At 56.5% G+C, this 55,353-nt stretch overlaps 3 protein-coding genes across 4 annotated transcripts; 2 read left to right on the forward strand and 1 right to left on the reverse strand.

Annotated features, from left to right (window-relative positions):
- Positions 1-12,608: 12,608 nt before the first annotated feature.
- On the forward strand, positions 12,609-16,155 carry N4BP3 (NEDD4 binding protein 3). Its single transcript, XM_065410082.1, has 4 exons — positions 12,609-13,025; positions 13,479-14,042; positions 14,848-15,105; positions 15,583-16,155. Exons 1-4 carry the CDS (start codon positions 12,609-12,611, stop codon positions 16,153-16,155), a joined length of 1,812 nt encoding a protein of 603 aa, XP_065266154.1.
- A 6,248-nt stretch (positions 16,156-22,403) lies between these two features.
- On the forward strand, positions 22,404-29,147 carry RMND5B (required for meiotic nuclear division 5 homolog B). Of its 2 annotated transcripts, none has more exons than XM_065409122.1 (9): positions 22,404-22,607; positions 23,929-24,074; positions 25,787-25,927; positions 26,355-26,455; positions 27,035-27,201; positions 27,401-27,566; positions 27,644-27,746; positions 27,822-27,976; positions 28,515-29,147. In XM_065409122.1, the coding sequence occupies exons 1-9, from the start codon at positions 22,469-22,471 to the stop codon at positions 28,576-28,578; spliced, it is 1,182 nt and encodes a 393-aa protein (XP_065265194.1). In that variant the 5' UTR covers positions 22,404-22,468; the 3' UTR covers positions 28,579-29,147. The 2 variants fall into 2 exon arrangements, with proteins under 2 accessions (XP_065265194.1, XP_065265195.1); XM_065409123.1 differs by having other exon boundaries at positions 22,544-22,607; positions 23,880-24,074.
- A 1,524-nt stretch (positions 29,148-30,671) lies between these two features.
- On the reverse strand, positions 30,672-33,730 carry NHP2 (NHP2 ribonucleoprotein). The gene is made up of 4 exons (XM_065409332.1): positions 33,517-33,730; positions 33,310-33,379; positions 32,941-33,046; positions 30,672-31,158 (listed from the first exon to the last, which is right to left on the reverse strand). The coding sequence occupies exons 1-4, from the start codon at positions 33,665-33,667 to the stop codon at positions 31,033-31,035; spliced, it is 453 nt and encodes a 150-aa protein (XP_065265404.1). The 5' UTR covers positions 33,668-33,730; the 3' UTR covers positions 30,672-31,032.
- Between the last annotated feature and the right edge of the window lie 21,623 nt (positions 33,731-55,353).

Below are 55,353 nucleotides of genomic sequence, written 5' to 3' on the forward strand. Positions count from 1 at the left end.
GGTTTGGTGCTGTGTTGGGGTGTCCTGGTCTGTGGGCAGCTTGCTTCTGATGATGAGCTTGGGAAGTTGTTTGAAAGCCAGAAAAGGGGTTTTGGGAAAGGTTTCTTTGGGATGGGGTCCCCATTGAGTATGGGGTGCAGTTATTTGATACCCCATGTGGGTTCCATGTGGGGTGGTAGGTGAAAACTCGGGATGTGCAGTCGGAGGCGGTTTTAATTCTGTATTGAAGCAGGTTTTCTCCGGGTATTTGGGAGGCTCATTCCATGGGGCGCAGGCAGAATCCTCTGCTGATTGGAACCCTACCATGAGGAGCTCTTATGCCTCAGCCCCGCCCTGGACAGAAGAAGGAAGAGATGGACTGAGCCAGGGACAGGGAGACAGGCCCATACAGCTCCCCATTGCCTGGGGAAAACTCCTGTTTGACTACAGGAGGGCAGGGGTCAGTTTGCAGCATTCCTTAGCAAATCCGTGGCTATTGCACGAGCTCAGGTTTCCCCTAGGGGGAGCTGAGCGGCCAATGAAATATGCTGTAAGAGCTTCAGGGACCAGCCAGGTAAAGTCCTGGCAGCTAAGAGATGAGCTGACTGTGGAGTTCTGCCGCATATTCTGCGCTGTCCTCAGCCTGGCCCTTGCCACCCCCTGGGCCAAGTCCTTAAGGAGCACGGTGCCCCCCTGTCGTGCTCGCAAGCCGTGCTCACCCTGCTGCCTAAAAAGGGGAAACTGAGCTAATTAACTGGCACCCAGTTTTGCTCCTCAGCATGGACTACAAGGTCATAGTGAAAGCCATCTCACTGATCCACCCCAGCCACTCTTACGCCACCCCGAGCCAGACCATCTTCAATAACCTCCAAGAGAAGAGACCTAAAGGACCTGTAGCAGCAGGTCCCAAGTACGACTAGCTTCTTCTACCTGGGTCCCCAAAACCTGCTGAGGCAGTGAGGCTGATGGCATTACCACTTGCTCCAGTACGTACCCCTCCATCCCGGCCTGGCAAGCTGAGGGATACCAAGTGGGCGTATGACTAATGCCCGTTCTGTGCACACATGGGGCTCTAGACTGTACTGCCAGGGGAATGTAACCTACCGTAAGACTTTACTATTATTGATCCTACAAAACCCCAAACTGGGGCTGCTTGTCACATAACGAGGCAGATCCATGTCCCAAGAGATCACAATTGAATAGACACCCCACTGATAAAGGCAGGGAGGGGAAGCAATGGCCTTTGGGCCAGAAGATGCATTGGACAGACTGCCCTGCTTTCCAAACTGCCGTGCTACTGAAGTGTCTGCACAAGGTGTAATCAGCACGGGGGTGTGGGAGCGCGTGTGTTTGTGAGCACTACCTAGTGCAGCTTTAAATTGTGTAAAGGCTCTTGTGCAAACTGGGTCTCTCAACATGTTATGGCATCAACCCCAGAAAACTATAGTCACACAGAGAGCCAAGACAGAGAGGAGGGAGGGGAGATGCATTTTACTGAGGAGATTTTAAAATAGATGGGGAGTTGCTGAGGCAAATTGTGTGCACACGGTTGCAAGTGAGTTTGTGTTAAGAGGCTTACAGGCCATTTCAGGTCTGCAGAATCAGCAGGATGTAAGAACACTTTGGCCAGACCTCCTTCCACCCCAGATCCATCCCTCGCTCCTTTGGCTCTTCCAGCCCCAGATGCTTCCTGCACTGGGGAAAGGGGCATGCTGTGGAGCTTGGTGGCAGGGCAGCTCAGAGCCTATGGGACTAGGGTATTCCTCAGGGAAGCTCAGGCCTTCATTTTGCCCCTTGCAGGCAATGCTGATGTGCCCCTCCCTGGTGCCTAATTGAGCATTAGCAACCCCAACCATTTAAAAACCGAGCCAGGCCCCAGGAAATCGGGCTCTTGGCTTCACAGTGATGAGCTGCTCAGAACCAGTCGCCACAGTCTCTGCCCGGAGGCGTGCGTGTGTTGCATAGTGCATGTAATTACTGAGTTAGAAGGTGCTGGTGCTTTGCTTGGGTCCCTGTTTTGGAGTGAGCTCGGCTGGTGCTTGCATCCTTGTCTCTGCTGCAACCATCATCACGCCCCAGGATCCCGACTCCCTGAGCTGGTGACAGCTGGGGAGGACGCAAAGGAACAAAACCAGGCCCGGCTGGGAGTGAGCGGGTCTGATTCAGAGGCCTTGATTGTGTCACATCTCATGACTAAAGCAGGCAGGTGCGGCAAGGAGAGAGCTCATCCCTGTGCTGTGCTCTGTGTAACTGACAATGGGAGCAGAAGAGGCTCCCTGGGATTCCCTTTGAAACACCTCAGCTGCCTTCCGTGAGCTGGTGAAACCCAGCGAGCCAGGCTGGCTGCACGCTGAAGAATGTTTAGCAAAAAGCCCTTGTGCTGCCCCGCTCCCACCCCCTACCCCACCCCCGTCCAGCACAGCACAATCAGGGCGCTGCATGCAGCCTCCTCTCAGGCAAGGCCAGATTCTAAAATTACTGCTGCTGATTCAAGGGCTGTCACTGATCTCGCCCACGTATTCTCAGCAATCAAGACTTCCATGGAGAAGTGAGAGAGGTGCCACTTAGTCTGGTGTTGACAACATGGTCTTTATAAACGGAGCAAAGGGCCTGGAGGGAGCCGCTGCAGTTCCATTACCACGAGACCCTATCATTGCAGCTCAGCAATGCGGGAACAGGAATGCTAGGTGTGCATGGCTGGAAATTCTGGATGCTTCATACAATCAGATGTTTCATCCCTGGCCAGTTCTGTTTCCTGTCATCAACTTCAATGGGTTTCACAATGCGAATCCCGATGATACATGTCCAGTGCCGAGCCCCAGGGCTGGGGAGCGAACAAGTCCTGGCAGCACTGAACTCCTCACGTACACCTTCTGCGGAGAGCCAGGGCCTGTCACCATGCTCCACCAGGGCCAAGCACACATGCAGGTGGCTCGTATTGCAGCAAGGTGAGCCAGGCTCTCCCCACAGTGCTGTGTGCTCTTTGAGTTTCCTAACTGTGGGATGGGGCACTTGCTGATTACTGAAGCAGATCACAATTTCCTGCTCGTGAGGTCCCTCCCCCTTTTAAGCTGCAGATTTTCTTCTTTAGGGAGTGGGCTGTGAGGCCAAGCATCATTTCACCTGGGAACGGACTGTGACCCTCAGGGACACAGGCTCCCTGCTGCTATGGCTGTAATAAAGGACACAGATGTGCAAGGACACACACTGCCCACGAGTGGATGTGGTGACACTGCCCCTGTAAACAGCTGGAGGCATGGCTTGAAGCAGCCTGCAGTGCATGTGTCCCTGCCTAGCTCTGCCTGTACCCTGGCAACCTTCTGTGGGGACAGGACTTGTTCATGGCAGAAATTCCAGCACCCGGAGGGGTTGGGAGCAGCTCTGTCTAACTCCTCCAGTAATAGTACTTGCCCTCTACCCATCTCTAGCACCTGCCGGCCAAGGGCTCCAAGCACATTGGGAATGTCTATTCATAAAGCTTCATAATCCCCCCCCCCCCCCGGGAGGGAAGGACCGTTATCACCTTTGTGCAAAGGGGGAAACTGAGGCATGGGGAGGGGATGAGATTTGCACAGTCATGGTGAGGCAGAGATGGGCACAGAACCCCCTGTAGATACCATCTTTCTGGGAATAGGAGGATCATGGAGGGATGGATCAGATGTTTGTAATGGGGTGTTCTGGGTGACCTGTTCCAGGACTCCAGCTGGAGCCCTACTCTTTAGGTTGTCTTGAGTCCTGGTGCTGTTTGTGAAATGAGGGGCCTACATTTGTAAAGGGCAATAATCAAAACAGGCCCTGTCAGCCCGCTGGAACCACACCACCCAGAGGCCCCCGTGCCAGAGCCCAGCGTTCTGGCGCAGGGTGTGAGCACGGGGCTGGCAGAGAGGCCAAGGGGGCACTGAGACTGAATACTTGGTTTGCTCCCTAGGGCAGGGGCTCATAGCATGGAGCAGGTGTGGATGCAACCAGTAGCCGGTGGGCTGCCTCTGCTCCCAGCCAAGCCCACCCTGACCCAGCACCTTTGCGCCAACAGCGGCAGTGCTGCCCAGGGTAAGAGTACGGTATTTCTAGCGGCCTTGGATGTGCTGGAGCAGCTGGAAAGAGGGAGCGGGTGCTCTAGGGCAGGCAGCCCGCTGCAGATCCTGGCAAGGACGGGTTAGGAAGGCGAGGGTTTCCCCAGCCCAGGGTCTCCAGTGACTGAGGGAGTTAAAAGTTAACCGGCATTGCAAAGTTGGGCAGAACTAGCTGAGCAGGGCTCTGTGGATCGGAACCTCCATGTGCCTCCCCGGGGCGGTGATAACGGTGGGGGGGCGCTAAACAGGAATATCCCCCCCCAATAATGAAAAGCGAATATAGGGGCCCCCGGAGCTGCTGGGGCTCTCAGCAATTGCTTAATCTGCTCCTGCCTGCAGGGCTACCGGGCTGTAGGAGCCGGGGGGGGTCCATCTGCCGGCCCGGCCCCCCTCTCACGTGCCGGCCCCTTTCAAACCGCGGCGAGCAGCGGCCCCGTGGCTCGCGGGACGGGGCACGGGTGGGCGGGGCTGGCAACGCAGGGCCCCGCCCCCGGGCTGCGATCCAGGCCGGGCTTTGCAGCCCCGGGTTGGGTTCCCAGAGCGGCTGCGGGCGGGAGCCGCGTCCACGCCGGGTTTTGCCTCTGCCCCGGCCGAGCTGCAGCAGCCGCGCGGAGCCCGCGCCGCGAGCCTGGTGAGTCCCGGGGCCGCCCGCCCGCCGCGCGCGGGGCACGTGTCCGCCGAGCCTCGGCCCGACCTGCGGCGCCTGGCCCGGGCCCCCGTGCTACGGCCCCGCATCCGGCTGGGGGCTGGCCCGGCCCGGCTTGGCTCGGCTCTGCGCGGGGCCAGGCTGGCAGGACATTGGCTTTGTGTTCGGGGTGCGCCGAACCCGGCCCGGCCAGGGCGTGGGTGGGGCTGGCCCGGGCCGGGCCGGGCGGGAGCGCGGAGCAGTTGGGTCGGGCTGGAGAGGAGCCGTGGCGGGTCTGGAACAGCTGCCGAGCGGCGGGTGGGGGGGAGCCCGGGGCGGGTGGTAGCGAGGCCCCGCCGCGGAGCGCTCGAAGGCCGGGGTCTCTCACTCGCTTACCCGGGCGCTGGGCGTCTCGGGGCTGATCTGGGTCGGCCACGCGTTACTGGGCTCCCGAGCCGGGGGAGGGGGGTTCCGCTCCTGGGATCTGCCCTGCACCCAGCGATTCCTGGGGAGCCGGGCTGGACCAGGGCGGGTACTGGAGAAAGGCCGTTTCTCGGTCACTATTGCTGGTGCCCGTGACACAGGGACAGGGGGGCGCCCCTGCTAGGCAGCCGCCCACCTCCCTGCCAAGCGTGTCTGCTCTGCTGGAGGGGACCCATCCCCGGCAAAACGGTGCTGTTGGCTTGAGATCGGATTCAGGATTCCTTAACCGGGGTCCTCAGTGCCGCCACCTGGCTCCGAGCTCTGCATGCCCCGAGCTGCAAACCCCCCACTGCTGCCAGAGCTGCTCTGTTCAGGTCAGGTTCCCTGCGGCCTCCGCACTGCCATAGCTGAGAGTGTAAGACTTGGATTTTTAAAACAGGTTCTTTCCTCTCTGGCCACATGAAAGATCCTGCAAATGGGGGTGAACTGATTGTACCAGGTGCTGTCAGACACTCCGAGAACACAACAGGAATGTTTCCTTCTCCTCCAGCTCCCGTGTTCTGAGCTGCTCCTTGCGGCAATAGGACATGAACAGTGTTCAGACAGGAGCGTGGGTCTGGAGCTAACGGTGACCCCCTTCAGCAAGAATATGTCTGTGTTTCAGCATGGATTGCTGTCTCAGACATACCCGCCTGGCCTGTGGGACACCAGCCCGTTCTGCCCCACTCTGACCTCCGCTCCTCAGCCTCTTTGCCTGGGCACCTGACACTGGATGCTCAGGGTTTGTGGTGTGGGCAGTGAGGGTTAGCAGACTTGGGCTCTTGGCTTATACAACATGTGTTGGGCTTTACTAGGGTTTTACGCTTGAAAATCCCCCCCCACCCCCCGTCCCCGCAGGTGTGTTCCTCGTTCTGCACGCTGCTGGTCATTTTAGAGATAAGGTGATCTGCGGTCCCCATCAGCCTAGTGTTGTCTCCCCGTCACCGTTGTGAAGCGGTGTGTCTGTGGAACTTGGGTTACAGAACCTGCTAGTGGGTGTCTGACAGCAAGGCCTTGGCAAGAGGAGGGATGCAGGGTAGCGGCGGGAGTCGTCCTCGGGACATGTGGTATGAGTATGGGTGGCTGAATGCCCTGTCCGGAGCTTGAACAGTGCCTAGGCTGGGCTGTGCTTTGGGACTCCATGTGGGATAGCAGCTGGGATACTGCGGAGGTGCTCCGGTGGTGTTCCCAAGCTGTGGTGTTCACCTGCCCTGGGGATTTCACAACCCACAGGATCTGGCAGAAGAAGCCAGGAAACGCCTGCCATTTTCATGGTCTGGTGCTTCTGCCTCCGCTTGCCACAGGCATCTTGTGGCTGCCCAGGGAAGTGCCCATCTTCACTTAGGGGTTGATGATGTTTGGGGGTTCCTGGTTCTTCCCGTTGGAGTAAGAAGGGGTGGGCGGCCCCGTGCTGAGCATCCTGTCACTGCTCGGCACCTGGGGGTTGTAAATAGCACGCGGCTCTTGGGGAGCTTGCCAGGGGCAGGGAGGTGGAGCAGCAATTGTCTAGTGCAGGAGTTCTCAAACTTCACTGCACTGAGACCCCCTTCTGACAACAAAAATTACTACATGACCCCAGGAGAGGGGACTGAAGCCTGAGCCTTCTTGAACCCCGCTGCTGCTGGTGGGAAGCCAAAGCAGAAGCCCAAGGGCTTCAGTCTTAGGCTGGGGGCCTGTAATCTGAGGCTTGCCACCCAGTGCTGAAGCCCTCGGGCTATGGCCCTGGGTGGTGGGGATCGGGCTTTGGCTTTGGTCCCGGGCCCCAGTAAGTCTAAGCCAACCCTGGCAACCCCATTAAAACGGGGTTGCAACCCACAGTTTGAGAACCACTGGTCTAGTGTTTCCAACCAGTGCTGAGATGCTGGTCAGGTTTTGGAGAATAACCCCCAGCCTCCCTGCCTGGGACAGACTCCCTGGGGCTGCTGGATTCTTGCTGTTCATTGTGGCTCAAGGGCATGGGGAAGAAGCCTGGCAAAGCCAGTCTCTAGGAGCCAACAAAGCCCATCTCCCTGGGGTCTGCAGGACTCAGGGGATTGGGCCATTTCCTGCCAGGTTGCTGGCATGAATGCAGCCCAGACTGCAGGCTTGGTGGCCTGTGTGAAGAGCTGGGGGAGGGGGTGTCAGGCTAGTCCCCTAAGCCCTGAAAGCTGAATCTAATTTTCAAAAACTCCATCTTAAGTGTGGGTTGAAGAGCCTGCCCCTGTGGGTACAGCCACTGCTTGAGCCCTGCTCTGGGCTCTTCGCTGGCCAGCTCGAAATCCCAGGCTACATTGTACTGGCAGCATCTTCCCAGCTCGAACGTTCCCTGTGCAGATGCCACCGGGCTGAAGTGTTCCAGCTGTGTGGCCGTGGGATGGGGCTGCTTTCTCATCCTTCCTCAACGCCTCCCACCCCACTCCCGTGCTGCTCCAGGGCAGCTTGTGTAATCACATGGCTGGTCCCCATTTGTCCCTGCCCCCCAAGCACAGCACTGCTGGGTGGATGGCACCTTCCCTTGGTATGCAGCCCCAGCCCCTCTGTGAGTCGTGCTGTGGCCGTGGCCCTGGGGAGGTGTCTATGGTTTAAGTCCACCCAGGGTCTCTCCCACAGTCCCAGTGCCTGTCCCTTTTGTTACTGAAGACACAGGCTGTGCTGATGCCTGCCTCTCCAAAGCCAGGGCAGGGGACCAGGGCCCTGCCTGCTCCTGATGAAGTCGTGGCCAAGCTCCCATTGAATCCGGCCCGCAAGCTCTGCTGCACTGCACGAGCTCTTCCCCAGGTTGCTCTGCGGAATGCGTGGGACCCATCCGGTCCGGAAGGGCCCTTCCAGCCCAGCGGGATTGGAGCCCGGCAGGTGCCAGAGGCTGATTTGAAAGGAACTTCCAGACCAATCGGGATACAGGCCCAGGTCCTGGCAAGACTCTGTGGACTCCAGAGGGGCTGGGGCATGTCCCATTGGCACCTGGAGGGAGCTGATAGCCTTGCTTTGTGGCTGCCAGGGCCGTGCTTTGATGGCTGGGCAGTGTCGTGTGCAATGGACCAACTGCCACCCAAGGAAGGGGCTGGGGAGTCACTCACTGAGCATTCCCTGTTCCCAGGAGCTCCTGGACCAGGTGAGAACGTTCCTCACGTCTGTGTGTCCTGGATACCTTCAGGCTGCTCCCAATCTGTCTGCGCAGCAGGGGCTGGGAGTTAGCCAGGCCTCCTGCGGCTGTGGTCGCTGCAGTGCTAAGCAGGACCGGTGCGGCTCACCTCCCAGGAACAGCCAGGTGCTTTGGGGACCAAAGTAGGTGTCTCAGTAAAAGGGATGTTCTCCCCTTGCAGTAAGTGCTGACCCCACTGCCCCAGTGTGACATTAGGGGGTGATGTGCTGCTGCAGCGCTCTTCCAGGGGTGATGTCAAATGGCACCACACTGCGGGATTGAGCGAAGCCATGAAGGAGGCTTTTACAAAGAGACGCTCAGTCTCGATTTAGAGCCTCCAATGATGGAGAATTAACCCTGCAAGCCGCGCCAATGGTTAATTCCCCTCCCTGTAAAAAGCTTGTGCCCCGTGTTCAGTCTGAAGTGTTTTATTCCTGTGTGACAGCATGTGGGGTTATCCTAGGGCCCAAGGAGGGTGGCTGTGTCCCGGCTGGGGCTGAGAGTTGCTTTCCAGTGCAACACACCTGGAATCCAGCTCAGGTCCCGTCCCCTCCATGGGGGTGTGTACAGGGTTGTTCTGGGATGGGCCCCACCCCACTGACATGGCTCACCCAGAGAGGCTGCTGCAGAAGAGAGCAAGGGGCCAGTGGGCCGAGAGGCCTGGAACTGCATGGTGCCCGCCCCTGCCATGTGCCCCTCAGGCAGCCAAAAAGCCCCTTCTAAGAAGGGGAAGGGGAGGAGGCAGTGGGCTGGCACCTGGGCACCACTTGCCTTGGTCTGCCAGAGCTGTGCACTCGAAGGGAGATGCCCACTGGGCACAGGTGTCAGTGGCATCTCAGGTACAGGGAGGAGATTGGGCCCAGGAGCTCCTGCAAGCTGAGCTGCTCCGTGGACCATCCCTGCTCCACAGAGGCAGTCCACTCCTTCTTGGGGTGCTTGTGTGGGTCTTGAGGGGGAGTCGGCTGTGGGGTCTGGTCCCAGCAGCTTTTTCAGGGTGTGGGGCCTGCTGCTGGAGACTCTGGTGCTTGAGGTGCAGGGAGCCCTGCCCAGCCTCTGAGGAGCAAGAGCCCTTGCAGACCCCTCTGAGCTCCCAGCAGCATCCAGGGTGGCCCAGCTCCCCTGAGGAGCGTGGATCCCTCCTCCCCAGGTTGGAAGCCGTATGCAGGTGGCTCGTGGGAGCAGATGCTGGGTTCCCTAGGAGGGAGATGACCTTGCAGGGCAGGAGCTGTCAGACAGGTTTGTGTGTGACAGTGATTAAAGGGGAGTTGTTTGTTTACACAGTGCCTGGTGCAGAGAGCTGGGGCGTTACACCTGAGCTGGGAGCTCCCTTGGGCCAGGGCAGTGCCTGACCCAGGGCCCCCAGCAGGGATCTGTCGGGCACTGGCAGTGCTGGGCTTGGAGCAGGCTGAGACCCCCTCCTCCTGTCCCCCAAGCTGCAGTGGTGCTGAGACTTGTAACAGATTCCCAGCTATGGGCCTTGGACAGCTTCACCTCCCCACCCCCATACTTGGCTGTCCTGTTCTCACTGGGGCTCTGAAGGGAAGTTCCCGCCCCCTCCCCCCCCCCCCACGCTCGGGTATCCAGGGCTGAGTGTTCGAGGACAAGTGGGTGAGAGTCATGGCACAGGCTGTGCTTTCCTGACACAGGCAGTACTGCCGCATGGGCAGACTGGCAGCCGTGCTGTTCCTGTGCTTAGCCTGTTCATTTTTGGCTGTCGAGACGTTATTCCAGGGCTGGTTGGTCTTTGCTGGGCAAGTCATTTAACCGCTTTGTCTCACTTTCCCCATCTGTAAAATGGGGCCTCTAGCGAACTCTGCCCCCGCTGGCTCTGCAGTCTTTGGCTGCCTGTCCCGGCGAAGAGCAGAGGGAAGGTGTTGGAGGCAGGGCACAGAGAGCAAGCCCCTGGAGACTGCCTTTGCCAGTGGAAATGCCACTGCCGATTTGGGTGCCCGAGGCAAAGCGTGAGCCTGCAGTAAGTGGGCAGCGGCCTTCGGGGGCATTGGGGTGAGGTCCGCAGTCCAGGGCAGGTGGAAATGCTGCCCAGAGCAAGGAGCTCTCCCAGCCGGGACCTCGTGGGCATCATGCTGGTTCTCAGGCTGGGCTGGGTTCTCTGTGCTCCCTCCTGGTGCGGCAGCAGCCCTAGAGCTGGCTGGTCTTGCTGTACCCGCTGCTGCCCAGGGTTGAAGGGCAGGGAGCAGGGCACTGTGAGGGGAACAAGCAGCTGCTCCCTCGGCGCTGGAGCCAGCCTGGGGAGACGACCATGTTGGGGATGATGCCGGGTCGGTAGCCCTATGCACTGAGGGGGAGGCCTGACCACTGCCCTGGGTAGCACTGGGGAGGGAGGGGCTGTTCCTGTCCCCTGTGCCTCATGGGAAGGGTGAGGGGCTTGTTAGTTGCTAAGCAGCATTGTCAGTTTCCTCCTGGGCTTCCTCCCAGCAGGGCCCGGAGTGTGCAGCCTGGAACCTGCTAAGGAAACTGCCACTTCCTGCCTCCCCCGCTGGTGCCATCTGGCCTGTGCCCCGCAGCCCCCATGCCACAGCATCGGCTTCCGTTGGCTGCCTGGAATGGAGCATCTCAGCCCTGCCCCTCCTCAGGGCTGGGGCCGGGACACTGGCTTCAACCTCTGCTGCTGTCTGGAGGAGCTGGACGCCTCGCCCCTGTGCCCCTCCTCGAGGGGATGGAGTGGCGGGGGGGACAGGGAGCGCAGGCCAGGGGGCCTTGGGTACGTGTAGGCCTGGGCTGCCATTTGCCTTGCTCCTCTTGGTGCAGCTGGTCGAGGAGGGGCAGGAACCCTGTTCTGAGCCCACGGGACTTGGCAAGAGTTTGTCCATTGAGTGCAGTGGGGTCAGGACCAGGTCCCAATGGAAAAAGTTTCTGGCTCATGCGGGGAGCTTCTGCCCAGCCAGACTTTCCATCCCAGCTGCAGCAGTGCCCTGCCGCCTGAGGGACTGTCTGGGGGCACCTTGCCTCCGCCGCCTGGGGACTCTGGCATTGCGCCGTCGCTAGGGCAGCACTTGGCACGTTCAGTGGCCCAGCCTCCAGCAAAGGGCCATGTCTCCCCCGCAGGGATTCCCCTGGTATCTTGCACTCGCACCTCAAGGCTGAAAGCTGCTGGGCTTCTTTCCCCCAGCTCCTGAGCTGGGCTCTGGGCCTTCCTCTGAAGGGAAAGGAGCTGCACTAAAGGGGAGGGGAGGCACTGGCCTGGCAGCCCTGGGGGAGCCAGTCATGCCCACAGTGGGTGCAGCTCAGACAAGGGACACTGCCCCCTCCTTGGGAGCCAGGGGGTAGCAGCCTCTGTAGCCCAGCCAGCCCTTAGCCCCTCTGCTGTGGCTGCCAACAGGGAGCTAAGCTGGATGCTGGATTTTGTGCTACTGAGACCCCAGTTTGCCGGCCCCAGGCCTCAGAACAGCCATGGAGGGGTGTCGTCTGCCTGCCTGGGCTGGATCCCCCACACCCCTCTTGACTGCTCTCCCCTGAGCCGGCCTGAGGAGCCCCCCCCCAACGCAGTGCTGTGGCCAGGGTCTGCAAAGGCTCCTGGAAGAGTGGGTGGGTGGGTGTAAAGACCATGCTGCTGGCCCAGGGTCCCGTCTGAGCTGGGAGGAGGCAGCCACAGCCGTGTGTGGACCAATTGTCCAGGAATCAGCCGGGGGACAGAGCCCAGGCGGGCGACAGGAGCTCTGGAGCTTGCCTGCCTGGCTGGGTGGCATATGCTTGTTTTGGTTTCCCTCCCCAGCCCCCCAGGCGGGAGGAGGAGCTGGGTGTGGGAACCACCACGTCAGACAGGAGGGAGCAGTTCAGCCTTGGCTGGGTGGCAAGGCAGACCGACTTCCAGCCGGATCCTCCCAGCGTGCTGCTCCCTGGGGCTCGGCTCTGGCTGCCTGGGGGGAGCAGGTCAGTGGCAGAGGACCCTGCTTTATCTCTGGGGAACATGCTAGTGTCTGGCTGGCTCCTGTTGGGGTTCCCAGCTCCAGAGGCTGAAAGAAGGCACCGGCATCCTCAGCTTACAGGCCTGAAGGGAGCAGCTGGCTCCGTACAGACCCACTCCCACCAGAGGCTGCTTGTAGGCGGGGGTGGGGTGGGGGTCCCTGCATGGGGACCCTGGATGAGTCTTTGGGGCCCTGCTGTGAATGCTGGGAGTAGTAGTGGGCTCTGCATGACACAGGGAGATGTGGCCTCTCTGTCTCCCCTCTGGCTGGCTGGGCATCCATGGGGATGGGGGAGGGAGCCCTGCTCTCCCCCTCTGGGTGGGGCTGGTGGACATAGAGTGGCCCCAGCCACTCACGCCCCTTTGCTGATTGTCTGTTCCCTCCTTTGGCAGTGCTGGTACCACACGTTGGTCTAATTCTCCATGGCAACAGCACAGGCCCCTCATGTGACCTGTGACCCTGGCAACTGCCTCCTTGACTCTTCCCTAGCCTCTGCGCCTGGGAGCTACGGCTGCGGCATGGGCAGCGTGGGCAGCCTGGTGGAGAAGCAGGACTTGACGCCTGTGGAGCTGCGGGCGGTGCTGGGGGGCTCGCGGGGGCTCCGGCAGCCGGACGGCCTGCTCCGGAAGGGCCCGAGCCAGCGGGAGCTCTTCAGCTACCTGCACAGTGCCAGGAAGGAGCCCCGGGCCGAGAGGAAGCACCAGGCGCTGGGGGTGTCCTGCAACCGGGACTACGAGAGCGACCGTGAGAACCGGTCCCCTGACCGCTACTCCCGCGAGCACCACCGGGGGGCAGACTTCTCCAAGAGCTCGCTGCCGGAGCGGGGCCGCTTTGACAAGGTGAGGCCCTGGGTGATGGGCTGGGCTGGAGCAGCCCATGTGGCTAGGGATCCACGGGACTAGTTGTAAGGATGTTTCCCACAAGTGCGTTGCACCAACCGCCCCTGAAATGCAGCTGTCTCTAGAGTGGAGTGCAGCCACCAAATGGGAGCTGGCTGGCGCAGAACATGTGAGGAGGGGGCCCTTACGGACAGTCCCCATATTCTTGGCAGGCCAGGTGGTGATGGGCCCGTGTAACTGCTGTGACAGATGGAAGCTGGGAGCTGCTGCAAGGTCCTCGTACATAAACCTCATCTCTGTGTCCAGGGCAAAGGGGTGGGGCAGCCCTGAGCCATCCTGCAGCTGGGGACACAGACGGGGGTGCCTCAGCTCTTCTCCCTGCTGAGTGGAGGGGCAGCAGGGCTGGGTGGCTCTGCTGAGACCAGGTTGATCCTTGGCTCCCTTGTCTTTCAGTGTCGGATCAGGCCATCGGCCTTCAAGGCAGTGGCTGGGAAAGGCCTGGTCTCCATGCAGGGTCTGGCCTCATCTAAAGGGCAGAAGCTGTCGAAGAGCAACGGGAGCCTGCACACCCTCCTGTCCCAGAGCAGCACCAGCACCGGTGCCTCCTCCCAGCATGGCCACACGCGCACCCACCTGCTGCACACCATCAGCTTAGACGAGGCCTCCGATTCCAGCCACAACTCCATCCAGAGCTTCCCCATCTACCCTCCCCACTTCAAACCTGCCCAGGGCCAGTTCAGCGCCTCCATGGGCCACATCAACCACATTGGGGGCTCCCTTGACAGGGCCTCCTGGGGCCCCAGAGACCCCCTGGCAGTGGAGAAAGCACCTCTGTCCTGCAAGAGCATGGCCACGCTAAGCCGTCTGCAAAGCTCTGGGGAGCCCCCACCCCCCTACGAGTTCACCTACTCCCTGGAGGATGTGGTGAAGCAGCTGGAGGACCGGCTGCAGGAGAAGAGTGGGGAGCTGTGGCAGTTGAAGAGGAGCCTTAGCGAGACTGAAGACCCCTTCACGCAGGTGAGTGCAGTGGGGCTGGCCTGAGGGTGCAGGGCCCTGGGCCTGCTTCCCCCCCATCCTAACCCCTCTCCCCCCCCCAAGCAGGGATGCTAGTGTCTCATGTGTTGCCCCCATGCTGTTGTCTTGGAGCTCACTGCGTGTTGGGGTCTGTGCGTGGTCCATGATTCCCTGGAGTGCTGTGCTGGCAGTAGTGTGCCGGTGTGTTATGTCTGGTGCAAGCAGAGCGGGGGAAGGGCATGTTCACCTCCAGAATCCAGTGACCTGTTGAGCAATGGGGAGCTTGGGCTCTGCTGCTCCCAGTGCCAGAGCATCGGGCTTGCTCCAGAGAGATTGGGCTGGAAAATCTCAGTGCACGAGGAGCCTTTTCCCCCTTGCACCAAGGGAAGGTGGCGGTGGGTGGCCCATAGGAGCAGCTGCCCAGCCTGTATGTGCTCTCTTGAGACAATGGAGACATTTATGTTTCAGAAGCTCGTACTAGGGTGGGAATGGTCCAGTGCCGGGAGGTGAGCCCTGCTGTCCTGGCTGAATCCTGCTTGGAGATGGATTGTGTGTTGCTGCGGGGTGGCTCTTAGAGCTGGTGCTTCCCATTCCAGTGTCATGGGGCCAGGCTGCTCCCTGTGCTAGGTTCGGTGTGACTTCCGTTTAACTAAGCCACCTCTAATCCACCATGGAGTTGGGGCAACTGCTCCCCGCTGCAGGGCTGGGATCCGGAGCAGCCTCAGACACTAACAAGCTGCTGGAGGGGGCTGGGCTGCCTGGCACTTCGCCCCAGGAGCTGGGCACAGACCTCTGCTTGTGCCAGCAGGTTTTCGAGGACAAACAGCATCTGTGGATGGATGCACTGGACGAGCTGAAGCAGATGTATGTCGCCAAGCTGCAGCAGGTGACCCAGCAGGCCCAGCGCAGCCAGCGGGCACTGCAGCTGCAGCTCTACAAAGCGCAGCAGGAGAAGAAGCGGCTGCAGGAGGAGCTGAGCCTGCACCAGGGCCAGTGCGAGGAGCTGAGGCAGTGGCAGCAGCAGTGTGAACGTGTCAGCCCCAAACTAGAAGAGACCAGGTGGGAGGTGAGTAAAGGAGAGCCCTGCAGCTCTCCTTCACCCTTCTGCCCCAACAGCTGTCCTAGTGCCCCTCAGTCCCAACCCACAGCCTCAGCCCTTGGCACAGGCGCCAATTGTACCATGCTCTGGGGTTTTTGGGGAGGAACTTTTGGCTCAGGACGAGGCAGAGAGAAGCTGAGTCACTGTCATCTGTGACTTAATGCAGCTGTGGACCCGGCACTAGAGCCAAAAGCCTAGTGCCCCCATCCCTCACAGCCCTACAAAGCCTCCATTTCCTGCCTGTGGGAATCCCGAGAGTGCTGCCTGGTATGGCTGCCCCATGGCAGGTTTAATGCTCTATGCCCCTGCCTGGCAGAGTTGGGATTGAATGGGGGTTTCCTATCCAGATGCACCCAATGATTCTAAACCCCCCCCCCCCCCCTTTGCCTGTGCATCTCATATCTTGCTCTGTCCCTCCCCACCCTTTCTCTGCCTCTCCTGCAGGTTTGTCAGAAGGCAGCTGAGATCTCACTGCTCAAGCAGCAGCTTCGAGACTCCCAGGAGGAGATGGCCCAGAAAGTCAGTGAGATCTTCAGCTTGAAGACCCAGCTGCGGGAGGCCCGGGCAGAGGTGCAAGCCAAGGACTCTCAGCTGGCCCAGCTAGGGGACTCCTTCCAGGCCCCACCAGAGCCCAGCTCCTCCCTCCCTTTGGGGGATGCTCCCATGCCAGTCTGCCAGGACTTCTCTGGCTGTGAAACTGACGACTCCAAGTGTTGGGGTCTTCACAGCGAGAGTGGTGAGCCCCCGGAGAGGCAGGTGGAGTGGCTGTGGGCAGAGCTGCTGCGTGAGCGGCGCCAGGGCCAGCTGAAGGCTGTGAACTTTGAGCTGGAGCGGAAAACCTGGCAGGAGGAGAAGGAGAAAGTGCTGCGCTACCAGAGGGAGATCCAGGCAAGCTACATGGAGATGTACCACCGCAGCCAGGCTTTGGAAAGGGAGCTGCGGCAGCTGCGGGCTGAGTCCAGAGATGCTGACGCAGACTCACCCTGGATCGAGAGAGTCGAGTCTTCAAAAATCTGAATGGGAAGCCAGCAGCCTGGACTGGGAAGGAGCAAGAGCTCTTGGGATGGTACCCAGGCTGCAGCATGGATTGACTGGGCTAGCCAAGGGGGCTTCTCCATTCAGACTGATGATGCTGTGAGCACTGCAGGTCTATCCCAGGGAGAGTCTCAGGAGCAAGTGTTACTTCTGCCTCTGCAGCAGGGGCCTGTGTTCCAACAGCTGCCTTGGGAGGGCAAGTTTGCACCATGATTTTTACTGTCTGGCAAACAGAAGCCCAGCATCAAGTGGGATTTCCTGTTCCTCCTCCCCCATCCCCTGCTGCTTCCTACCCCAGCAAGGGCTCTGGCCCTGCTGGGGAGATGCCCAACTTCCTCTCCTTACACTGTCCAAGCTGCATGCCTGCCAGTCTTGCTGCATGGCCTTCACACTGAGGCTGCACTGCTCACTGGCCCCAGCAGAGAGCTGCAGGCAGAGTAAACCTGCCCTGCTGTGCCCATGCAGGTAGCCTGGCCTTGGGGCTTGAGGCCTGGGAAATGTGAAACACGGATGCTGCGGAGCACTTCCTGCCGGGGCTAGAGCCGCCCTGGCACCTGGCTCTGCTGGAGTCTCTGCAGCAGGAGGAAAGGAGAGCCTAGAGGGCTCATGCCATGGGGGACAGGTGCAGGGGCTTTGCAGACCACCCAGGGCTGTGGCCTCTGTGCTGGGGCTTCTCGTGCTGCTTCGGAGCTGGGTCGGTATCCTGACCTAGAGAAGGGGAGATGGAAAGCAGCTCCTGCCAGAGAGCATGCACCATCGCTCAGACCTATCCTTGCCCACCCTCCCCCGTTCTGGCCCAGCCGACGTCTGGGTATGAAGCTTTCCCGTGAGGCAGTAGCACATGCCTAGTGAGATGAGATAAATGAAGAACCTTTTCCCCCACCGGCCCGGCCCGGCCCAGCCCAGCCCAGGGTGAGGGGAGGGATGGGACCTGCCTGTGTAGAGCGAGAGCCCACAGGAGAGCACCTGGTGGGGTCACAGGCACAAGTGCAATCAGGGGGAAGGTGTGGTCAGCTTTCCCCCCATTCAGCTGCAGAGCACCCAGGGAAGCAGAACGTAGGCTGTGGCTTGGTGCTGAGGGGTGGGCAGGGGCAGGCTAGCACCATGGGGTGAGGCACGGGGCTGGCTGCTGGGTGCTCTGGATATGAAGGTCCAGGCCTGGCACGGCTCTGCTCAGCCTCTCCTGGAATAAATCTGAATTTGGTACTTCTGGCTCCTGTGGCTGCTTTTCTCTCCCTCCATGGGGGTGACCCCAGCAGCCGTCCCTGGGTGCTCACGTGGGTGAGCTACAGGCCTCCCAGCTGACAGTATAGGGCAGCAGTGAAGCTGGTATTTACTCTGCACCCCAGGAGGTTGCTGCAGCCAAAACTCCATTTGCTGCTGACCAGGGATGTTGAGCTAAAGGCAGGCGAGTCTGGGAAGGGGAGCAGTGCTCCCAGCGTGGGGACCATGGGCCCAGTTTCTGAGGATGATGCAGACAGGGCTCCACGTGGCCTGGCCCCTGGCTGCCCAGTGCTAGCAGCAGGGCTGGGCCCCACCTACAGGAGCTGCCTGCTCCATTGTGTGTGTTCCTGCTGGAGTGGGGGCTCTGGTTTGTCTCTAATGGGCTGGCAGCGACATGCTGCTCTTTAAGGTCAGACACAAGCCCCCCCGAGCAGTCCTGGTGCAGCACCACTTGCCTCTCCCAGCTGCAGGTTATCTGATTGGTTCCTCTCCACCCATCTACTCAGTCCTGCTGGACACAGGTGCTGGGGGCTGGCAGGGTCAATCTCTCTGGCCTCGTCCTGGCAGCACCCTCTCGACTCTGCTTGGAACTGAAATACACAAGATGCCAACAGTTGTAGTACCCTCAACCACTGGCCAGTGTCTCCTTTTAAATCCCCTCTTGTCATGGTGGTGCCTGGCACCTGTCCACGCCATTGATCTGGCTTGGCCCTGCAGTGACAGGCTGTGCACACACAGCAGTGCTCCTGGCTGCTAGCCCAGTGGGGCTTGGCTCTGAGGAGCTGGAGCCCGAGCCCGGGATCTGCTGCAGGTTTGTTATTCTGGGCCAGCTGGCTGTTGAAATCTCATTTGTTTGCTGGTGCCCACATCAGGCCAGGGCTCTTGCAGCAGGTTTACACCCAACAATTAGAGCCATGGGGAGGTGAGGTGGGACCCAGGAGAGGGCGGCACCAAAACTTGGCAGGGAAGCCAGAAACCAAGCTCCTGCCGCAGATGCCACAGGGCAGAGTCGTGGCGTCTCAGGAAGAACCGAGTGTTTAGATTATTGGGTTGGTGGTGAAACCGGTTTCCTGAATTCCACAACATTGATTCACACTCAGAGAGATGGAGGCCCGGCCGGGTGTAACTGTCATTGCTATGCTGCAGGGGCCCTTCTCCAAAAGCACTGCCGAGCAGCTCGCCCTGACTTGGGATCCTGAGACTACGACAGCCCTTCCTCCCCATGCTTCTAGCCTGTGCAGACACCCTCATACTGCCACTGTCTCTCTTTGACCCATGCACCATCACTGAACCAAAGGGACCCTGTGGAACCCTTTCCAACCCACCCCAGCAAAATGCTCTCTTCTTAGGGCACTAAGGCATGAATGCAGCTGGTGTGGCCAGGGCAGCAGTGACTTCTACAGCATTGTTCAGCCTGACAACTCCATCGCCTGATTCCAGCCCCTCGCTCCTAGTTACACCCCTGTCTAGCTCCTGTACAACTCCCCTCCCCCCTCAGGTAAGGTTATGGCTGGTGAGATGTGAAGTCCTATTTCTGTCACTGAACCAAGCTGCTAACATGCTCCCTCCAGCCTGGGTGCTGCATGTCTCCTCTCTGAAAACACACCCAGACCTGCATATGCCACTCCATGCCTGCTCCTGGCCAGGAGGGTCAGTGCAGGCATCCGGGCCCCTCGTTGGGCTGGTGCTCAGACAGCGGCATGTGCAGCACCGTGAGGCAAACTGGCAGCTGCAGCTCTGCATGCCCCCAGAGAAGCCACTAGTGCTTCCTGGGGTTGGCCTGGCAGCCCAAAGCTCTGAGCTGAGAGGTGGGCCCACTGGAGAATCCTGGGCCCCTACCAGCTCCTGTGTTCACCTGGGCCCAGGGAACCCTGGTCACTGTCTCACCCTTCCCCAGGGCCTGGCATGAGGCTGGAGCCCCTGAGTGCAGCTGCAGCCCCTGTGCTGTGGGCTGAGGCAGGGAGCAGGGGCGGGGGGAGCCAGGGACACCCCGACTCCAGGCACGTGGGGCCAGTACGAAGGGCACGAGATCACAAATGGTATTGTGGGTTCCCTGCTAGGTGCTGACCCAACAGTCTTTCTTCCCTCCCCAGGAGCAGAGCCCGCCTGGGCCTTGACTGCCCCCCCCAGCACTGACCCCCCCGCACCATTCCCTCCCCCCAGCACTGACCCCCCCTGAACCGTTCCCTCCCCCCAGCACCGACCCCCTTCACACGGTTCCCTCCCCCCATCATTGACCGCCCCCCCACATGGTTCCCTCCCCCCAACACTGACCCCCCCCGCACCATTCCCTCCCCCCATCACTGACCCCCCCCCTGCACGGTTCCCACCCTCCTGCACTGACCCCCCCGCACCATTCCCTCCCCCCATCACTGACCCCCCCCTGCACGGTTCCCACCCTCCCGCACTGACCCCCCCCATCACTGACCCCCCCCCTGCACGGTTCCCACCCTCCCGCACTGACCCCCCCGCACCATTCCCTCCCCCCATCACTGACCCCCCCCTGCACGGTTCCCACCCTCCCGCACTGACCCCCCCAGCACTGACCCCCCCGCACCATTCCCTCCCCCCATCACTGACCCCCCCCTGCACGGTTCCCACCCTCCCGCACTGACCCCCCCAGCACTGACCCCCCCGCACCATTCCCTCCCCCTAGCACTGACCCCCCCCCAAACCGTTCCCTCCCCCCAGTACTGACCCTCCCACAGCACCGACCCCCTTCGCACGGTTCCCTCCCCCCATCATTGACCCCTCCCGCACGGTTCCCTCCCCCCAACACTGACCCCCCCCCGCACCGTTCCCACCCTCCCGCACTGACCCCCCCCATTACTGAACCCCCTGCACGGTTCCCTCCCCCCAGCACCGACCCCCCCGCTAGGAGCCGCGCGCTGCACGGCAGTTTGGGCGCCCGGACGGCCAGGAATCTCGGGCTAAACACCCAGGAAATGGTACATTCCAGCGCCCTCCCCTTCCCCCCGCCCGGCGAGGATGGTTTCCCCGCACTGTGGACGGGCGGTACCAAGTTCGGGAGACCAGGGGGCGGCGAGTCCCTAGGTAAGCCCCTCCCGCAGTAATGGGCCAGTCCAGCCCCCTCCCACGCCGGCTGCCGTAGGAACCTACCACTGCGCGTCTCCCGGGGAGGGGGATCCGGGACAGTCCGGGCCCCGGACGCGGCAGCTGCCGGAAGCGCTGGGCTGAAGCCGCCCCGGCGCCGGGTGAGCGGAGCGGGCCGAGCCCGGCGGCCTCGGGGGCTGGAGCCCCAGCTCGGCATGGTCCGGGGGGGCAGCGCGTGCGGACGGGGGGCTCGGCGGGGGGGCGATGGAGCCGCGCGCCTGTGCGGTGCGCTCCCCCCGCAGGACCCGTCGGGCGATGGAGCCGCGCGCCTGTGCGGTGCGCTCCCCCCGCAGGGCCCGTCGGGCGATGGAGCCGCGCGCCTGTGCGGTGCGCTCCCCCCGCAGGGTCCGTCGGGTGATGGAGCTGTGCGGTGCGCTCCCCCCGCAGGGTCCGTCGGGTGATGGAGCCGCGCGCCTGTGCGGTGCGCTCCCCCCGCAGGACCCGTCGGGCGATGGAGCCGCGCGCCTGTGCGGTGCGCTCCCCCCGCAGGGTCCGTCGGGTGATGGAGCTGTGCGGTGCGCTCCCCCCCGCAGGGTCCGTCGGGCGATGGAGCCGCGCGCCTGTGCGGTGCGCTCCCCCCGCAGGGTCCGTCGGGCGATGGAGCCGCGCGCCTGTGCGGTGCGCTCCCCCCGCAGGGTCCGTCGGGCGATGGAGCCGCGCGCCTGTGCGGTGCGCTCCCCAAGCAGGGTCCGTCGGGCGATGGGGCCGCGCGCCTGTGCGGTGCGCTCCCCCCGCAGGGTCCGTCGGGCGATGGAGCCGCGCGCCTGTGCGGTGCGCTCCCCCCGCAGGGTCCGTCGGGCGATGGAGCCGCGCGCCTGTGCGGTGCGCTCCCCAAGCAGGGTCCGTCGGGCGATGGAGCCGCGCGCCTGTGCGGTGCGCTCCCCCCCGCAGGGTCCGTCGGGTGATGGAGCTGTGCGGTGCGCTCCCCCCGCAGGGTCCGTCGGGTGATGGAGCCGCGCGCCTGTGCGGTGCGCTCCCCCCGCAGGGTCCGTCGGGCGATGGAGCCGCGCGCCTGTGCGGTGCGCTCCCCAAGCAGGGTCCGTCGGGCGATGGAGCTGCGCGCCTGTGCGGTGCGCTCCCCCCGCAGGGTCCGTCGGGCGATGGAGCCGCGCGCCTGTGCGGTGCGCTCCCCCCCGCAGGGTCCGTCGGGCGATGGAGCCGCGCGCCTGTGCGGTGCGCTCCCCAAGCAGGGTCCGTCGGGCGATGGGGCCGCGCGCCTGTGCGGTGCGCTCCCCCCCGCAGGGTCCGTCAGGCGATGGAGCCGCGCGCCTGTGCGGTGCGCTCCCCCCGCAGGGTCCGTCGGGCGATGGAGCCGCGCGCCTGTGCGGTGCGCTCCCCAAGCAGGGTCCGTCGGGCGATGGAGCCGCGCGCCTGTGCGGTGCGCTCCCCCCCGCAGGGTCCGTCGGGCGATGGAGCCGCGCGCCTGTGCGGTGCGCTCCCCCCGCAGGGTCCGTCGGGCGATGGAGCCGCGCGCCTGTGCGGTGCGCTCCCCCCGCAGGGTCCGTCGGGCGATGGAGCCGCGCGCCTGTGCGGTGCGCTCCCCCCGCAGGGTCCGTCGGGTGATGGAGCTGTGCGGTGCGCTCCCCCCCGCAGGGTCCGTCGGGTGATGGAGCCGCGCGCCTGTGCGGTGCGCTCCCCCCGTAGGGTCCGTTGGGTGATGGAGCCGCGCGCCTCTGCGGTGCGCTCCCCCCGCAGGGTCCGTCGGGTGATGGAGCTGTGTGGTGCGCTCCCCCCGCAGGGTCCGTCGGGTGATGGAGCCGCGCGCCTGTGCGGTGCGCTCCCCCCGTAGGATCTGTCGGGTGATGGAGCCGCGCGCCTGTGTGGTGCGCTCCCCCTGCAGGGTCCGTCGGGTGATGGAGCCGCGTGCCTGTGTTGTGTGCTTCCCCCCATAGGGTCTGTCGGATGATGGAGCTGTGCGCCTGTGTTGTGTGCTTCTCCCCATAGGGTCCGTCGGGTGATGGAGCTGTGCGCCTGTGTGGAGCGAGAGCTGGACAAAGTGCTGCACAAGTTCCTGAGCTACGGGCAGCACTGTGAGCAGAGCCTGGAGGAGCTGCTCTGTTACGTGAGCCAACTGCGCCAGGATCTCGGCAGCGCAGGTACCACAGCTCGCCAGCGTGATGTAGTGACGCAGCACAGTGCTGCTTCTGGAGCCGGGCCTGTTCCCAAACCGCAGCTTGCTGCTTAGGGGCAGAGCGCCGTGTCCGGGCGGGGTGGTCACTGACGGCAGAGCTATGGATGGAGACTGACCTCCGCTTCCATCTGCTGAGCAGACAGCCCTGTGGCTCAGCCCTCGTTCTGAGTAGGGAGGCTGTAGGCCAGTGCGGGGACACGCCTACTCTTGGGGGGCGGAATCCTGGCAGAGCTTTCTGTCCGGGCGTGCGCTGTGAGGCGTCTGCCTGCAGAGGGTGCTATTGAGTATCTGAGGCTGTTGCTCTAGACCAGACGTGGGCAAATTACGGCCCACGGGACCGTCCTGCCCGGCCCCTGAGATCCCGGCCGGGGAGCCTGTCCCCCCTCCCCCGCAGCCACGCTGCCGTGCGGGCCGCGCTCTGGCCCGCTGCTCCCACTGGGCAGCGTGGGGAGCGCAGCTGGCTCTGGCCGGGTGTCGTGGATGTGAGCTCCTGCTGCTGGTAAGGGGGCGGGGAGCAGGGGGGTTGGGTAAGGGAGCGGGGAGTCCTGGGGGGCAGTCAGGGAGCAGGGGGTGGTTGGATGGGGCAGAGGTTCGGGGGGGGGGCAGTCAGGGGATGGGGAACAGGGAGGGTTGGGAGTGGGAGTCCCAGGGGGGGCTCTCAGGGGGCGGGGGTGTGGACAGAGGTCGGGGCAGTCAGGGGACAGGGAGCAGGGGGGTTGGATAGGGGGCGGGGGTCCCGGGAGGGGGCGGTCAGGGGACAAGGAGAAGGGGGGTTTGGATGGGTCGGGGGCTCTGAGGGGGGCAGTCAGGAGGTGGGGGCCAGGCTGTTTGGGGAGGCACATCCTTCCCTACCCAGCCCTCCATACAGTTGCACAACCCTGATGTGGCCCTCAGGCAAAAAAGTTTGCTCACCCCTGCTTTAGACCCGCACTAGTCAAAGCCCTCGGCTGCACCAACCATTTCCAGCTGCTCCCATTCAGTTCTGCATTATCTGGCCCCTGGGTGCTCAGGCTGCTCCAGATCCCAGCCCTGCAGCAGGGAGCAGTTCCCAAACTCCGGTGGATTAGAGGCGGTTTAGTTAAACGGAAGTCACACCGCAGCCTAGCACAGGGCTCGTTGTTCTGGCGGGGGAGGGGGAGTTCTGGTGCATGGTGCAGAGTTTGGCAGATGTAGCTCAAAGCTACTGCTTTTCTGGTGCAAAGCCTTGGCAGTAAGGGCATTGAACTTCCTGGAATAGGCTCCTGGCTAGTCCACGCAGCCAGGTCTGAAGAGCCTTTCTGCTGCAGCCCTGCAGGGGGCACCACTCTCTGCCACGCTCTCCCTGGTGATGGCCCAGTGCTGTCGGAAGATCAAAGACACGGTGCAGAAACTGGCCTCGGACCATAAAGATATTCACAGCAGTGTCTCCAGGGTGGGCAAAGCCATCGATAGGGTGAGTACTCCCTTTCATCTAGAGTCCAGGGGCTGGACCCGGGCCCCAGATGGGAATCCCTGCCTTAGTGATGGCTTTTGCTCCCATTGGTTCTTTGGCCCTTGGCAGGCTGGAGCATGGAGAGAAGATTTCCCCCAAGGTCTCCCTCATCTGCTGGTGCCCAGTGGCATCATGGTGGGAGCCAGTTTTCATGGTGTTGGGCTTTCTATGGTCCTGAGCGTCTCCTGCTCCTGTGCGTTCATGCCTGTTATATGTGCTGCAGTCAGGATCGGGGCCCTCCTGTGCTGATGTGTTCTTGGCCCTAAGGAGCTCACATTCCACCTCTGTGACGGGCTCCCTGGGGTACAGCTTGGAACTGGAGTACTGCTGTGCCCCCTTAACTCTCCAAACTGGGCTGTCTCTCACAATGCTCTGCTAGTGAAAAGCAGCAAACCCCTCCAGGCGCTGTTATCACTCAGTACAGCAGCACGTGGAGCCCACCCCCAGCTAAATGCTCCCAGAGACACTCATGAATCACATGGAGAAAGGCACCAGCAAATCTTCCAAGACCCCAACCTTGCACCCCAGAGCTGTTCCGTCTTGCCCTGGTCAGAAGCCTGACCAGTGTACGTTTATTACCCAGTCCACCCTCCCTCGATGTGGAGAGGACAGACACTAGCCTTTGTAAAATGAGCTGAGATTTACCAAGCACTTCAATTGAAACACACTGTTTTAGGTAAAATATAAAACAGATTTATTAACTACAGAGAGATTTTAAGTGATTAGAAGTGGTAGCCACAAAAGATCAGAGAGAGTTACCAAAGGAAATAAAAGATAAGTGTGCAGTCTAAATCTTAAACCTTATTACATTAGGCAGTATTGGGATGAAGCAGTTTTTCTCACCCCACTGGATGTTGCAAATAGGTTATAGTCCTTAACACACAGGCTTCCCCTTTAAGCCTGGGACCAGTCTCCTCAGTTCAAGTCTTTGTCTTCCCAGTGTTCTTGTTGCTTCCAGCGTAGGTGGGGGAGGCGAAAGGCCAAGGCATGATGCCGCTGTCCCCTATTTTATATCCTCAGTCCCTGTGCCTGGAAAACATTAGCCCAGGTGGGCTTTGCTGAGTCATGGAGTTGAGCAATCCCCCATTGTGTGATTCTTGTGCAGCCCTCTTACTGTATTCGTATTGTAAATCCCTTGTTTACAACTCCCCTGCTGTTTAATGGTCACTTAACACCCTCCTGGGTGGGGATCACCTCCTCTGTTGTCACTAGAGAACTAGTAACAACCATACAGCAAAATCTCACAACTTCATACACACAAATGGCATACATATTTGGACAGAACAATGGGTTTCTGCAGATCATGACCTTTCATATGATTCCTTACATGGCATGCTTTGTATGAAATAGATCATAATTATATGATGGGGTGAATATGGGGGGGTCCAGGGTGCTGCTTTGAGGTACAGAGTGTCATGACCTCCTACTACTGTGCCGCCACCCACCCAGAAATGCGCTGTTGTGGCGCTGAGGCTGTGATCCAGCCAGCCAATTGAATGCAGCTCCATGCAGGGGCCGCAATGGTTTGGGTGGGAGGGTGCTGTTGTGGGGTGGCTTTGCAGGCAGCTGCAGGGGGTTTGTTTGTGAGCATGTGATCAGGCCGGGAGGTGATAGATGGGGGGCCGTCCCCTCATTCTCAGGGGCACCACTGACTCCTCTCATTCATCTCCCAGAACTTCGATGCCGAGCTCTGCAGCGTGGTCTCGGATTCGGTCTGGGAGTCGCGGGAGAAGCAGCAGCAGATTCTGCAGATGGCGATTGTGGAGCACTTGTACCAGCAGGGCATGCTGAGTGTGGCGGAGGAGCTGTCCCAGGTACCAGGGCTGCCGGTCATGAGACTGGTGCTAGCTTGCCACACAGCAGCATTGTGTGAGGGAGGGTTGTGGCCTCCCTGGGGCAGAGGGAACCAGGAGTGCTGTGGCCTGCTCTCTGGTGAGTGGGCCTTACTCAGCATTAGCCACTGGCAAGGTTTGCTCCAGGCCAGCGCCTCTAGCTGACCCAGGCCAGTTGGTATGAGGCCCTGCCCAGCTCTGCAGGGACCAAATTGCAGCTGCCAAGTCTGCTGCTCTCCTGCATGTGCTCTGTGCTCCAAGGTGGGGGGCCTCTCTCCATCACGCAGGGTAGGAAACCTTGCCCATCTCTGGCTGGGGAGCCTCTCGTGGCACCACCCCTCCGCCCCGGTGCATGCCGCCCTCCCCAAGAGGATGGTGGGATGTGACCACTGGCTCTCATTCTCCACAGGAGTCCACCCTGAATGTGGACTTGGACTTCAAGCAGCCGTTCTTGGAGCTGAACCGGATCCTGGAAGCGCTGCACGAGCAGGACCTGCGTCCTGCTCTGGAGTAAGAACCAATCATCTGGGAGTGCCGAGCATCCAGTGCCCCTCCTCGCCCACAGCCTCCCCATCCTTACTGAAAGTGGCCCCTCCCCTTCTGCTTGACTCATGCACCGAGTCTGGGTTGGGGTATGGGGTGCTTTGGCTGGTCAAGGGAGAGCCCGGTGCACCCCAGCTAACGTGTGATGATCTCACTCACCCTGCCTGCTAGAGCATGCTCCTTGCACCCCTGTCGGAATGAGGCCTACAAGCACAATGCTCCTTAACACCCCCTGACCAGCCCTCCTGGGGCAGCGCCATCTGCAGGGCCTGACACACCCTCTTGCCCATGAGCCACTTATGTTCCTTTTTTCACCCCAACTGACTCTGGTGCTACCTGGGCAGTCCCTGGAATTATAGACACTGGAGGGAAAGGAGCCCTCTAGGCCAGCCCGGCCAGGGGCATTTCACACAAAACAGTCTCCAGGAACGGGAATAACCCCATCCTCGTCTTGTCAGGTTGGGCATCAGTGAGAGCTTCCTGGCTGTCCTGCCCACCTCCCCAGGACAGCCAGGACTTAGCTGCCCCCTGTTCTTTCCTATCCAGCTGGGCAATCTCAAACAGGCAGCGTCTGCTGGAGCTGAACAGCTCCCTGGAATTCAAGCTGCATCGTCTCCACTTCATCCGGCTCCTGGCTGGCGGCCCTGACAAGCAGCTGGAGGCCCTGAGCTACGCTCGCCACTTCCAGCCCTTTGCCCGCCTGCACCAGCGAGGTGAGACTATGCCACGTGGGGCCCTGCCACTGGCCTCCCTAGTGGGGCACGGGACTGCCAGGCTGGGTAGCCCCATTCCCAGGCTACAGGGGGCCCCATCACTAGCCCCGTACTGGAGGCATTGGCTGGTTGGCAGGACAGGGTGGGGGGCTGTGGCCATGCTGCTTCTTGAGGCCAACCAGGGTGTTGTGTTGTTCAGAGATCCAGGTCATGATGGGCAGCCTGGTGTACCTGCCCCTGGGCATTGAGAACTCCCCGTACTGCCACCTGCTGGATGCCCGGCACTGGACAGAGATCTGCGAGACCTTCACCCGCGACGCTTGTGCCCTGCTGGGGCTCTCGGTGGAATCCCCTCTCAGTGTCAGGTAAGCCCCAGGCCAGGGCCTGCGGGGTCCCCCCTTAGCAGCACCACCAAGTGCTAAGGCCTCTCCCTCTCACGCAGCTTCGCGTCTGGATGTGTGGCGCTGCCCGTGCTGATGAACATCAAGGCGGTGATTGAGCAGAGACAGTGCACGGGTGTCTGGAGCCACAAGGATGAGCTGCCTGTAAGTGCCATCTCGAGGGGCGGCGGGGGGGCGGGGCGAGGCAGTGGGGCTGACCTCCCTGCGCTCTCTTGGCAGATTGAAATTGAGCTGGGCATGAAGTGCTGGTACCACTCAGTGTTCGCCTGCCCCATCCTTCGCCAGCAGACGACTGACTCCAATCCGCCTATCAAACTCATCTGCGGGCACGTCATCTCCCGGGACGCGCTCAACAAGCTCATCAATGGGGGGAAGTAAGTTTGGTTTCTTGACATGCTCAGGCCGTGGACCCTGCCCCACCTCCGCCCTGCAGCCCCTGTCCTGCAGGCTTGGCCCTCGCCTGGCATCACTTTGTGTGATGCAGCCCGGTGCCATGGGAGCGTGAGTGCTCTGAAGATCCCTTGGCCTGTGCCCTTTACCGCCAGGGTTCCTGGCTGGCCTTGTGCTAGTCTGGGCCAGATCGCCTTCCCGAGCTCCCCTGCTCTCCTGCAGCTGGGTGCTGCGGGTAGCAGTGAGCCTGAACGGGCTGGGTGCCGTGTATGCTGATAAGCAGGGCTTGTTATCTCTGGTGCTGGGAAGTAGGGTGCACAAGCAGTGCTGCTGCCTGCCTACGGCTAGCCCCAGGCCTTCCTTAGACTGAGCCTTGAGGGCTGGACTGTGCCGGGAGGGGCAGACTTCTGCTGCTGTCGGCCCCCTGTGGCTGTGCTCCCTGCAGTGCCCCAGAGCTCTGCCGTTTTCTCTGTGTTCCCTGGCCTTCGTGCCTGATGCCTTTGTCTCTGGACCTCTCCTCAGGCTGAAGTGTCCCTACTGCCCCATGGAGCAGAACCCGGCTGATGGGAAGCGCATCATCTTCTGACGCTGGTGGGGTTGGAAGGGCTGTGGCAATAGGTCACTGCTCTTCCCCTTAGATGGCCTGTCCCACCCTCGCAGTGCGAGAGGCGGTGGTGCTGCCCACGGCAGGGCGTGGGCTGTCTGTTAGGCTGAGGGTCTGAGAGCAGCTCTGTCCACTGCAGCCCCATTGGGGTCCCTTCCTTCTGCTGAACCTAGTGCAAGGTCCAGAGCAGTGGGACCTGAGCCTGACCACCCTCTGAGAATGGACAGAGCAGCAGTGTGATGTGCTTGCTGCTGCGAGCTCCGGGAGGCCGTGCTGCCTCAGTGTGTGCTCTCCTAGTGATCTGGCTTATGCTGCCCTGCTCACTCTGCGCTCCCACTCTGTCCGGAGTGCCGGGTAGCTGTCTGCTCACTAATAGGCGGAGCCCCTCCTGGCCTCGAGCGTGGCTACTGGAGCGTTCCTAGCCCTCTGCCAGGGCAGTGGCCATGCTGTACAGTCCCTTGTGCATTTACTGATATTTTTTGCATTGTAAATATTAAAGCGGGAGCTGCCTGGAGCCATTTTATAAATTCCAGAAAATAAAGCCTGTTAGCCTTTCCGCCGTGCTCTCGGAGCTCCTTGGGCAGCAGGGAGGGGCCTCCTGGCTCAGGAGGCCGTGTCAGTTTTAACCATGCCGAAATGTTCTAGTGCCCGGTGTAGCTGCAGCCTGAGTGTGCCCTCGCTTGGGCTCCTTTGATCCTGCTCCAGAGGCAGTCTCCCAGGCTGCAGAGTGTACAGAAGTAGGGCACGATGGCTACACGTGGCGGATTTAGTCTAGAGCTCAGGGTGCTGGGGCTGCTCTCAGGGCAAGGCTGGCCTGGCCAGCAGCGACTGGGCTGTGAGCCTGGGGTGGACTCTGCAGTAGCTTTGCAGCCCTGTCTCCCATCCCCCAGAGCTGGCAGTGATGGCTGGAGTCCAGTAGTGGTGGGGGTCCAGCCTGTACATCCAGGATAGCTGCCAGTACCTGCTGCTAAGAGCAGAGCAATTGGTTGCTCATCCTTGTTTGTTTGCCCCCGTGGCTTTCAGATCCGGATCAGAGCGCTGTCTGAAGCGCTTCCAGGCCCACGGAGCAGCTCCCTGCTGCTCTAGGGTACGAGGTGCCCGATAGCTGGTCAGTACCTCACCCCTGGGCTCAGCAGCCCTCAGGGAGGGAATCTGTTGCCCTTTGGGCCTAGCTGAATGAGAGGCTGGGGTGGGTCATAACTCGTTGTCATTCCAGGCTGCCCCCAGCCAGCACAGCAGTGGGGCACAGCCGGGTGGTGGAAGGAAAGGGTGGAGGGTTTTTTGCACCAACTAGGATAGAATCAACGCATGCGACAATACTGCACAATCACCCCATGCGTGGCTGACTGCAGCTCTGAGACCCCAGCCTCACTGCCTGTCAGACATCCCACATGCTGGAGTCATCTCCCCACCAGGGGGAAGGGGGGAGAAGAAATGCATACTAGTCCTCAATACCTCTCCACCCCCCCCTCAGCAGGCTGGGCATAACCGAGGGTTGTGGGGACTGGTCACAAGCAGCTGCCCCCCAAGGGCTGGAGAGAGGAGTCCAAATTCCTCTCGCCCCGCGATCCCACAAGGAAGCACACAGGAGGCTGATATTTTTGATGCAGAGAGAGGCCATCAGTCAGGCATGCGCCATGGCTGGGGAGTGCATGTTGCAGTAGGTAGGCATGGGTCCTGCCTTACATTCATTTAGCCAAATTCACTGTAGTCTTTTGGTCATTTAGCCCAGGCTCCACTTTGCCTCCTAACATGGGGTCCAAGCCCCCAACACAATGGTTCCCACCTAGCCATGGCTGGGCTTGACTGAAAGGGACACCAACCCTCTCTAGCCCTTCTGCACCCAGCGCAATGGCCTCTATTTAGTTCAGGGCAAATGCTGGTGGGCCAGAAAGAAAGCGGTTTCTGTGCTAATGTCATTTCTACCCAATCATCCTTGTTCCTCCCCCACTTTCCATTATTCAGCCTTCAGGCCCAGCCCTGCTGGTGATGGCACATCAGCCACCGGCTCAGAATGTAGCCTTAAAGCCAGGGTGCCTCCAACAGCGACTTTACTAACAACCCCAGCAAACAGCTGTACAAATACATTTATTTCATCCACCACAGAACAGGTCTGACTCGCTGCTCATGGCTTGGGCTCGTCCCCCACAGGATTGCTAGCCCGTCCAGGAAGCCTGCTCTCCCTGGCCCTTCAAGGGGGAGGTTCATCACCATCTGCCCCCACCCTCAGCAGCTGCTACTCAATTATTTCAGAACAATTTTTTTTGGTTAAATGTAAAAAGCCCAGGGTCCATGCAGCCCCCTCTCCCCCACACTGAGCACCCAGCAAGTCGCTGCAGGACCAGCGCACGTTTCATTTTGTAAAGTCCTCGGAGGCCAGCGAATGTTGCTGGGGCAGCGCAGGCCCAGCCAGCCAGAAGCTCCAGAGCAGGCACTTCACAGGGGGACAGGAAGAGACACAACCTCCTCCCAACACTCCTCATATGCCTCCTGGTACTCCTCATGTGGCTTGATCATTATCACACAGGTTGGGCGCTTTGAGCCTCCAGCTGCTCCCAGATCCTGAACAAGAGGAAGAGGATATCAGGCATGTCCAGGAAAGCTGCTGGTGACCTCCATCAGCAGACAGCCCCATCCACTGGGGGGGGAGTGGGACCCCTACCACTCCTCTGGAGGAGAGCAGACCCCTGCACTCCACCCCACAGGGGAGAATATGGCTCCCCTGACCCTACAATCACCCCCAAGTGACTGAACCAAGTTGTAAAGCAACCTTCCCACAGCTGAGCAGTCTCTCTCCCTCCCACCCCCCCCAGGTTAGAGCAAGGGTTCCCAAACTTTTTGTGGGACAACCCCATTTGAATTATTTCCTCCCGGGACCCCAGAGGGTACGGAGTACATCATTCTGAAGAGCAAAATGTTCTCCTCCACACAGCGTGACTGCGTAGCTGTGCGGCGTGTGAGGTCATGCTGTGTCGAGGAAGCCATTTCATAGAACAAAATGGCATCATCAATGCACCGTGACCGTGCACACACCACAGAGGCGAGGTCACGCTGTGCAGAGCAAGACAGCACCCGTTGCATAGGAGGGATTGCCAGGGCATGACCCCATTTGGGGGTCTGCTGTGTTAGAGGGACTTCTCTTCCCCAACTCCTCCCCCAGCCTGTCCTTGCTGATCCAGGAATGTCTGGCCTCACGGGGCCCAGCTGTACTCTGCAAGGATGGCACGAAGTCAGCAGGGCCAATGTCTTGCTGGGTCGAAGGCAGGTTAAAGCCCTAAGGATGCCAGCTGGAGACACCCCCTTAGAGACGATTGTGTAGGGCTCCCCTTGGGTTTTTTGTTTTGTTATTTGGACAATTTAAAGGAGCTGCCAGATGAGAACAGAACATCGCTATCTCCTGGCTGCAGCTGGGCAAATAATGTTTTAGGAACAAAGGTGAAAGTCTCCTTTGGCCCATAGACTAGAGCACACTTCACAGTATTACCCCAGGCAGCTTAAAACATTTGCCTGGCTGTGTTACTTCTGGCAAAATAAAGGCTTCAGTGGTAGGCAGTGTCCCCTCTTCAACCCCACCCTTGAAGCAGGATGACAAACAGCCCGTAGAGCAGAGGTGGGCAAACTACAGCCCCTGAACTCCCATCAAGGGAGGCTAGCCCCCGGCCCCTCCCCTGCTGTCCCGTGCAGGCAGCGCGGCTGGCTCTGGCTGGGCTGTGAGCTTCTGCTGCTCTGAGCCGCATGGTAAGGGGGCAGAGAGGTTGGATGGCGGCAGAGGTTCTGGGGGGAGGGGCTGTCAGGGGACGGGGAACAGAGGGCCATTGGATAGGCGTGGGAGTCCCGGGGGGCCTGTCAGGGTGTGGGTAGGGGTTGGGGCAGTCAGGGGAAAGGGAACAGGGGGGTTGAATGGGGGGGCTCAGTCAGGAGACAAGGAGCAGGGGTTGGATGGGTCGGGAGTTCTGAGGAGGGTAGTCAGGGGGTGGGAAGTGGCGGATAGGAGGCGGGGGCCAGGCTGTTTGGGGAGGCACAGCCTTGTCTACCTGGCCTGCCATACAGTTTTGCAACCCCAATGTGGCCCTCAGGCCAAAAAGTTTGCCCACCTCTGCCGTAGAGTGTCACTGCTAGGGATCCCTTAGCTCAAATGGGTGATTTTACGGAGTTGTGGGGGAGCAGCAGCAAAGACCTGGGTTTTATGCCCTGGGCAAGAGCTTCTTAGCACCAAAAAGAGAAAGGGGGGCAAAGGAGGCACCACCTAAGCCATCGCTTGTTATCCTGCTAGAATGTTTCATGCCCTCTTGGTGCCCAAGAAGGGTTGATTCCCCCAACCCCTGAGAGCCCCCCCGACCTTACCGACTTGGAGGGGATGTAAGCATAGGGGAGGGACCTGTCTTCACACATGACAGGGATGTGGCAATAAACTTCAATGGGCAGCGTGTCTCCAGCAAGGACTATGATCCTGAAACAGCAGAGCGAGAAGACCTATCAGTAGCTGTAGAGGGAGATGGGAACCGGCACGTTAAAGTCACGGAGCGCTGAGGAGGTGATTGGTCACAAAGGGGGCCCGGCGCTGCTGCTGTCTCGTATCTGGCCATGGGGCACAGGACGAAGTGCTAAAGGCCGATACGGTCAGAGCCGAGTGCCCGGACAGCGCCTGTCTGGGCAGATGCTGCAGCAGCTCAGTGCCCAGCTCCCGGGGCGCCAGGGCTGGTGGGTTCTTACCCTTTCTCGCCCTTGTTGATGAATTTCTGAACTTCCTTCACTCCCCGCCGGATCTGCTTGTGTTTCGCCGCTGGAAGAGAAATACGAGGCCCTCAGAATTCAGCCCGGGCTCAGCGGGGCTCCCGGCCCCTTTCCCCCGCTCCCCGGGCCCGTCCACTGGCCTTTGTCCCACCCCGGCGGCCTGCCCTGCCCCAGTCCCGGCCCCACCTTTCTTGACGCACTTGTAGAGCTTGCGGGTGAGCTTCCGGGAGGCCAGCGGCCGCGCGATCGGGTTCAGGTTCCCCAGCAGCTCCTGGTACGATCGCTCCGGCGCCGCTTCGGGCTCCGGCGCCGCCTCCGGCAGCTTCTCCCGAGCCATGATCGACAGACACGTGGCCCGCACCCCTGCCCCACTTCCGCGTGCGCGCAGAGCACCCTGGGAAGGACCTGGTTACAGACTCCATCCCAGCCAATAACAACCCTCCCCTTGTTTGCCCCGCCCCCCGCGGAGGCGGCCTGGCCGCGCGGGCCCCACGTGCCCGAAGGGAAGGGACGCGCGTGACCGTCCCACCATTCTCAGAGACACGCGCCTGCTGGAGCCGCGTGTGCGCGCGTGTCCCGGGTCTCTTCGCCACGCCCAGCCCGGCCCAGGCTCCGCCTACAACCCCCCAGCTGCAGCCCGGGCCACCGGCGCCCGCCGCACCCGGCCGGGGGCAGGGAAGGGCCCCAGACCGAGAGGGAAGTGGCCCCAGGCGGGCGGTGGGGGGCAGGGAGCGGCCCCAGGCCCGGTGGGATGGGGGCAGGGCGCGGTCCCAGGCCCGGTGGGATGGGGGCAGGGAGCGGCCCCAGGCCGAGAGGGAAGTGGCCCCGGTGGGGGCGGAGGGCAGGGAGCGGCTCCAGGCGGGCCCGGTGGGATGGGGGCAGGGAGCGGCCCCAGGCCCGGTGGGATGGGGGCAGGGAGTGGCCCCAGGCGGGCGGTGGGGGGCAGGGAGCGGCCCCAGGCCCGGTGGGATGGGGGCAGGGCGCGGTCCCAGGCCCGGTGGGATGGGGGCAGGGAGCGGCCCCAGGCCGAGAGGGAAGTGGCCCCGGTGGGGGCGGAGGGCAGGGAGCGGCTCCAGGCGGGCCCGGTGGGAGCGGCCCCAGGCCGAGAGGGAAGTGGCCCCGATGGGGGCGGAGGGCAGGGAGCGGCTCCAGGCGGGCCCGGTGGGATGGGGGCAGGGAGCGGCCCCAGGCCCGGTGGGATGGGGGCAGGGAGCGGCTCCAGGCGGGCCCGGTGGGATGGGGGCAGGGAGCGGCCCCAGGCCCGGTGGGATGGGGGCAGGGCGCGGTCCCAGGCCGAGAGGGAATCTAGACCGGGACCAGATTCCCTAACTTCTGGACACCGACGAGGCTTTTCACCAGAATTCAGGCATCAAGTTTGGACTCCAGCTTGTCACCCCAGCCCAGTCTCTCTGGCTCCTCAGCCCCTGCAGGGAGGACAGAATAAGGCAAGGAACAAGCCCTGAGGCGCTGCAAAGCCGATCCCCCTTCCCGGGACGTTTCATGGCAGTAGCTGGCTGGGATAGGACCTCGGGGCTGAGCCTGGGGGGCGGGTTCCAGAAACTTCCCCCCGTAGCAGTTAAGGAGTTCTTTCTGGGGACAACTGTGTGAGATTACCACAACTTCACACACGAGATTTATTAAAAGCAGAGAACATGGAAATAAAAGCAGAAAAAAGGGTGGCTTTGCCCTGTTTACAAGCTGACCTAGAGTCCAAGCCAAAAATGCAGTTAAAAGCAAGCATACATATCAGCGATGGAAGGGTAAAAACATTTACAGAGCTGTTGTAACGATCCCCAATCCAAACATTACAAACCCAGGAAATTCAAGTTTAGATTACACTTAAATCCAAATGTGTTAAGGGATGGAAATGCACCATTAAACAACCTTAACTCTGCCCTGTGGTGACATCGTGCAGTAGCCATATGATTATGATTAAGGCAGTTTAGTGTGTGAGACCTCAGATTAAACAGATTGTTAAAGGCCTTGTAGCTGTTTCCCCTCATGTCCTCATTACAGGGATTACATTGTAGAAGCAAAGAGCTGTAACAGACACCTTTCAAAGGCTTAAATGACCTTACTCAGAGCCTGCATTTCACGAACAGTCTGCACAGCTCTGCCTCAGCCAATTTCAGTATTGTCCTTTCAACTATGCAGACTGACATCATCTTCAATACACCCTCCCTTTCTCCACCGTGCTAAACGATGAATTAGGGACAGAGGTACAGACCCCATCACAGGTCTTAAAGGGACCAAGGGCTATACAGCTCCTTTCTTTGGGGACAGCATCTTTCTTTACTGCCCTGAGAAAGGTCCCCAAACCTGGGAACATCACCACCACCCCAGCCAAGGAAGGGGGCATCCAGCTCAGGGAGTGTGCCCGGCCCCACCCCAAGCCAAGGAAGGGGATGTCCTTTCCAGGGCAGAGGAGGCCCCAGGAATCTAGAAATTACATTTAGTTTTTTTAATCCAGCTTCCTGGCACCAAGGCGCAATAGCTGCCATTCTCATGGGCTGTGAGAAATGGTTGCTAGTGCAGGGCAGGGGAACAGGGTTTGGAACAGAGCTGGGGGAGGGTACTACCCCCCAAAACAGGCCCCTCATCTGACCATCTCCCTACCTCCTCCCAAAGCCCAGCCTCTCCTCTGAGCACAGGAGGGCCTCACCCAGCAGCTGAAGCTGCTCCAGGACGTCTCGCTGCATCTCCACAGCCATGCGGTGCACGTGATGGTCAGAGCTGTTATACATCACTGCATTCTGGAACATCAGCATGAGGTCGCGCTGGAATTGGGCCGTGGTCCAGATCTGGCCCTTGGACAGGTGCCTCTTTATGTTGGTTAAATCCATGGGTCTGGAAGGAGGCATGAAACTCAACTGTACATACCTAAGGACTCCCCTAACCTTGCCTGGATGGGGGTGGGCACTCTCTCCCTGAAATGGAGGTCTCCCTGCAACCCCAAACACTGGAATTCTTGGGCCCAATTCTCAAGAGGAAAATGTCAAGAGCTTAAGAAAGCTGGAAAGAAACTGTGGATTTGGGTGATATGTATCACATGGCTAATTAACTTGCCAAGCCACTAGCAATTATTTCTGAAAAAACAAATGTGACACTGAGCAGAAAAGGAAAGAGGCGTGATCCTGGTAATTAGCACCTGTCAAATCAACCCCAATTCTCTTGTGATTAAAAATGGCACATGTTAAGAAAAATATCTATAAAGAACAAGAATCTAATGGTGCCAGGGGAAAAAGCCGTGGTGGTGAGGGGGCGTGTTATAAGGACTAAATCTTATTTACTTTCTTTTGAAATCATTACAGAATTGATGGGTGAAGCGGGAGGTGGAAGAGGATGACCATGATTAGAAACGCAGGCCAGAAATAGAATGAGCGGCATCTTTAAAAAATGTACTTAATCCATCTGGGGGAAAAAGGATCTGAAACTCAGCTCCTCACTGGCAAGGGGAACCTTGCAAAACGGGAGTGATTGGGAGACTAAGGAGAGGGGAACCGCAAATGAGACAAGGTTTACAACACAGTATGACGATACAAGAACATCAGTGTGATTCTAGGCGGCATCAGCCTGTAACTGGCCCTCCCCATACAGCCCTGGAGCCTGCACTTGGCGTACTGCTGTCAGTGCTCGGCACACATTACTAGAACTCCAGACAAACTGGAGGGAGCACAGAGAAGAGCAACCATACACTGAAGCAGTGAGGCGGTGAGAGTGCAAAACAAGTCATGGACAAAAGGCTAGATTCACAAAGCGACTTTGGGTGCCTAAGTCCAACACCTAGGCACCACTGAGTGTCACAACAGAAGAGGTCACTCACTCTGTGCAGTAATTGTTGTTCTTCGAGATGTGTCCCACTATGGGTGCGCCTCTTCAGGCGTGCAGGAGCCTCGCAAACCCTTGATCAGAGCTTTTCCATTAGCAGTGTATGGTCGGCCCACACATGCACTCTGGGTTCTCTGATGGTGTCGCCAGAGTAGATATGGGGACAGAGGACCCAACCACATCAGCCACACCATCAAGGGCTCATTCACCTGCACATCCACTAATGTTATATATGCCATCATGTGCCAGCAATGCCCCTCTGCCATGTGCATTGGCCAAACCGGACAGTCCCTCCGCAAAAGAATAAATGGACACAAATCGGACACCAGGAATGGTAACATACATAAGCCAGTAAGTGAACACTTCAATCTCCCTGGTCATTCTATTACAGATTTAAAAGTCACTATCATTGAACAAAAAAACTTCAGAAACAGACTTCAAAGAGAAACAGCAGAACTAAAATTCATTTGCAAATTTAACACCATTAATCTGGGCTTGAATAGGGACTGGGAGTGGCTGGCTCATTACAGAAGCAGCTTTTCCTCTCCTGGAATTGACACCTCCTCATCTATTATTGGGAGTGGACTACATCCACCCTGATTGAATTGGCCCTGTCAACAGTGGTTCTCCACTTGCGAAGTAACTCCCTGCTCTCCATGTGTCAGTATATAATGCCTGCATCTGTAACTTTCACTCTATGCATCCGAAGAAGTGAGGTTTTTACCCACGAAAGCTTATGCCCAAATAAATCTGTTAGTCTTTAAGGTGCCACCAGACTCCTTGTTGTTTTTGTAGATACAGACTAACACGGCTACCCCCTGATACCTGAAAGCCCCTCCATGTTAAACTTTACTAACCTCACAGGCCAGCAGCTGGAAAACGGTAGTAATAAGGGAAACCTACATGCTTCTAGCTGAAGAACAAAATAACTTGCAGAAGGGAACATTGCGAACAAGCTACGCAGCCAAGGTCGTTTAATGTAACTGCTACAGAGGGAGGAAGGGGGGGAGGTAGGGAAGGAGGGGGGGAGGAAGAAAAGAATAAAAAGGGAAAAACTGCTTGTATCAGGGCGCTTGATTTGAAACATGCTGGTCTCCTAGTGCCTATTCAGAGCTCTTGAATAAACTTTGTCTGCTTCTCCACCCTGGTGTGTTCATTGGCGCGAAGCACACCGGGCAACGAACCCCGCTGTTGCCCCCCCCTCAGGTCCTCTGTGCCGGCAACAAAAGGATGGGGGTTGCTTTATCAAGTGTGAGGTCAGTCTAACGAGATAAATCAATTAACAGCAGGATACCAAGGGAGGAAAAATAACTTTTGAAGTGATAAGAGAGTGGCCCATTACAGACAGTTGACAAGAAGGTGTGACTAACAATAGGGAGAAATTAGTAATGGGGAAATTAAGTTTAGGTTTTGTAATGACCCAACACTCCCAGTCTTTATTCAGGCCTAATCTGATGGTATCCAGTTTGCAAATTAATTCCAGTTCTGCAGTTTCACATTGGAGTCTGTTTTTTAATTTTTGTTGTTGAAGAATTGCCACTTTTAGGTCTGTTATTGAGTGACCAGAGAGATTGAAGTGTTCTCCTACTGTTTTTTTAATGTTATAATTCCTGATGTCAGATTTGTGTCCATTTATTCTTTTACGTAGGGACTGTCCGGTTTGGCCAATGTACATGGCAGAGGGGCATTGCTGGCACATGATGGCATATATCACATTGGTAGATGTGCAGGTGAACGAGCCCCGGATGGTGTGGCTGATGGTCCTATGATGGTGTCCCTTGAATAGATATGTGGACAGAGTTGGCAACGGGCTTTGTTGCAGGGTTTGGTTCCAGGGTTGGTGTTTTTGTTGTGTGGTGTGTAGTTGCTGGTGAGTATTTGCTTCAGGTTGGGGGGCTGTCTGTAGGCGAGGACTGGCCTGTCTCCCAAGGTCTGCGAGAGTGAGGGATCATCTTTCAGGATAGCTTGTAGATCCTTGATGATGTGCTGGAGAGGTTTTAGTTGGGGGCTGTAGGTGACGGCTAGTGGCATTCTGTTACTTTCTTTGTTGGGCCTGTCTTGTAGTAGGTGACTTCTCAGTACCCTTCTGGCTCTGTCAATCTGTTTCTTCACTTCACCAGGTGGGTATTGCAGTTTTAAAAACGCTTGATAGAGATTCTGTATGTGTTTGTCTCTGTCTGAGGGATCGGAGCAAATGCGGTTGTATCTTAGCGCTTGGCTGTAGACAATGGATCGTGTGATGTGGTCTGGATGAAAGCTGGAGGCATGTAGGTAAGTATAGCGGTCAGTAGGTTTCCGGTATAGGGTGGTGTTTATGTGACCATCGCTTATTAGCATTGTAGTGTCTAGGAAGTGGACCTCTTGTGTGGACTGGTCCAGACTCAGGTTGATGGTAGGGTGGAAATCGTTGAAATCTTGGTGGAATTCCTCAAGGGCCCCCTTCCCCAAATGTGAAACAGTTGTAGGTGAGGACAAAGTCACAAAGTTCAGCCACCAGGTTTGCCATGACAATATCGGGGATACTGTTCCTGGCGGCTTGTAGTCTATCTTTGTGTGGAATGTTGGTGTAGAGGGCTTCTACATCCATAGTGGCCAGGATGGTGTTTTCTGGAAGATCACCAAAGGATTGTAGTTTCCTCAGGAAGTCAGTAGTGTCTCAAAGATAGCTGGTAACGTAGGGCATGAGGAGAGAGTCCACATAGCCAGATAATCCTGCTGTCAGGGTGCCAATACCTGAGATGATGGGGTGTCCAGGATTCCCAGGTTCATGGATTTTGGGTAGCAGGAGGGTCAGAGGGTAATGGCCTATAGAATGTGGTGCCAGAGAGTTGTCTAGCAGCCTCTTGTTCGTATTCCGACCTATTCATGATGACGACAGCACCTCCTTTGTCAGCCTTTTTTATTATGATGTCAGAGTTGTTTCTGAGGCTGTGGATGGCGTTGTGTTCTGCACAACAGACTGGACTTCTACATAGAGTGCGTCCGTCGACGTGCACAAGCTGAAATTGTGGAAAAGCACGTCGTGCACGTCGATGGAAATACTCTATGTAGAAGTCCAGTCTGTTGTGGAAAAGCAGCATCACTTGCCCATAACCTTAGCCATTACCCTCTGGCCCCACTGAGGATTACCAAAAGAAACTACACCATCTGCTCAAGAAACTCCCTAAAGAAGCACAGGAACAAATCTGCACTGACACAGCCCTAGAGCCCCGAACAGGGGTATTCTACCTGCTACCCAAAATCCATCAAGGGCTCGAGAGGCACATGCGCGCCTGAAGTGGAGCACTCATTAGGACACTACTCAAAGAACTACTGCTCTGCTGCTGACTAACCCTGTAGGCACCTAAGTTTCTGCTGGTGGGGATGTAGGTCCTGACACTACCAAGCTCCTTGGCCCTCTAGCACACATCTAAGCCCCAGCAGGATTCTCCAGCAAGGCACGCCCCTGCCTATCTCAATGTGGTAGGTGTGCTTTGAATATGCCTACCCTACACAAAAGACTGCTGGGGTAAGAGTTTTTTGGGCAGGTTGGCTGGTACAGGTATCCCAAGAGCTCAGAGGTTAGGCCCTCACCTGGAATGTGGGAGAGGTAGGTTCAAATCCGTGCGCCAAGAAATTAGCCATACAAATTAGAACATTGCAAGCAGGAGAGATTGGGAGACCCACCCCCAAACAGTGAGTAGCCCAGCAGTTAGGGTGCTCCCCTGGGATGTGGGAGATCCAGGCTTGAATCCTCATGCTGCCTGATTTGGAGCTGTGACTTGAATCCTGGACCCTATAGCGCAGGTGAGAGCTATCACTACTGGCCTGTTGGCTACAAGGTGTGTGTGTGTTTCCCTTTATCTTCCCCCACCTGCCACCTTGCCTGCTGGTTCCTTTTCCTGCTGGTTCGCAGCGGAGGATGGGGCTAAGAACATGATAACAGCTTCAAAGTATTTGAAGGGTGTAAACCCGCAGGAGGAAGTGGGAGTATTTTAGGTGGGCCAAAGGTGCGACATTTCAAAAAGGAACATGGATGCTGAAAGGCAAAATGGAGGCTGTATATAAGAAAAAGTTTCTGGAGAGTGAGGCCTATTTAGGGAGAGTCTCCTTGGGAGAGCTGGGGCAGGATGGGAGCCCTGCCGCTTTGGACTAAGCCTTGGAGAAGACACTGTAGGGAACCTTCCCACCCTGGTCTCTGATGGGAGGCAGATACCATGGTGACGAGCATGGGATAGATGACACAAAGTTGCCCCATAGCTTTTTCCTCTCTACATGCTGGGGCTCTCGGAAGGTGGAGGAAGCAGATGAAAATGCTTTAGAGCAGCCTTCCTACCTTCTCACCACATCCTTGTACCCAGGAGCCTGCTTGTCTGACACTGGCTTCAGGAATGGGCCACAGTACCTAGAGGGACAAGCCCAAAGAGACAGGAGAGAATCAGGTTTGTCCCCCACTGTTCACGTGACTCTTGAAGAGGGGGCAGCAGGCCCACTATTCCTCTTCCCTGGCGCCCATGAAGGCTGATGTGGGGCCAGTGACTAGCAATCCCCCAGGGAAATACGGGAAGGATGGCAGGAAACCTCGGAGTCCACTGTTGGTGGTCGCTAAGCCAGGAATCTGAACTCAGTTTCCTGCTCGAACCAGTGGCTGCCAAGTTAATCAGATGGAACATGCAGCAGAGCCAGCGCCTCGCGTTAGCCCCATCCCTGCAGCAGGAGGCATTCCTGCTACAGAGACTGGTGTGGGTGAACCCAGTGAGAAATGATCCATTTTACTCTTGCCCTCATGGAAGGGCCCTGGGGCTAGAGTTAGGGACAGTGTGGACAGGGGCCATGCAAGTTTCACTCCCAGCTCTGCTGCTGCCCCTCAATCCCAATCTGCAGCCCCTCTGCTATTCTAGCCCTGGACTTCTCTCCCACTCCCCCCAGCTCTGCCACTGCCCTCAGCCCCCAGCCCCCTGACCCTTCAGTCCTGCTGCCCACACCTCAGCTCTGGTGATTCCCCTCAGTTCACAGATTCAAAAAGTCCAAGGCCAGAAGGGACCATTGTGACCTTCTAGTCTGACCCCCTGTATAACACAGCCCAGAGAACTTCCCCCAGATAATTACGAGCTGTCCCCCAGAGATACACACCTGTGGCTGGCTATCATCTTCCAGATGGACAGCAGTGTCTTTTTGAAAAGCAAATGTCGCAGTGGGTTAGCACAGCTGAGTGGCACCCTGCACAGAGGAGAGGTTATCAACTCATCATGCCAGATAAGGAGCAGGGGGATGTACTGCCACTGCTGGCCTCCAGGACACTCAGGAGGAGGGAAGGTCACTGCCCTTTAGCTTGTGGTCTAAACAAAACACCTTCCAGGTAGCTACAGGGCAAGTCTCCCCATCACGGATCTATGGGGAAGTATTTCCCAAGCCACTTTGTTTGGGTCCCTCCAGAGACTCTCATTTTGGGGTTCAGCTCAGTTGCAATAGCTGCCATTGGACCCACAACTCTCAGGCTAGAACAGGTCTTTGGCAATGGCTCAGTGATGGCAGAGCCACCAAGGCACCATGTGATGCCATGTGCGGAGTTTACTAAAGGCACAAAACCTGGGGAGAAGTCACTGAGCTCCTGCTGGAGCCGTGGGACCAGGTCTCTCTCTCGGTCTGGTGGTGGAAAGTCTCTTTTACTCAGATCCACAAAGGGACTTTCGGCACTGCTGTGATCCACACAACTCCTGCTCAGCTGCTATCTAACCCTCTATGCGCCTAAACTCACCAGGTTGTAAAAGTTCCCTCAGCACCGAAGTTTCTGCCTCTGGGGATGAGCTCTGCTGCCTCAGGCAGGTGACTGGAGGCCCATCTCATGTTTAAGCCTCAATGAAATCCTCAAATGGATGGAAACAGGCACTCCTCTGTTTAGCTTGCCTGCAGGGCCCAGGCTGGCAGGCATGCTCAGAGCATGGCTGCCCTGCACATCATGGCCAGGAGGGAGAGGGTAATAGCCTCTCTTATGGCCTTTAGCTTAGTGGCTAAGGTACGCACCTTGGAGGTGGGAGACCCAGTTTCAGTGCCCCTTTCTACTTGGTGAAGCAAAGGGCTTTGCTTTCAGGTATAGCCCCTCACCACTGGCCTGTCGAAGAGCCCAAGGTAGGGGTCTCTCCATCTCTCTTGTTGAGGCCATTACACTTTTTATTCATGAATTAAATATGAATGAGGTCAGAGCACAAGTGAGCATGACTCTATAGTCCAGGGGTAAGGGCCCCTATCTGATGAGGGAATCCCTCTTCATTCTTTAGAGTGGGGACAGAACAGGGGTTTCCCACATCCCAGGGAGTACCCTGAGATTAGAGGTTTTGTTAGATCTGCTCTAGGAAGTATTTTAGGAAGTTCTCTCGTTAATGTGTCATGGCGCTATGCAGCAGGTCAGACTAGATTATCACAGTGGGGCCTTCTGGCCTTGGAATCTATGACCCTATAAGGCAGGTCTAAGCCACCTGACTCCAGGAGAGGGCTCCTGGACGTGGATCGCAAGCAGAGACAAGTGCCTCCCAACACCCTGGATTTAGGAACTGAATGCTGTGAGAGGGGCGGGGCTTAGGATACTTCCCTCTCCTCAGCCTCTACCATTGGCCAGTTTAGGTGGTGCCTGCATAGTGTGCTGATGTTCTGTGGATCCTGTAGCGGGGTAATCACCCGCTCCTGCCCGGGAGGAGTTAAAAGTAGCCCTGTGGAGGACTGTGGTAGGGAAAACAGCTAATAGGCTGATTGGGGAAGCAGCCGCAGCTGGGCCACGCCCCAATCAGACCTCAGCTGGCCCTATATAAGAGGCTGGGAGCCAAGAGCTCAAGAGTCTCTCTCTAGCTGTAGAGGGAGATGGACCTGAGCAGAGAACCTAAGTGGAGCAGGGCTGGGGACGAGCTGGGGAGGCTCCAGCCTGGGGGTTGCAGAGGGCAGCCCAGGGGTAGGCAAAGGCAGCAGGTCTAAATCCAACCTTGCCAGTGATGAGTGGCTGATACTGCAGTCTGCCCCAGGGCACGGGGGCTAGACGTGACTGGCAGTAGCCTTATACTGAGGTGAGGTGGGGATAGGGGGTGGGGGTTCCCCTGGGAGGGGAGACCCTGAGACAAAGGGGTTACTGCCAAGGGGCAGCACCCCAGATAACAGGGCACCGGGTCTGGGAGGGACATGGGGGGCCAAGCGGCAGCAGGACACCGGCCTGCAGAGGGCGCTCCGCAGGCTGGACGAGCTAATTCCCAAAGACAACCAGCAGGAGGTGCCGCAGGGGTGAGTCCCGCATTGCTACAATCCCATTCTTAGGCTCCTCATCGTATAGGGACCCTCGGCACCCAATCCAGGCTTTGTGGGTTCCAATGATATTCTAGGCACCTAAACATTAGTTGTTGCAATGCCTAAGTCCCTTTGTGGATCTAGGCCTTGTCCCTGCTGCAGCCCTCCAGTTCCCATGTTCCATCCCACGGCCCTACATCATACCTAGCCTCCTGCTCCCCAAGTGCACAGAACTCACGTGGGAGTCTATGAGATGGCGGCCTGTCACTTTAAGGATGTCTGGGTCCTTGTGCTACAAGTGTGGGAATGGCTGTGAAATGAATGAAGCAGGACAAGGAGTCCAGTCTTTTGTCTTTCTCTCTGCAGAATGAGATGCTCTAATCAGTGTGAATATCCCCATAGGAGGAGGCAGTGATGGCTCTGACTGGTGGGTGTCCGGTATGCAGTGTTAGTACAGTTAGACCACTACTAAGTCACAGTGTAGCAAACTGGTGATCAGCCAGGACTTGAGGCACAAGAAGACACAGGGTTATAGGTAGCATCCTAGAAGGTGAGGTGAGCTGAATCAGAGCAGCTCTGAGGAGAGGCCAGGAAGCTGGGGCCAGGACTGGGCAAGAAGCCGCAAACCACAATGGGGCAAAGGGCTTTATTGTGGTGACTTTTGTTCTCGTTCCTGTCCTGGAGGGATAGATTTTATTTTATGTTCTGCTGCATCCTTTTCTTTGGAAAGCCAAACTAGCTTCTCCGGTGTGTAACAGAGTCTCTCTGACACACACACTCTCCCACCCTCCCCATGGCAGGGCTGGCTTGGCTGCCTCAGCACATCTCCACCTGGAAGTGGGACTGGACTCTTGTGCCTGGCAGAGCATGCCAGGTAACCCTGAAAGAAATACTGGGGTATCCTGTACATTTGGTTTCCCCCCCCCCAATTTCACTTTACCTGCATTAGGACTAGCATCCAAAGGTTAGAAGCTTTATCGCCAGCCAGGGCCCTCTCCTTCCCCTTTCCCTGGTGTTCGCTCACCTTCCCTGAGATGACCCCCTCCATGTACATGCTCTCCGTCTTGGGCCCATGGAGACATGCAGGTGGAGCGAAGGGGCCACAGCATCAGCAGCACCTACCAGACCCAGGGCTGCACTACTCACAACTGTGAGGAGGCTGGGCTCATGAGACTGGAGTCCACCAGGGATGCTCTAGAAGGACTGAAGCTATCGCTGTCATAATGTGGGAAGAGATCGTTGTCTTCCTCCAACAAGTGGCTCTCACCCTGAGCATGTTCTTTAGGCTGCTCCAGAACATCAGCCTGGGAACAAACAGAAAGGAGGAATAATGCCTGCAGGGCTGGGTACCTCAGTGACAGATCAGCGGAAATCCCCCAGTCAGGGGCCAGGCTTGTTGCATGTGCCCTTACTACAGCCAAGCTTCAAGGCAGGGCCTTCATGGTCTCCTGGAAGCTGTTCTAGCGGGTGGGCAGAAAGGGAGCCTCCACCCTGTAGGAGCTGTGCTGAGCTGTGAGTCTCCCCCTGTGCATCTGACACTCACTTTCAGCCTTTCAGTCCAGTGAAGACTGGTGGCCAATATCCCCTCACCACACCTTCCTCGTGTTACCAGAACTCAGAGAGTGATCACACTCTGTCCATCAATGAGGCAGTCCCCAAAGAACAGCCCAGATGGATGTTACCTTCCGCTGGTCAGTCCAGAAACTAGGAGTGGCGTACAGGGGAGGTCCAGGGATAGAAAAGAAGCAGAATGACTGGTTGCTAACAGAGTTTAGCAAGGGAAGGGGCCTGACCAGTAGCAAAAAGAAAACAGCTATGGAGGGAAAGCTGTGCCATAGGGTGTTTGTGTGGTCTCTTGACCCAGGTTTGAGCTGGTTCCTGCTCTGGAGGAAAAGGTTGGCGGCTTAGATAACCGCTTCAGTCACCAAGAAAGGCCATGCTGGTACTGAAAGGGAGGCAGCAGACACATGGCAGGGGGAGATGATGATGTACTAGTTGAGGAAAAGGAAGATGGGAGGATGTGGTATCTAAGGCACGTGGTCAACAAGGAAACAGGTATCGGTACCTTGGCAAGGAGGGACAGCAGGCCAAGGGGGTTGTAGCATAACTAGTGATCAAGAAGCTACTAAAAGAGCCCACCAGGAAACAGATCTGATCCTGATTAGTCAGAGAACAGTGAGGTCACTGGCCTGCAGCCCACAACGGAAGCCTGAACTTTGCTGACCTGATCGTGCACAGACAGGAAGGCTTCTCAAAATGCATGGGCCCTCTCCTCTACAGAGCCGCTTGCACTCCCAGAGTCAGGACGGTCACACCTCAGGAAGTTCTGAACACCATAAAAGAATCTCGACTCAAGATGTGTGAATCTGAGCCAAAACTTTCCTGGCTGTTGGAAGAGAGTCATGGGCCACTCCTGACCAAAAGAGCCAATACCAAATTCAGGGAAGGAATCTTCCCTTCCTCTTTCAAACTTGCAATAGTCCAACCAACACTGAAGAATCTCATCCTGGATACATCAGTTCTAGCCAACTACCAGGATCAGGATCCACACCAAACCTTCGGTTCCTGAGCAAGCTCACAGAGAAGCTATCCAAAGGCCAACTACAAGTTCACCTAGGATCACAGGAATCGCCATATTGGATCAAACCCAAGATCCATCTAGTCCACTGTCCATATGGATCAGAGAGAAGTGTTACTTAGGGTGCTACAGGGGGCATAACTAGGAGTGGTGGACTGACTTAGAACAGGGCACCTTGGAAAGTGCCAGAGGGTGAGATTTGAGGCTGTGGAACAGGCTCCCCAGGGAGATGGAGGGCTGCTCCATCATATGGAATTTTGGAAACTGGAGCGAGCCCTAGAGTTACATCGCCAGGAACCCTTGACCTGGCTGTACAGGAGAAGCAGGTGGACCCGCAAAGGCATTTTTCATCTCTCGTATCTGACTCTGTGACATGGCAAAGCAAAGAGTTTGGCCACAGATAGCAAGGGCACTGTCCTACCCAGCATTATCATCGCTTTTATTACAGTAACACCTAGAGGTGTGAAACTGAGATGGTCTGGCCTGAGCCCTGCATGGACACACAGGAGACAAAGAATCGAATACAGAAGACAAAGTAAGGATCATATCCCCATTTTACAGATGTTGAACTGAGACCCAGAGAGATTCAGTGACTTGCCTGAGATCACACAGGCAGTCTGAAAGGAACCCAGGTCTCTAGAATCCCAGTCCAAAGCCTTAATAACAAGAGTAGGTGCTTTCATGCATTTACCTTCACACTGCCTGGGAGCGCCCCCTCCAATCCACTCATGTCTGAGGAAGTCTCATCCAGAAGCAGCTTCCTGTTCTTCTCTTCCTCCTCCAGTTCTCCTGCATTCTCCACTGGAAACTGCAGCTCCCTCTGCTCTCTTGAATCCCCTTCCTTCCCTCCTGGGACCTGGGGCTTTCCTGTCTCCTCTCCTAGAATCTGCTCTTCCTCAGCTTCTCCAGCCTCCCAGCCCAGGACATGCAGCTCTCCTGAGACCTGTGGTACCCACTCCTCCCCCACCTCTCTTCCTGGGACGTGCAGTTCCCCAGCCTCTTCTATCAGGAGCTGCAGCTCCTTTTCCTCCTCTCTTGGGACTAGTGGTCCCGCCACTTCTTCCTTGAAGCTTAGGACTTCCCTTTCCTCTTGCTGCCCAGAGCCACAGAAAGCCCAGTGATTCTGTTCTGAGTCTGTGCCACTAATGCAGAGGGGTTCCATGAGGTGGGTCACCTGTAACACAGAGCAATTTATTACCAACTTCAAACTACGAGAGCACGAGTGATTAGGAGGAGGGAGGGATCAGCAGCACGAACCCCATAGGGCTCCTCCATTTCAGCCGCCTTTTCACCTTCAGGGACTTCTAATAAAGCATAGTGTCTAAGTCAAGAGCCTTATTAAAAGAGCGTCAGCCCATCGCCTTTTAAATGGTCAGCTCTACATCAGGGTCAGGAGACCCATAGTCAAGACAACCAGCCAGCCACCGTGCCCTCTTTACATATGGCAAAGACTTGGACTTTCCTTTTGAGAATACAATCCTTCATCTAACAGGGCTCTAGGGGTCTCTGTTGCTCCACACTAACAGTTATACATGGCAGAGATGCTCAGAGCATCAGTGTTTCCAAGGCATTGTTCTAGAGGGATGGGTCAAGCAGACTCTTCTCCTGCTACCCACTGCAGCAGCCCTACCTCCAAGAGGAACTGCAGAAGACGGTCTTGTTCACACTGCCCTGCCTCTTCCTGGAGCTCTTCACTGCCATCCTCCCATACCAGAGGTTCCCTGGATTCCAGTCTGCAATCCTCTTCTTCTTGACTGCTTTCCTCTTGTTCCTCCACAGCAGCCTCTTCAGTCATCCTCCAGCTCCCCACCTCCAGCTCCAGGCTGGAGTCCCAGGAGCTGCTGAGAGACAGGCAGCCACTGCTCTTCACAGACTCAATGGGAGACTCTCTATTGGACTCCAACCACAGCCATGCACGACCCATCTGCAAACACACACAAGGGGACAGGTAAAGCCATTAGTTTACAAACTAATCCCAAACTGCACAGACTCCAGCTCATTCCCTGGCATGCTCAGAAAGCCAAACACTGGAAAAGTCACATTCAGAGCAGAATCTACTCCTGAGCCCAGATGTCACAGCCTATTTTCTGCTGCAATCAAAGGCCCCCACTGCACCACAGAAACTGTGATCTCTGAGTGACTGAACCTAGGTTTTTATACTACACTCCTCTCTGGCATCTCAGCACCCAACCCATGAGGGCACTCATCCTACTGCGCTCAGAGAGGACTGGGCAGGAATGCAGCTTGCACCTTTGTCTGCCTTGTACAGAAGGGGTGCACTTTGGAGTCTCTTATTAGATGGAGAAGGTGGGGTCATGTGTACCAGCCCTACAGGAGTTAGAACAGAGAAAACAGAACCACCCATTTGTACTCCACTGGGGGAGAATCTTATGGGCACTTTAAGAAGATGAAAATATTAGAGCTATTTTGAAAAAGTGAAAAACCATTTCTTCAGATTCTCCTCAACAGCACAGACCCTGCTCACTTACATGGTGTAAATCCTGTATCATGCCAAAGAAGTCTATGGAGTTGCTCCAGATTCACATTAGAGTAACAAACAGGACTGGCCTATCCTCAAATCCTGAATCCTTGCCATGTAATTTTGACCTGACCGTCCATCAGAAAAACACTCCCTTCTAAGCTCTTCTGGAGGGACCTCTACCAGTGCAAAGCAGAGCTGCTGAGCAGCCACTGCTCCCACTCGCTGCTCTTGGCACTGGCAGTGCTCCGCATTCTGCAGGTCAGGCCCATGCACCCATCAGGCCATGTGGCCTTGGCACCAGGAAAGCTGTTTGTTTACTTTCTGGAGACGGCAGCAGGAGGAGTTTGCTAGTGAGACCCTCCTTCAATTTTACTGTTGGAGGAAACAGATGGAATTTGATTCTTGAAATGACAATGAGACAACATGATGACTCAAATTGGTGCTAAGTAAGTGGAAAGGCACAACACACAAACTACTTATTTCTTATTAGCAGTCTGGACTCTGAATGTACAGGAAGGCTGAGCTAGATCTACATTTCTGCAATGTGGCTAGGTTACTGCTACTGCAAGAACTTTCACTTTAGCGTTGTCTGACTTGTGCATTTAAAAATATAGTATTGCACAAATCTGCTCCTGAACTAATTTAATAAAGTTTATGTACATGTATAATACATGCCCAGGAAAAAGGCCTGTTAGACAGGTTGGAAGTGACGGAGGAGGAGAAGGACCTCGGAGTCCTGGTTGATCGCAGGATGACTATGAGTCGGCAATGTGACGTGGCTGTGAAAAAAGCTAATGCGATCTTGGGATGCGTTAGGCGAGGTATTTCTAGTAGGGACAGGGAGGTGCTGCTTCCGTTATACAAGGCGCTGGTGAGACCTCATTTGGAGTACTGTGTGCAGTTCTGGTCTCCTATGTTTAAAAAGGATGAACTCAAACTGGAACGGGTACAGAGAAGGGCCACTAGGATGATCCGAGGAATGGAAAACCTTTCCTATGAAAGGAGACTCGAGGAGCTCGGTTTGTTTAGCCTAACCAAAAGAAGGCTGAGGGGGGATATGATTGCTCTCTTTAAATATATCAAAGGGATTAATACCAAGGAGGGAGAGGAATTATTTAAGCTCAGTAGTAATGTGGACACGAGAACGAATGGATATAAACTGGCCGTGGGGAAGTTTAGGCTTGAAATTAGACGAAGGTTTCTAACCGTCAGAGGGGTGAAATTTTGGAACAGCCTTCCGAGGGAAACGGTGGGGGCGAAAGACCTCTCTGGCTTCAAGATTAGGCTTGATAAGTTTATGGAGGGAATGGTTTGATGGGATAACGTGATTTTAGTCAATTAGGCATTAACATGCCATCGCGGGTAAAATGAGGGTCCGGCTGTAGAATCTTGCCTGTATGCGGGGTTCTGCTGATCGCCATATTTGGGGTCGGGAAGGAATTTTCCTCCAGGGTTGATTGGCAAAGGCCCTGGAGGTTTTTCGCCTTCCTCCGCAGCATAGGGCAGGAGTCGCAGGCTGGAAGATTCTGTTGTGGGTGGGTCAGTTTTTGTGGCCTGCATCATGCGGGAGGTCAGACTAGATGACCATATTGGTCCCTTCTGACCTTAAAGTCTATGAGTCTATGATATGCTTGGAAAAGAGGAGACTAAGGGGGGGATATGATAGAGGTATATAAAATCATGAGTGGTGTGGAGAAAGTGAATAAGGAAAAGTTATTTACTTGTTCCCATAATATAAGAACTAGGGGCCACCAAATGAAATTAATGGTTAGCAAGTTTAAAACAAATAAAAGGAAGTTCTTCACACAGCGCATAGTCAACTTGAGGAACTCCTTGCCTGAGGAGGTTGTGAAGGCTAGGACTATAACAGGGTTTAAAACTGGATAACCTCTGTGAATTTAAGTCCATGAATGGCTATTAGCCAGGATGGGTAAGGAATGGTGTCCCTAGCCTCTGTTTGCAGAGGGTGGTGATAGATGGCAGGAGAGAGATCACTTGATCATTACATCTTAGGTTCACTCCCTCTGGGGCACCTGGCATTGGCCACTGTCGGTAGACAGGATACTGGGCTGGATGGACCTTTGGCCATTCTTATGTCCCTGCTGCTTCCTTCGTAGAATATCAGGGTTAGAAGGGACCTCAGGGGGTCATCTAGTCCAACCCCCTGCTCAAAGCAGGACCAATCCCCAGACAGATTTTTGCCCCAACTCCCTAAATGGCCCCATCAAGGATTGAACACCCAACCCTGGGTTTAGCAAGCCAATGCTCAAACCACTGAGCTATCTGTTGCTTCTCTGGGGGACCTAACATTCTAATACATTGTTCCTGTCTTGCAATCTGCTTAACATCCAGGTCACACAATGTACAACTCCCATTAGAAGGAGACACAGCTGGTGTCAGATAAGTTCTATTTTTCCTAGGTTTGGTTAAACTAGACAAACTTCAGTGCAGTGTTTCCTGTGCCCTAATGTATTTGCAGCAACACTTTCCTATTTGCTATCATTTGAGACATATTTAACAGGTTTCAGAGTAGCAGCCGTGTTAGTCTGTATCTGCAAAAAGAACAGGAGTCCTTGTGGCACCTTGGAGACTAACAAATTTATTTGAGCATAAGCTTTTGTGGGCGTCGGCTGTCCGGGGATAGGTCCCCATATCAATGGAACATTTGAAAAGACAAAGGCAAAGCTAATTGACCAGACACTGACACCTAGCAACCAAGGACCCGAAGGGATTTGGATCTCCCCACTTCTCAGCAGGGAGGCTGAGCAACACTCCCCCTCTGGAGAACAAAAGACTGGGAAGGTGTGAGGTGGGGGATCAGAGTTGGGGGCTTGAAGGAGATAGGGGTCTCCCTGGAGTCTGAGGAAGGAGGTTAGATTGAAAGGGTTCACTACAGCTTGGCTGGGTTCTGGGTTGACCAGAATGGACTATTCTTTACCTTCATTCCTCTGTGCTACCCTAAGGACTTCCTGTGCTGTGTTCCAGTTAATGAAAAAACCCTACTGTTTTGACAATGCTGTGTGAGCCTCGCTGCAAATGCTTGGTGAGGTGTATTAATCCCAGAGGAGTGTATAAGTCTCCAGCAGGGTCTGTCTCAGCTGGACTCACTGAACGGAGCTCACATTGTGAAGCAGTGGGGCTGAAGGCCCAAAGGTCCAATCTAAGGAGGCAGTGAAGCCACATGGCTTACCCTGGAAGAAGAATGAGATGCTTAAGGGGTCTGGCACACTGAAGGGGGTCCTCCTAAAGACAGTTTCAAAGCACCAATCCTATGGATCCATGACACCAGATTATTGATAAAAATGTTAAATAGCATAGGGCCTAGAACCAACCTGTGCAGGATCCCCCATGAAACCCAGCTGCTTGATGACAATTCTCCATTTACAATTGTATTTTGAGAACTGGCAGTTAGCCAAGTTTTTAATCCATGTAATATGCAAAACATTAATTTTATGTTTTAGTTTTTTAATCAAAATATTGTGTGGTACCAAGTCAAATGCTATACGGAAGCCTAAGCATATTACATCAACACTATTACCTTTATCAACCAAACTGGTAATTTCATCAAAAAAGATATCCTGTTAGTATGACAGGATCTATTTTTCCATAAACTTGCTTGCCTGAAGACTAGCTAGAGCAGCTAGGTGACATTAAAACAACAACATAAGGGGAAAGTGACAAAGAGTCCTGTGGCACCTTATAGACTAACAGACATATTGGAGCATAAGCTTTCGTGGGTGAACACCCACTTCGTCAGACCCACGAAAGCTTATGCTCCAATACGTCTGTTAGTCTATAAGGTGCCACAGGACTCAGTCTGGATCTGTAAAAAGCAACAAACACGGCTACCTCTCTGATACTTAACATAAGGGGAAGGTGCTAAGAAGTCACAGGTGATATAAATTCAGTGTGTCACAAATTGAACCAATGTGACAAAGAATGAAGAAATCTTTCAGTTGCTTACATACCCAATGCCAGAAGTCTGGGTAACAAGCAATAAGAACTGGAAACTCTCATAGATAAGAAGAAATGAGATATAATTGGCATTACTGAAACCTGGTGGGACAATTCATGGCCGGAATGTTAAAATCCCTGGTTATAACCTGCTTCGGAAGGACAGAGAGGGTAAAGGGTGTGTGACATGCTACACTAAAGACATTACATGTTTAGCATTATTGATCATTCAGGCGCAGGATCTTGGATACATATAGACCAGTGTGCTAACTAACAAAGCCCATGAGGGGCTGTTACAGACCATCAAATCAAACCAGAAAACAGGATGAATCACTTCTTAAGCACTGACAGTGATGTGTGGAAAGAAATATGGTATTATGGGGACCTTCAAGTTGGAAGATGTATGCTGGAAGTCTCATGCTGCCAGTAATAAAACATCATTTGAGTTTCTAAAAATGGTAGATGACAATTTTCTAGCACAAAAGGTATTGCACCCAAAAAAGTAACTTTTGGGCCTCATTATGATGGATAAAGATAATTAATTACTGGACAGGAAGTTGGTGGTTGTCTCGGGACCAATGATCACAAGCAGATTACATTCAGTGTTAGCAAATAGAGGACAATCCCAACTATCTATCTATATTTGGTGCTACAAAAGCTCATTTCCCAAAGCTGAGGAAAATTATGAGCAAAATTGATAGGGCAGGAAAAAAAAACTCAGACAGAAAAATATGAATGAAAATCGGAAGTTTTTGGAAGTGTTTATTAAATGGCAAAAAAGCCACATTTGCACGATCCAGAGAGAAGAAATGTTGGCTAAAAGCCCATCCTGGTTCAGTGGTGAAATGAAGGCAGAAATTACAATACAAAAACTATATATAAATGGTAAAAGGGGAAATACATAGCAAACAAACTAGAAGTTATGAGCTGCAGAAAATTGATAAGGGAAGCTCAAGACATCAGGAAAAAAAAATCTATGACTGGAAGAACGAAGAACAAAAAGAAGGTTTTAAAAAAAGTTTATAAGGAACTAAAGGAATCTTAACAATGGTATAGACCCTTTACTAGATGGTGAAATTGTTAATAATGATGCATGCTGACCTATGATCTAGTCTATCTTTGAGTTACATTACAGGATATTGGCTGACATAGTATAATGCAAGTAAGGGGTAGAATACTGACTGGGTTATAATGCTTATTAGAGTGAAATATTCCACAAAGTAAATGGGAGAACTAAACTAGTAAAAATATAAGGCTTTGCTATAGTATAAAGGTAACATTTATTTAGTGAGAGCTAGTGCAGCAGGTTTAATTTTCAGTTAGCCAAAGTAGGCCTGAGGGTTTGATCCTGAAGTCATATAATTGTGCACTCTCATACTATCACAAACAAGTTCACTGCAGAAATATAGTACACAACATAATTGCTTAAATAAATTTAAAATAGATGTTTAGGTGTTTTTGCAACTAATAATGGAAATAATTGTATTGATGCAAATGATTTATTAAAGACTTTACTGACATGTTATTTGAGTCAGTAGTCAGAAACCTAAGTGTGGTCACGTGGAACACCACACATGAACAAAGGGCAGGCCCCATGCTTATTACGGTCAAATCTGGCCATTCATCCATATGGGTTATATACCCTAAAGGTACAGGAAATTGAAATATTTGCTTAAATTCTTGGGTGCATTGACTTTGCCAACTGGCATCATCTGAATCAGGACTCGCTCACTGATGTGCTCTACTGAATGATTTTGTCTATTGGTGTTTTCCATGAATCTTAGGAGTATGTTCATAACCTTAAGAGCTACCTTTTTGGTTGTAGCTTGATGTTGTTTGGTTATATTAACAAGTGGACTTATTGGGATGTTATGTAAAGCATTTACCTATATCTAACATATAACTGCTTGGGAAAATCATGGGGTAGTAAAAT

This window comes from Emys orbicularis, chromosome 8 (assembly GCF_028017835.1).
Source record: "Emys orbicularis isolate rEmyOrb1 chromosome 8, rEmyOrb1.hap1, whole genome shotgun sequence".
NCBI lineage: Eukaryota > Metazoa > Chordata > Testudines > Emydidae > Emys > Emys orbicularis.

Coding starts and splice junctions, on each gene's coding strand:
- N4BP3 (XM_065410082.1), top strand. CDS start 12,609: ATGGCAACAGCACAGGCCCCTCATGTGACCTGTGACCCTGGCAACTGC. Junction 13,026..13,478: donor AGCGGGGCCGCTTTGACAAG/GTGAGGCCCTGG, acceptor CTTGTCTTTCAG/TGTCGGATCAGGCCATCGGC. Junction 14,043..14,847: donor CTGAAGACCCCTTCACGCAG/GTGAGTGCAGTG, acceptor TTGTGCCAGCAG/GTTTTCGAGGACAAACAGCA.
- RMND5B (XM_065409122.1), top strand. CDS start 22,469: ATGGAGCTGTGCGCCTGTGTGGAGCGAGAGCTGGACAAAGTGCTGCAC. Junction 22,608..23,928: donor CCAGGATCTCGGCAGCGCAG/GTACCACAGCTC, acceptor TTTCTGCTGCAG/CCCTGCAGGGGGCACCACTC. Junction 26,456..27,034: donor GACCTGCGTCCTGCTCTGGA/GTAAGAACCAAT, acceptor TTTCCTATCCAG/CTGGGCAATCTCAAACAGGC.
- NHP2 (XM_065409332.1), bottom strand. CDS start 33,667: ATGGCTCGGGAGAAGCTGCCGGAGGCGGCGCCGGAGCCCGAAGCGGCG. Junction 33,047..33,309: donor ATCAACAAGGGCGAGAAAGG/GTAAGAACCCAC, acceptor CTGCTGTTTCAG/GATCATAGTCCTTGCTGGAG. Junction 31,159..32,940: donor CTTACATCCCCTCCAAGTCG/GTAAGGTCGGGG, acceptor CCTCTTGTTCAG/GATCTGGGAGCAGCTGGAGG.